This window comes from Polypterus senegalus, chromosome 13 (assembly GCF_016835505.1).
Source record: "Polypterus senegalus isolate Bchr_013 chromosome 13, ASM1683550v1, whole genome shotgun sequence".
NCBI classification, from domain to species: Eukaryota; Metazoa; Chordata; class Cladistia; order Polypteriformes; family Polypteridae; genus Polypterus; species Polypterus senegalus.
Genome location: NC_053166.1, coordinates 67683476 through 67755564, shown reverse-complemented (window position 1 = coordinate 67755564; position 72089 = coordinate 67683476). Strand labels below are relative to the sequence as shown.

Below are 72089 nucleotides of genomic sequence, written 5' to 3'. Positions count from 1 at the left end.
TATATATATATATGACAGCAACACTCATCACTCACAACAGTGACAAAACAATTACATTGACAATCATGTTACGTTCTTTTCAAAATGTTTCCTTTTCTTTTTCATTCTTTAACACACTACTTCTCCACTGCGAAGCAAAGGGATTTTGCTAGTGTTTTCATAAAAATGATGTAGCTTAAAGTGCTTTGCAAGATGAAGAAAAAAAGAAAAAATATAAAAAAAAATTAGACAATACTTTTTTTTTTATTATTAATTTTATTACAATCCATAAAAAGCAATCAAGTTTTTACAAAAAGAAAAATTGAGTTAAGAACAGATCGAAATTAGGCAATACTAATTAACAAAGAATAAAGTAAGGTCTGATGGCCAGGGAGAACAGAAAAAAATGAAGAAAAAAAAAATTCCAGAGTGCTAGAGAAAAAAAAAACACAAAATCTGCAGGGGTTCCAAAGTCACAAGACCACCCAGCCCCCTCTAGGCATTCTTCCTAACATAAATGATCTAAATCACTCCTCATGGCTTTCAGGCGTCACGTGAATGAATTAGACAAAGATGGTCATATGGACCTCTGGCCTTCAATCTATCAATGTAGGGACAATGTGGTGCTTTGATCAGGTGGTGGTGGCACAGATCGCCACCACAGAAAACCAGAAAGAGAACAGCAGAGAAGGTAGGGGTTAGTACGGATTTTGGAGCCATGAAAAACAAAAAGATAATTAAATGGATATACAGAATATCAGGGTTACACTGAAATGTAGCTATGAGAAAGCCATGTTAAAATAATGGGTTTTTAGCAGGTTATTTTAAAGTGCTCCACCATATTAGCCTGGCGAATTTCTGTTGGTAAGCTGTTCCATATTTTAGGTGCATAACAGCAGAAGGCTGCCTCTCCACTTCTTTAAAGTTTACCTCTTGGAATTATAAGCAAACACTCATTTGAAGATCTAAGGTTACGATTTGGAGTGTAAGGTGAGAGGCATTCCGAAATACAGGATGGAGCGAAATCATTTAAGGCTTTGTAAACCATAAGCAGTATGTTAAAGTCAATTCTAAATGACACGGGTAACCAATGTAGTGACATTAAAACTGGAGAAATGTTCACAGATTTTCTTTTCCTAGTTAAGATTCTGGCAGCTGCATTCTGTACTTGTTGCAATCGATTGATGTCTTTCTTGGGTAGTCCTGAGAGGAGTGGGTTACAGTAATCTGGTCGATTAGAAAACTAAAGCGTGAACTAATTTTTCATCATCTTGCAAAGTTATAAGGGATCTAATTTTGGCTATATTTATTAAGCAAAAAAATGTCTTCCTAGTAATCTGATTAATATGTGATTTAAAATTTAGTTCAGAGTCAACAATTACCCCTAAATTCTTTACCTCTGTCTTGACTTTTAAGTCTAATGGATCAAGTTTACTTCTAATACCCTCATTATATCCATTTTTGCCAATCACTAAGATTTCCGATTTCTCCTACGTTTACATCCTGAATTCACAACTCTTGCCATACATGGCCACACTTTTATTCCAGACAGTTTCTGAATCATAGCCTTATTAATATGCCTTATTGGACTTGCTGCTTAGTTGATTTCTTGCTCCTGATACTGTGGATTGGCAAAAGACAGAGATGTTAAAAAGTAATGAGCCGAACACGAGAGAAACATCTGCTCATCTATTTCCTGAACCTTTTTTAATCCACTATAGGGTCACATGGAGCCAAAGCAAGATGAAACTCCAAATGGGAGCTCCTAAACTCACATTTGCTCTTTGCTGGCCATTTAAAGATTGTACCTTTGGAACAGGTAAAGAAATGTGATTTTCAGGAAGAAATGTACATGCGAACATTTATAGAACACTGAAACTCCACACAGAATGTGTCTCATATTCCCACACCCAATATAGAACATTTAGTGACTTGGTGTTTGTATCTTTGGACAGAGCACTTGAATTTCTTGAACAGTTTAATGCATGGTGTCAGGCTTATGGATATAAATGTTTTACCATCATCTGAACCTTCAAAGCCAAATGAGCAGCAGGACTTAACTTAACAACACTGAAGAGATCAACCATCTCAGATGCTGGCTACGATGGATCCTAGGAGGAAGCCAGGGCATGGCCTGGAGTTTTCACATGGGTAAACAGGGTCTTTGTCAGGTGGACCAAGAAAAACTGTACTCCTAACACTTTCAAAACATTTAGTAATAAAAAGAAAGTAGGACACAGGGCATTGAGATCTTTAACACAAGGCAGTTCAGGTTTCAGTGATAGGCAAGGGGAGGCTTGAGAATTATTGGAAAGCAATCAAAAGATTCTGTTTTAACATAAACATAGCATAAAAGTCAGAGAAATTTAAAAGAAATCCACATTATAACAAAGCCAGATTACCAGAATACCATGGGCTGACCAGCTCTCCATAGTTGCATTTTATGAATCTGCTTTATTTCCTGCTCAATGTTTCAGGGAGTTGGAATCTGTCCTGGTGACTTTGGATATAAGCTAGAAGCAATCCTTATACAGGATTCCAGGCCATCAGAGGATAAGCTCATGTACACACACAGAGGGTTACTAAAACAAACCAATTCAGAGATGGCAGTCAACTTGACAGACTATTTTTGGACTGTGGACTACAGAAGCTCCCCTATATGGTGTACAAATATGCAGCCTGAAAACCTTCTTGATTCTAACTAGTGTGAGTGTGCCCTAAAAGACACACATAAATTAATCAGTGAATTAATTGGCTGATTAGTTATTTCAGGGCATATTTACAAAAGAAAATCATTTTTCATTAATGATTCCACCAGGTCCTCCTTCTGTCTTAAGTCGGACTCGTAGTGAGAAAACCTTCCCACAAATGACCTAATGCAGAGTTGTGCTGGGCTGAAGGTTGTACAACATGAACTGATACCCATGTCAGCAGGAAAAAACAATTTCCAGATCATCTTTTTGTGACTAGAGCAAAGCATATACCCCTCATAAAAGAGGCACCTTTTCCCGGAGGAGAGGTGGGGCTCGAGAGCTGTGATGGAGAGCAACATCTCACAGTTATGAGGCAGAAACCGGGATAAAATGGCAAAATGATATGATATACGGCATACATTAAGTCTTTATCAATATATATTCTCTGGCAAATATTACACAAACACATGAGCAGTAGTTCAATTTATTTGACAATTTGTAGACAGAGCAAGGCCATATGTGAAAAAGAAATGGTGTTGCTTTCAGGGCAATACCTGGAATGACTTGTAGGTGAAGAACACTCTTGAAAATCTTGGGGCTACTCTAGCAAAACTTCCATGGGCAGCCTCAGATGTCTCTGTATCTTTGAGACCAAAGTTACAGTTAGAAGGCCAGGCACCTTTCGTAACTTTTGTGGTTCCTAGTACTGATTCACATCTATTCTACATGAGACCTGTTTGCTGCTACCTGATGCCCTCCTGTCCTCCTCCATACCCCAGTTCATTTCAGTCCCCAAAGAGTAATTATTTTTGGGGGCCCTTTTAACATGTAGCTTATGTGTGTCCAACTCAGACCATGATGGGCTGTAGTGGCTGCAGGTTTTTGTTCCAACCTCTTTCTTCATTAGTGAACAATCCTTGGTGCTAACTAAATCTGATTCTCTTGTGTTAATTTTAAGTGATTTGCTTTTTAAGATTCAGAAACCTGAACTGTGCATAGTAGCCAGAAAATAATGTGATGCAAAGCAAGCCAACAAATGACCAGCTCACCTAATCCTATATCTACCACATTCTAATGGCTGAGGTGATGTGAGAGATGGAGGAATGGAATTAGCCACTCTATGCCAGTTGCTGGTGAATGGCACTTAAAAAGACCTTTGCCATCTTCAGTGGCCACTTCCACCACACTTTTCAGGTCTTCAGCACATGCTCCCAGCTGCTTGGTCCTTTTGTCCCCTCACAACTGACCCCCAGCTCTGCCTCTCTCTGCTCACCTGGGGTCAGAGGCAACCCATATTCCACACCATTCCCTGGCTCTGTGAGCCAACCCAAGACCAAGGTGCACATCCGAGAGTCACCAAAGGCTGTGCAGCAGGGTTAATGGACTCATGCAACCAGAAGATGCAACCAAAGTGCTTTCTAAGTGTTGTATCTGGACCCCCCTTCTGCTGCCCACCCCCTTGGACAGTGTGTGGCAACCTAAAGAGTGTGTCCCATTCAGTTCTGGACTCAGGGAAGCTACACTGCCCTCTTCTCAGAATCCTCACCCTCAAAGGTAACATGAACGCTATCTTGCGAGACACTTGAAGGGTGAGAGGCAATCTGGTTTGTTCTGCTTGAAGCAAGACATTATGGCCATGATTGAAGGGGTCCACCAGTGCTAGTAGTAAACCAATCCTCTGTCTTGGGGTCGTTAGTCAGTTCTTCTCCCACTTCTTCCACCAGTCTTGTGATGCGGGGTGTGCAAGAGACAGAAGGAATGTAATTAGACTTTTAACGCCAAATGCTGGTGAATGGCCCTAAGATCCAAGATCAGGGTCCACATTCGAGGCTCACCAGCAACCACACATCAGGGCTGATGGGCTTTGGCAGCTGAGTAATGCATGTGAATGTCAATCTAAGTGCTGTTTCTGCATTCACTCTCCTACTAACTGCTCACAGGACTGCTTTATTACTTGTTCTCCAAGTACTCCTACCACCTCAGACCATCCACAGCCACCTGACAAATATGTCCCTCTCAGATCCAGAACCAAGTATGCTATAATACGATATCTGTTTTTCAGTATAATATTTGAAAAAAGAAAAACGTCTGAAAAATATCAATTTATTCTGGGACACAAAACATATTGATGGTATTCTTAGAAAAAAGAAAATCAACCATTTTGAAAATATCTGGTGTGGCAGAATGAGAGCACATAGTTAAGCATTATAGTAAATTAACAGCAAAATTTCTTTTTATTAATAAATTAGCAGGAACAAAAATGATGGCCCATTTTAACTTTGAGACTTCTGAATTAGTTAGTTATTTATTGTCTTGTTTTTCATCTTATTATTGGCTGCTCGTGAAGCAAAGGGACACAAGGGTTCTGAATCCTAAAAAGCAAATGAATAAAAATAAAGAAAAACGATGCTTGTTCCATTAGCTTCAGTAACTGGCTATCTAAAAGGAAAGCGACTATGAAAACCTGCCGGCATACTGCCTCCCAGTGGCTGTTTATCCACACTGGTGTTAGGCAAATCTCTTCAGTTATCAGAGTTATCATCTCTTTTTAAAAAGTCCCTCCTTCTTTCTCTGCTGTTTACCCTTTACCTCCTAGGAAACCCATTTGAAACTTCACAAATCTAAAATGCAAGAGTTCCCATATTCAATCCTTGGGCAACCAAGGTGGTCGCAGGCTAATTTCACAATTAAATGATTTTGGTATAGTTGTAAATGATCTAATTGTTTATCTAATCTTTTTCTTATTTTATTTTGCATTCAGAAATATGTGTTAGTAAACATGCTAAACATCTAAACAAGATTCAGAAATTTGAATTTTTTGACATGTCTTTAAATATTAACTTTTTTACTGTATTCTTTTAATTCACCTTTTTCTGTGTGGTTTACTCCTTTAATCTTTTCCAGATACTTATGATTAAAGATGAGCAGTACAGCCACAAATGCAAATGACACTGAATACTAAAGGGAAGCTGCTACTTCAGTATTAAATTCACTTTGAGCTTATTAATAAAAAAGGCTTAGAGGACCAGTGCCTGTATTTATCAAGGATCTCAGAATTACTCCTAGGAAGTAACTAAATGTCTGACTAGGATAAGAATTTGCCCTACCTCTGAGTAGCACACCGACAACCAGTTAGGACGGGGTATTCACATTTAAGAATGAATGTCACAATTTTACAACACCAGTTGTCGCACATTGGTACTCATGATGACATTTTATAGTTTTCTGATACTACAGATGAACCGGCTTCACCACAAAGATAACAACACCAATAATCTTTATATATAATTCACTAAGGCAAGACAACCATGGAAAGCACGCCGGAAGGGGCGTGGATTCACTGAGCCGTCGACAATTAAGACACCTATGGCGCACACAGAAGGAGCCACGCCCACCAACTCCTGGCACCTCCGAGCCACATTGACTGTTCATAGAGGCATGTTTCTCGCGGAGGTGAATCGCCATATGCAGCGTGTAAAACGGTTTGCGAGGGGTATCCCATGGGATCCTTAAAAAAAATCCTTTTACAACTGAGGTTAAAACACAATGAAGTAAGCAGTCTTTAAAAACTGAGTTTTCGGTTACGACGCACGACTGCGTGCACCATAGCAAATTCTTTTACACGCTACATACAGCAATTCGCATCCGCGACAAACATGAGTCTTCTTAGATGCTCCTGCAGAAAAACAGAAAGTCTACGTGAGTCACAGGTGCATCTGGACTGTGCAAGGATGACAACGACTCAAGTGACGAGTTGGAGGTGGGCACATGAGGGATGGCGGTCCGCCAGTTTTCAGTCACAGACGATTGTGTGTTCGTTCATTTCGTGCATTGTTATAATGTTGCTTTTCTTGCTGATTTATTACATTACCGATTTTTGAAATATTAATTTTCTCCCTGTGCTTAAAAATCATTAAAAAACCAGCCTGATTATGCGGCGTATGGTACACCGCGGGTTGGCTAGTAATACTAATACTCAAAGTTTTAGGAGAAGAAAAACAATGGAAAACATAATAACTCTGGATGTTGCACTTATCTGCAGGTAATTGTTAGAACAATATCAAGAATAATACTGTATGACCAATAAGATGGAAAGACATAATGAGGTTAAGGACTAATAATGGATATGTTTATTTAGCAATTAATGATCCCAAACTGTTTCAGAACAATCGCCTTCCCTTGTTTCGGCCTCAGGAAATGCCTCATAAAGAAACATTTTTTGAAACTAGCCTATTGATAGAATCTCATTCGCTCTTCCACTGTTACCAATCATCTTCCAGAGTCACATGTCGTGTTCCTGTCCGCAATCCCTCTGTTATCTTCTGCAAACCTCTATTTATGTAAAGCTCTGGGAGTCTCTGCCTGCCTTCTTGAACCTTCCTGGGCTTGTAAAGTGTAATGTGAATGTCTCAGCAGTCTCAACGCACCCATGTGATGTTTTGCTGTCAATCACCAATCCAGCCTTGCTTATCTTCGGGGTAATATGATGTCTACTACAATTCAGTTTGTATCCATTACCACCTGTGTGTTGGTACTGTGATATCACTAGCAATTTACATATGGATGCTCATCCATACTTTTTGCAATGATCTTTATGCGTGTGATGATCTGCACAAATACAGCTTGCTTTAACATTACCTCGTGTGAAGTGCCAGGGAAGAGAATGAATCTGCATATTACCTCACGTATTGTAAGGGCATTGAAAGGTTGGTGCAAAATTCAAGAAATGGTTGGTTGTGATATACCCGAATCATCCCTACTGCAAAGCTACATTTTCCCTGTGGCCAAAACTGTAATAGAAATATAAAATGACCACCAATCGCCCTCGGTCTGGAGCTCCATGCAAGATCTTGCTCTAGTGGGGAGAGGATGAGCATGAGAAAGGTTGTTAATGATCTGAAGGTAGTTGGGCCAAAGTCACCAAGAACACCATTGGTAACACACTACACTTTAAGAAGGCACATGTACAGGCCCATCTTAAGTTTGCCAGTGAACATCCGGGCCTGTACGTGTGCCTTCTTGAGCAGGGGAACCTTGCAGGCACTGCAAAATGTCAATCCATTACAGCATAGTGTGTTACCAATGGTGTTCTTGGTGACTGTAGTTCCAGCTGCCTTAAGATCATTAACAAGCTCCTCCCGTGAAGTTTTGGGCTGATCCCTGGCCTTCTTCATGATCATCCTCACCCGATGAGGCAAGATCTTGCATGGAGCTCCAGACTGAGGGTGATTGATAGTCATGTCATATTTCTTCCATTTCTGAATAATCACAGCAACAGTTGTCACCCTCTCACCAAGCTTCTTGCTTATGGTCTTGTAGCCCATTCCAGCCTTGTGCAGGTCTACAATCTTGTCCCTGACGTCCTTAGACAGCTTTTTTATATTGCCCATGGTGGTGAAGAAGATGGACTGGAAGAAATTGATTCTGTAGGCAGGTGTGCTTCATACACATAACGAGTTGAGATCAGGAGTATCTGTAATTGATTGATTGTAATCTGTGTACCACATGGGCACACAGCCAATCTGTGGGAGCCAGCATTCTGGCTGGATTGTAGGGGATCAAATACTTATTTCTCTCAATGATATGAAAATCATTTTATAACCTTTTATGTAATGTGTTTTTTTTTTATTTTTGGTTAGATATTCTGTCTCTCTCCATTAAAATGTAACTACCATAAAAATTAGAGACTGTTCATTTCTTTATATGTGGGCAAACATACAAATTCAGCCGGGGATCAAATACTTATTTCCCCCACAGTAGATTTAGTGATCACATAACATACAAGAATTGTTACAATTATTATTCCATCTCTATGTGTTCATTGTCCCTCAGCCTTTCCTAAGATGTGCATGCAGATCTCTGCTTAAATGTCATCTACTGGCATCTTCCAGGCTACCCTAAATTCTTGTGAGGTTAGTAGTTTCCTAAATTAGAAAAACTGATAAAATACTATTCCTCCTACTCTTAAGAATAGGACTACATCTGCATCTCTCTGAGATTTTTTAGCCAGTTAGGACATTTTTTTTCTACTCTGAGACACTTGAAAAACACAGGCACATGACATAAAAAGGGTGAAATCTTAAGAAGCAAGAAAAAGAACAATAATTAATATCACACACTCAGATCCTTGCTACAAATTTAGCAAACTAATTTTGCAATTTCTGAATTGACACAAAAAAGGCAGAAACTAGGAAATAACAGCTTATTTAACAAAGGTAGGAGTCCATTTAAAAGCAGGTTGTGGTTGAGATGAACACCAGTAGTTAAGGTGGTCTATAGGGTTGAACTTGAGGACCACTCGTTTAAGCATTTTATTACTAATTAGCAAACAAATAAATGCAACATCGAAGTAGTGGCTCTGCTTTAACTTCCAGTAGAAAGTAGGGTGAAATGACACCTTTTATTGGCTAACTAAATTACAAATGCAAGCTTTCGAGGCCCCTTCATCAGGCAAGGTGTAACGTGTCATTTGCCCCGTGCTGCTCTTCACTAATTGTCAGTATGTGGATGCAATTTAAGGAGGAAACTCCACAGAAATAAGGTGATATTAAATAAAAATTGTAAAAGAACGTTCATTGTTTAAAACTATGAGAAAGAAAACACATTTATAGAGGCCAGCTAAGCAATTAGATTGGTGAGACAGAAGAGTGACCCACGGTTGGAATGAAAGCCCACAGCCACAGTGGTGCACCAGCACTGAACTTGGGAACCACTGCCATAAGGCTTATATACTCAGCAAAAAAAGAAACGTCCTCTGACTTTCAACTGTTTTTACTTTCAGTAAGCTTAATGTGTAAGTATTTGTATGAACACTAAAAGAGTCAACACCATAAGACATAAACTAAAAATGTTTCACAATGTGTCCCGGAATGAAGGGAGGCTCAAAATCAAAAGTACCAGTCAGTATCTGGTGTGGCCACCAGCTGCTTGAAGTACTGCAGTGCATTTCCTCCTCATGGACTGGACCAGATTTGTCAGTTCTTGCTGTGAGATGTTACCCCACTCTTCTACCAAGGCACCTGCAAGTTTCTGGACATTTCTGGGGGGGAATGGCCCTAGCCCTCACCCTGCGATCCAACAGGTCCCAAGCGTGCTCAATTCCTTCGACGATAAACACGAATCCGTCCATCACCCCTGGTGAGACCAAACCGTGACTCATCAGTGAAGAGCACTTTTTGCCACTCCTGTCTGGTCCAGTGAAGGTGGGTTTGTGCCCATAGGCGGCGTTGTTGCTGGTGATGTCTGGTAAGGACCTGCCTTACAACAGGCCTACAAGCCCTCAGTCCAGCCTCTCTCAGCCTATTGCGGACAGTCGGAGCCCTGATGGAGGGATTGTGTGTTCCTGGTGTGACTCGGGCAGATGTTGTGGCCATCCTGTACCTGTCATGCAGGTGTGATATTCGGATGTACTGATCCTGTGCAGGTGTTGTTACACGTGGTCTTCCACTGCGAGGATGATCAGCTGTCCTTCCTGTCTCCCTGTAGCGCTGTCTTAGGCGTCTCACAGTGCGGACATGGCAATTTATTGCCCTAGCCACATCAGCAGTCCTCATGCCTCCCTGCAGCATGCCTAATGCATGTTCACGCAGATGAGCAGGGACCCTGGGCATCTTTCTTTGGGTGTTTTTCACAGTCAGTAGACAAGTCTCTTTAGTGTCCTGCGTTTTTAGAACTGTGACCTTAAATGCCTACTTTCTGTAAGCTGTTAAGGTCTTAACGACCATTCCACAGGTGCATGTTAATTAATTGATTATGGTTAATTGAACATGCATGGAAAACATTGTTTAAACCTTTTACAATGAAGATCTGTAAAGTTATTTGGATTTTTAAAACATTATTGTTGAAATACACAGTCCTGAAAAAGGGACGTTTCTTTTTTTGCTGAGTATATTATTAAACTAAACTGTGAGAAAGACTAAAAGTGGTTGTTATAAAGCTTATACCACCTATAAGTCAATTCTAACTAAATTTCTTGATCAAGAAATGGCAGATTCCTTTGAGGGAACACACCACTGAGAACCATTCAAACGCTTAATGCTATCCCCTAAATCCTAACCTCAATGACAAACTGCTTTGTGCCTTTCATGCTTCCGTTGTGTACGAACAAATATATAATGCAACACAGTATTGTTAAGTATGTTTTTACATGTCGAAAAATAAATATCAGAAAAGCTAAAGTGAAGGCATTAGCCTGTTTTCAAGTATTTACTTGGGTTTGGCTAAGAAAGGCTGCTGCTGTCTTGTGCTAAAGCTACAATCAGATAACAGAGCCTTATTGTGCCCCTGCCCAAAGAAGAAGATAAACAGTCATTCATCTTACTGGGAGGCGGAGAAAACAAATAATTCATAGTGCCTCCTTCCACATGACTTCATCCTGCCTTACAGAGAAGCCGGTCAGCATGATACTCTTTACTCATTCAAGGCAGCATTTAACAAAAATGTCATGAACAGTCTCGGCGGACAAATCAGTGGGCAGCATTCTGCCTGCCTAAGAGAATGCAAAGCTTTTAATTTAGCCATAGGAAAAGTATTATTCTCAGTGGAAAAAGAAAATCGCAAAGCACAGTGAGGCACTATAATCCACATGCAGTAAATCACAGACCAGACACCAGGTCTGATGCACAAAGTGGCGCCAATAGCACAGCAAATGGAGAGAGTGGGTTCAACTAAAAAGAAAATCACAGACTAAATGGAGAGTCCAGCAGTCATTATACTCAGAGGCTTATCCTACATGCATGTAAAAGAGATGATAAAACGTTCCAAATTCTCTGGGTAATACAAATTAAGTTCACCAAATATAGACAGTGCTTTGTAACGTCAACATACAGCACAAAAACAGCAACTCAACTTGAGACTTAAAAGCAACTTTAAGATCCTGCACTCTTCCTACAGTAAGTGTCACAAAGTAGAGAAAAGGTCAGCCAGACAAAAACAAAAAGTAAATCATAGCATAGCTGACAGTGCTGGTTAAATCAGGGTGCCTTGGAGGCAGGAGGCTCTCAGTTCAACCCCAATAACTGAGTGACCATTAAGGAGTCTCCTAACATACAAAGTGAAGATGTAAGGAAAGTGCTATCAGCCCATGGGGGTTGTAAAAAATTGTTTAAGGAAATTCCCCAAGCAAAGCTGAGTATTACAACTAGTATAACAGATCATATAAAAAGATAAAGGGCAAGATTTCAGGGCTGAATATTGCAGAAAATGTATAAAAATGATTTTTTTGTAACTGAATGAATTTTTTTTTTAATTCTTAAATTTGTACCTGCATTTTTCTTTGATGAGGCCAATGTGACGCTTCTTGTTGATGAGCATTTTAAGTTACTAAGTGGTATTCGTCTGACATGCCTGGCCGCACTGAGTTCAGTTATGTCTGCCTGCAGCCCATCCCATGCTTGAATGATTGGCATCCAATTATCCAAAAGAATTATTTTGACCTTTTGGGTTTGAGCAGTGACATTTTCCTTTGTTAAATTTAGGCTTTGATGAGGCATAGAGAGTCTGCGCCAGACTGAAACGCCTCTGTCATTGCAGCTCAGTCTGTCCTTCATTAGGAACAGCTCTTACCCGATTATTCATTAGAGTCCTTGAGGTGTCAACAGTGTGCTGCAATTTTCTTGGTTAAGTTTTAGGTCAAATAGAGTTACTGTAGAATTTTAGATTTTGTCCTGACTTTAGTACTGTCAGAGTGGCTACAAATAGATGGTTCACTTTTGGCCCAGCTAATCCAGACCTCTGCCCCGGTGCATGAATGCTCCTAGTCCATTTATTCATTGCATTTAAGTCTGATAGGCGGTTACATTTAGGGTTACCTCTCTGGATTTAGCAGGAATTCAATACAATAGCCTCAGTCATGCCCAAATATCCTTAGATGATGAGCGTGCCTCTCTAAAATGCTCATATAATCAATGCAAAACTATAAACAAGGAATCCCACTTAGCCATGAAAAGTATATGTAATCTCCTAAACTGGGAATCAGCCAGGAGTTGGATGTAGAGAGGCCATGCTATCCACTGCACCCAAGATGTAATTCTATGACATGTGTTATTCCCTGCAAGTCATAATTCTTATATTTCTTTTCAATGCAATTTTTCCTTACTCTGCTCTCTCACATTAACCACCAACTTACCACAGCTCACCAATGTGTTTAATCCAATTATGGGTCATGCAGGCCACCAGGACAAGACAGGAGACAACCTTGGATGGGATGTGAGTCCATTACTGGCCCAGCTATTTTAAGAGTTTTTGATGCAGCATTAGTGTTTTTAAGGTACTAGGGTGTTGTACCGTGTTAGCCATTATGGATGCAGTGAGAAGTCAAGTAAAATGACACCTTTTATTGGCTAACTAAAAAAGATTACAATATACAAGCATTTGAGGCAACTCAGGCCCCTTCTTCAGGCAAGATGTAATCTTTTAAGGTGAATGGCTGCCCTCTGCTGGTAATTCTTTAGTTAATTCCTTCGGCTGTATAGGGTGGTCTAGATCTAATTATGCAATTTTCGTTACGCTATTAAGTTTATTACATAGAAAATCACCTGAAAAATCCTGGACCATCGAGAAGTGTGCAAACTGACGACATGAAGAATCGTCTTTGCGCCAAACTAGAATTGTCTCCATATAAATCAAAGTCATCCAGACAATCTGGATCTGCATAATTAGAACTGGACCAACCTGTAGTTATGTGTCCATACATCTTCAGAACAAAGTTTTTCTAAAGAAGGGTGGTCAGCATCAAGTGTAATAGATAGACAGAAATATGGAGATTCTATAAAAGGCTGCTGGAAGTTCATCTCCATGCAGCCTCAAGACATCATATTGTACACAGCCTCACTCACACTGAGCCCATTTAGAGTCCCCAATAAATGTAAGATGCATGTTTGTGGGATGTGTTACAATATGAAACAGGAAAGGAAAACTGAAAGCCAAAAGAACATGAGGAGAACATGCAAACTCCACACAGTGACCAGACTGAGGATCTACATGGGAAGGACATCAACCTTCTTTATCTTTGTGCCATCCAAATATAAAATATTTTATTACTAGATTACCGCAACATCCTCAAACTGTTTTAATCCTACTCAGGGCTTCAGGGAAGTATTAACCCTAGAAACACTGAGCACAAGGTGGGAACATAAAAATTAACCCTAACCAGCATGTTCTTGGGGATGTGGTGAAAAAATCAGAATAATTTGTAAGAAACTTTTGGTAGACATGGGGAGAATGTACAGCTACAGACTACTACCAAGGTGGTATCTGAATATGGTATCTGAGCCGTCTATTTCAGAATTTGATTGAAAAACCTCTATTAATACTATAAAATCAAAAGTTTAAAATTGTGTGCAAAGAAATTAATTATTCAAATTAGAGCTATAGCTTTACTACTTGTTTAGCAAATTAAACATCAAACAACATGGAAATGTAATTCTGAATTTAAATAGTCTTAGTTAATTCAAATGTTATTGTGTATGACAAACACATTGAAGAAATAAATATATTTAAAGAAAGTAATTTCTTCTCCTATAAGATACGATTTCTCAGAATCATCTGTTTTACTTTTTTACATGTCTTACTTTTGATGTTCCACATATAAACCAAAAAATAACACTTACTGTCAGATTGGAAAGCTTGATTCAGGAGACTTTCAAAATCTTCATCCATTGTGGGCCTAGTGGAGAGTGAAACAAATGAGAGGGCGAAATTATTTCCTGAGTGTTTGGACCATTCTAGTAAATTCAAAATATTGTGGCCTCAACGGTTCTAACCCTAGGAGTCAATTTGGTAGCAACTGAACAGATTTTCTCTGACTTTACTAAACTGGTGACAGTTTTGTAAATTATACATGATTTCCAAAAAAGGTTTTATTTTAATCCTCATACAATCAATGCTCAACCAAATTATGACATACATGTCAAGCAAACATCCATGAGTTTTCTGGCCTGCCAAATACAGTTTTTGGATCACAGGGAGCCACAGCCTGTTCTGGCCAAACTTCTCCACAAGACAAGAATCAACCCTGGACAGCAGAGCTGGCAAACAAAGGTTATATGAGTCTATGAAATCAATATTATGAACCTATTGTATTAAACTGTGCAGCCTTTGTGAGGGATGAGTGTGTGATCCCAGAGCTGCTCCTATCTACAGTATACACACATCACACATCACATCACTGTGTATAGGGCCTACGATCAAAGGACTGATGGAAAGGGAGAGTGGAGCCATAGACCTCCACAGCTCTGCAAGTCTGGAACTCCGCTGGACAGCCAATTGAATTGCACACTTTTGTCACATGGTTTACTGGATCTGAGTCAGATAGATTTCACACAAACCAAATCTTATAACAAAAGTGTATCCAGGCGTATCGCATATCATTACTGAAGTATCATGTAAAGCAACAATCTCCTCAATGGATCAGAGGGATGAAGGTCTGCAGCCAGACTCTGTTGGATCGTTGTGATAATTTTCCATTAGCTATCAGAGAGATGGCTTCAAGTCAACACCAATCAGGAGCACAGAAAAGAAAAAAAAGTGAAAGCATGAAGAAGCAGCTCATTCTGCACTTGCAGATGTTTTTAGAAATCTATACTTGTCCAACTTAAAATAAGCTAACTAACATTACATCAATTGCCAGTACATTAAAGCTAGTGGTTTACAATGGAGTAACAATACCATTATGTGTAATAATTTTGATATCGAGTGTTTAACAGATACTGTCTCATGTTACTGTACCTCCCTGACAAATCCTTGTGGACTATTTATTACTCTACATGTTGTTAAATGCTGCTAATGCTAGTCTACATATTAAGTGATGTGAGTGTTGCTGCAATGAGGACATGTTTGCAAGTTTCACCAACACAGGCTTTCTTGCCTGCTAGTTAGTTCTGGCTGAATTGTGGAAATGTGGAAACAAATTAAAAAGAGCAATTAGTTCAGATTAACGTCAACTGTTGGTTAATTTAATAGGCAAATAACATTATTGATTTAGTTAATGGGCGGCACGGTAGTGCAGTGGTAGCGCTGCCTCGCAGTTAGGAGACCTGGGTTCGCTTCCCGGGTCCTCCCTGTGTGGAGTTGCATGTTCTCCCCGTGTCTGCGTGGGTTTCCTCCAGGCGCTCCGGTTTCCTCCCACAGTCCAAAGACATGCAGGTTAGGTGGATTGGCGATTCTAAATTGACCGTAATGTGTGTTTGGAGTGTTTGTGTGTGTCCTGCGGTGGGTTGGCACCCAGCCCAGGATTGGTTCCTGCCTTGTGCCCTGTGTTGGCTGGGATTGGCTCCAGCAGACCCCTGTGTTCGGATTCAGCGGGTTGGAAAATGGATGGATGGATGGATTTAGTTAATGTCTAATAGCTATATGCTGTCATTGGAAGGACAAAAAATGTAAATTAATAAGTGTAGGTGATACATACACATGTTCATTTTTTAAATATGAATCTAAATATTCAGCTTCATTTTGTATTTATGGTATTAAGTAAGTTTATTAAAAAATGATTATTAGTAACAGTATTTTTTATTTATTATTATTATTAGTAGTAGTAGTAGTGCATTATTATTATTGTTAGTAGTAGTAGTTCTACTAGTAGTAGTGCATTATTATTATTAGTATTAGTAGTAGTAGTAGTAGTAGTGTTTTGGTATTTATTATAAAGACTATTGTTATCATTATTATTATTAGCAGTAGTAGTAGCAGTAGTATTACAATTGTTCTTTTCATTACTGTTGTATCACATGTCACATTAACACCCTGGACCATTATTATTATTATTATTATTATTATTATTATTGCTGATTTGGCCTTCATTTTTAGAGGAAAAAATCAATTTTATATATCATTGCCATTAAATAGAATTAAAGCCCAAATCTATGGATTACCTTCCAGACTGCAGCAATACTTCCAGTTGCAGTTGCATCTGCTGAGCAAAGTTTTTCCAAACTTAAGCTCATCATGACACACTTGAGGTCACCCATAGCGCAACGTATAAGCAGCTTGGCTCTTATCAGCATCCACTCAGACATTGCTCTGAAGCTGTGTTATGATGACTAATAGAGGACTTTGCATGCAGAAAATGTAGATGAGTGCTATTGTGATATGCAACAAAGAGACTGAAGAAACCCTTAAACATTCACTTTCACTTTATTTTATTTATTACTTGTATTATTTAAAAATGGCATTTCATTTGACTATTTAACTAGTTATTGTTAAGTCTGTGATGCATGCTTCTTTGTTTATTTATTATTTATATATTTATTTTTCCTGTTAAAGCTGTTATATATAAGAAATACTAATTTAGTGAATTGAGGGAGAGGCAGGCTGGGGAGTTTGTGACACCCAAGAAGAAGATTCTGCTTAGGACCCCAGTTTGCAGCATGGGTGCTATTCTAACGCAGAGCACTGCTTCCCAGTTTTTTGGGAACACACACTAACAAAGGGAAGCCCATTTAAAGCACAGAATGGCACCATGGTTTCTTCAATTTGTGAAACTCTGCTTTGCTAGATTTGTAAAACAGACCATTTCTGAGCTGCTTAAATTTCAGGTGAGACTTCCCTACAAAACATGACACTCCTGTCATCCATTTATTTTTCTGATGCCAAAGGCCAAGGCAGTGTCCAGGCTTCCCCCACAGGCTAATGTGCTGCAAAGACTTTGGCTTGTATTTTTTTATGGCACTTATCAATAAAGCAAGCACCTTGAGCATAGGAAAGGTGCTAAATAAATAAAATGTATTATTATTAATATTATTATTATTAAGCATTAAGGAACACGGATAGCAGAAAATCTTTCCCAAATTATCTTTCACTTGTGTTCAGTAGAGGCTGCACTTAAGACATCCCTAAACCAAAATAATAACCAAATAATCAGAAATATTCAAAAGAAATGATGTTTTTATTATAAATTACTAGGGGGCTTTGCCCCCTGCTCACTTCGCTTGCTAACCCCCCCGGCCTGTAGTATGCGCCAGCCACTTCACGTCTCTGCCGCTTGCATCTGTAGATTTCACTTTCACAAAACAACAAATCTTTTAATTCTCACAGATACGCCTTTTCATTGGGAAGAAACACTACTTTTTTTTTTTCCCTGATGGCAACACGAATTAGACGATCTACAAGTCTTTGACTTAAAGTTTAAATCCGAACAATGTATTCGATCTCTTTTCGCTGTTCCGTTATTTCACGAGTAATAATTTCCGTTTCTTAGCGCTAATGCAACCTTTACTTACATTTTTTTGAGACTTTCGAATTTTAGTATAGTAGTAGAGTTTCATTATCTCTAACCTGCTCTGCATGCGTATCACGCCAACATTTCTGAATTCTTTATGACGTTATACTTTGTCATCTACTCTTTGTCTTTTATTTCCGGCCCCAGGAGTGGTTAAATCTCTTGGCACAAAGTCGCATCTCATTAAACGCGAAAGTATCTCTCTGAAAAAATCACGTCTCGTCCCAGGCTAAAAAGACTTGTCTTGTCCCAGGATTTTTTTTTATTATAATATAGAGTGAAATGCACAAGAAAGGGTAAACACAAAGGAGATAAGAATAACACACATAAAGAAAAATAAATAACCAGGCAGCCATTCAGCAACTCATTAACACTCACATGGGATGCCTGACACACTTACCCACTGTGACAAACAACACACTCCTACTAGCCACTAGTTTTTGTCCTCCCACCAGCTGACCTCTTGCCACCACTAGACCACCCAACTCCACGCTCACTGGCCTTATGGCAGGCAGTGTCTTTAAAGCTCAGTCCACAGGCATTTTAGGGGTCATTTCTTTTGCCCTCAGAAACACTTCTGGACAAGTGGCTAGTCTGACCCTTGACTAAGGACATAGCTAAGAACCCCACTTAGCAGACCCTGCTGTCCCTGCAACCAATGGAGCCTGAATATAATGTAAATTGGGGGTCTGTGCATAAAATAAAGATCTCCATTGTTTCCAGCTGGGCTAAATGTCACATGCTTTATTTCCACTTAGATTGCACTGCTAAGAGCGACAGTGCCATTTATCCCTTTTTATAGTTACACCAGTGCAGTAACCATCCAACCATTCATTTTTTGAGCTTCACTTGTCCATCACAGCATCACAGAGAAATGGAGCCTGTGTCAACAGAGTCGGGCCAAAGACAAGATCCAGCCCAGGATGGGGGTCTAGGAACACATTCATATAAACAGATACCTTGTATTTGCTCACAGTCAGCTAATTTAGACTGGTCAATGTTATTCACAATTGTGTAGTTTAGAAACCAATTTCTGTGTGTACATATGGTTTTGTTTTATCTAATGGTTTGACAAAGAAACCTGGCTTTAGCAGCTTCATGGAATTTGTAAAAGGAGGCAGTACCAGATCTTATGTGATGTGGGTGTACCTAACACACCTATACTCACATACAATGAACCAGTTTAGCGTTACCCACAGCCCAGTGTGAATGTCATTAACAAACCTGGGCAGCTAAAATGCTCCACACAGGAGTCCCTGCCACCCTGCCCATCATGAGGTGGATGGGGTGCTAGTCCATTATGGGGTACACTCAACCTTACAGGGTCAATGGAAAGTCACTAGTGAATAGCTGCATGTCTTTGGGCTATCTGAGAATACTGGTATTGACATGATGAAAATGTTCATACCAAGTTTTGTGAGCTCGGTGGTGGCGACTCTAACCCCTGCAGTATTTTGCTTTCCTTGTACATACCGTAAATTCATCTCTGAAATCCAAAACCCATGCACAGGAAATTAAATATTTTAACTAACTTGTAAATTCCCGGTTAATCATTCTTTTACATTGGAATGATAGTTGTAGGTTAGTTCTCCCCTCTCAACTGCTGTTATCTCAGCCAACAACGTGTGGTCTCAGTAAATCAGGCTTTTCATCTTAATTCCTTTGTATGAGCTGTTGGCTAAAATTCAGTCATCTCATGACTCTTCATTCTGGTTTGACCTCCCAGCTGGTCAAGCTATCTCTGTACCTTTCCTTCAAGGCATTATTGCTTTTGTTATTGGTGGGCAATTACTTCCAACAGAAGAACTTTGGGACTCATGTTGGTCCATCTGGAAGTCATAATTCCCAGATGGATTTTCATGCAGATGTTCTTTTTCTCAGAGACAAAAGCCTTTTTTGTGATGTGATGTCTTTTAACATTTTCTTATTCAGTTGGAGAGACATAATTGAGCTGATTCACTAGTGATCAAACCTTCATGTTCCCCCACATTGCGCAAATCAAAAGCAGTATTTATGAAACATTTAGCTGAGATCTGCACAATTAGCAGTCATAATGGACAAATGACAGAAATCAATCCAATCTGGGAATTAACATAATCTAACCTTCTCAGATCCTTTTAATCCAATTCAAGGCTGTGGGGGGCTAGAGACTGTACTGGAATGTATCAAGCACAAGTATCAATAGAGTGCCAGTCCATCACAGAATCTCTGTTTTATTGGAAATAATCTGAAAAAAGAGCTTAAAATCTGGAGAGCAGCATGCTACAGAGGTTAACACTACTGCCTCACAGCTTCAGAGACCCACATTCAAATTACCATCACCACCTGCATAGATAAGATTAAGAATGTTGTCCTTCTGGCTGTGTGGGTTTTCTCCTTGGCCTGATGTTTCCTTCGCACATCCCAAAGGGTAGACTTATTGGCAGCTCTAAACTGGCACAAAGAGATTGTGACTGGTAAAGGACTCTCAACCTGTTTAGGGTTAGTTCTTACCTAAGGCTTAGTGCTGAAGCGATGGACTTAACTCGCCCATGATCCTGCATTAAAATGAACAGGTTAAGAAAATGGATGACTGGGTGGCTATCAAAGAAGAATTCAACAAAGATGCTCCAGCAGAGGGCAGTCACTCCCCTTCTTATAATGAAAAACTGAAAACAGTGTCAATGAATAATGAAAGCAGACACATCAGACAAAGGTGCCCTTAAAGAGAAAGAAGCAACATGCAGCACAAAATGCCATGCTAGATTGACCCAATATGAGTGAGTTTTCTTGGTGATAGACTGGCATCCTGCACTGTGGATGTCTTCTGCTTTGTGTCCATGCTGCAGGATTAGGCCTTGGCCTCTATTAGAACATTAGAACAATATAGACAAGATCGGGCCATTCAGCACACAAACCTCGCCAGTCCTATCCACTTAATTCTTCTAAAATAACATCAAGTTTAGTTCTGAAAGTCCCTAAAGTCCAACTTTCTACCACACTATTTGAATGCTTATTCAGCGTCTATATGGTTCTCTGTGTAAAGAAAAATTTCCTAATTTTTAAGTAAATTTTACCCTTACGTTTCCAATTGAGTCTGTGCATTCTTAATGAATTCATTTGAAAATAACAGTCTTGATTAACTGTACTAATTCCCTTAATAATTTTAAACATTTCAATCATGTCACCTCTTAGTTTTGTTTTGCTTAAACTCAAAAGGCTCAGCTCTTTTAATGTTTCCTCATAATTCATTCCCTTTCAGCCCTGAATTCAGCCTAGTCGCTCTTCTCTGGACCTTTTCTAGCACTGCCATGTCCTTTTTGTAGTCTGGAGTTCAAAACTGTACACGGTACGTCAGATGAGGCCTCACCAGTGCATATTGACTTCATATTGTAAAATGTGGGCTTAGAAAATCAATGGCTAGAGCACCGATGGTAAACCTTAAATTTAGCTGTAAAGAAAAGACCTTCTGTGTCATAAAATCTGGTAAGCCAATAAACTTTCACTTAGAAAGTGCCTCGCATGACTTGGTCTGCAATCCCTAGTGTCCCCCTTCTTTCTACATTTGCTTGCAAAGAGTCTCTGTTTTCTGCAGTGCCAGCGCAGCACGTTTTATCACACAGAGCATGTCCATGAAGCTTAATGAAGTTAAATCTAGACCAAACACATGCATCTTTCTTTCTAAAGTTAACATCTTCATATTACAACATTGTACTTTCAGCCTGTAACATATGCTCATGGGCAGCCTGGTGGCACAACGGAGCTATTGCACTCCATTTCTGGGTGACTGGTCACAATCCCAAACACACGCTGTCATATTGATTGATGACCATGAAGTGGCTCATTATGAGAGAACATACTATAGCATGGACTGTTGGATCAAGCATTATATTTAAGGTTGAAATAGGCTCTGACTGTTTGCACCCACTGTGCCACTGTGGGCATGTGCTATCTGTGCCTTTTTGGCATATTGTTTTATGTTAAGGTTTGGTTTATTAATTCATTTAAATCACTGTTCACTGTACTAAATTTTCTTTACTAATTTCAGAAAGAGAACAGAATGAAGGAGAGAGCCTTCAGGAGACTGTGCTTGGAAACATAAAGGAGAGAGAAACTACACGTGAATAGATTCGAAAAGGTATAATTGAGTTAGGCCAGAGATCAAGGTGTCTGCCCACTCCTAGGGGAGACAATTATAGAATCCATTGTACCATTATGTCCTTAGCCATGACTACACAAAAGAAGAAGACAAGGAATCTGGAAAAGCTGTTTACAGAAGAATGTGAATAGTAGAGTTATGCCTTTTAAAAATCATAAAGGATGTGTTTATCAGCTTTTTTCAATCATTTAAAATGCAATGAGAGAAAAATAGAGTTTTGCTGTTATTAAATAACACTGTATCAGCTATTTAATTGTATCAACCATTCATTTATCCATTTAGCCATTTGTTTTTATTACCTGCTATGTGCTATGAGCGTAATGTTGTGCTGAGTCTCAGTCTGTCCTGGCAGCACTGGTGGCAATGCACTAGATGCCAGCTCACCTAAGGGTACAAGACAGCAACATTCTCTGAAATTGGATTAAATGGGTTCAGCTATGCATGCGTAGATGGATGAATGAATAATGATTATTTCTATCCATCCATCCATTTTCCAACCTGCTGAATCCGAACACAGGGGTCTGCTGGAGCCAATCCCAGCCAACACAGGGCGCAAGGCAGAAACCAATCCCGGGCAGGATGCCAACCCACCACAGGACACACACAGCCATACACTAGAGCCAATTTAGAATCACCAGTCCACCTAACCTGCATGTCTTTGGATTGTGGGAGGAAACCCATGCAGACACGGGAGAACATACAAACTCCACGCTGGGAAGACCTGGGAAGTGAACCCGGGTCTCCTTACTGCAAGGCAGCAACGCAACCACTGCGCCACCGTGCCGCCCATCATTAAAATTTTCTATTTACACCTAATTCATGCACCCTTAATTTGTTCTTGTGATGCTGTTAGTTCTCTTTCGGGTAGGCTTTATATAAAGTATCTAAACTTGCATTATTCTCATAGGTAAATGTGTGTATACTGGCAGAACTGGGTGTGAGGCAAGGACTGACACCGCCCATCCTGGTCTGTCCATCACAGGCAGCACTCATACACTCACACTTCACATGTGCTGAATAATATATATCATAGCCACCAAATAGCCTAACATTTGTATTTGGAAAAACCAGCCAACACAGACACAGGGAGAACGCAGAACTTCGTACACAACATACTGAGGCCAGAATTCAAACCCAGGGCTCTAGAGTTATGAGGTAGCAGCGCACACCACGGTTCCACCTTGTCTCCATGCTAAACAGAATGAAGAAGTGAAAAGTCCTGCTTGCCCTGTTATTCAGACACTTGCTTGTTTTTTCCACACAAAGCGTACTAAAGCTTCGTTTCCCTTTTGTCACTTCCTCAGACCTTTTGTCTAAACTGTAATTATACATACTGTACTTCTACAATAATAATTCTTTCCCTTACTGTGGTGTTTGGCCTCGTGCTTTGACTTTCTGGCATCTTTCCACTTGTAAGGATGAGGCGGCAGAGGGGCTTCACCAGAATCTTCAGCTGTGTTAGCCACATTTTCTAGCAAGCTGGGAAATGGAGAGCCATGCTGGGCTAATTACACAGGTGCCTTCCTTCATCTTGCAGGACGTACAGTACTTGCCTGTGACAATTTACCAGGGTCAAGAAGCCTGATTGCCATCTTATGGTTTCAGTTTTGAAGCTGGGGCTGCTCTGTTCTGCTGTCCTTCATTTTTTTTTTAAATAAAAATGTTGCCTAATAGCCACATGAATTTTAAGGTGTCTCGGGAAATGACTCCAGGGAGCAGGGATATGTAGTTACCTTTTGTAGTTACAGAATAAGTGAGAGTTTGTTGGTTGGAAGAGCAGCAGATGTTGGGTCACTGTGGGCACATTGGCTCTTTACACTCTTGTATGTGCTTTTTCTGTTCAGTCGGGCCTCCAGTTTCAATTAGAAACAAAGTTCTAATGACTTTCCAGAGATATGAGTGTGTGCAAAAACAGTTAGAAATTCAAACACAGAAAAGGAATATAGTAAAGACATCTAAAATCAAAACAGATTCCAAAGACAACTATAACATGACATTGTCACACCCATTTAATTCATTTCAGGGTGGCAGGAAGTTGGAGCCTGTCCCAGCAGTACTGGACACTGCGTGGGCAAGGTGGGCAACTGCTCTGGACAGGGTGCCAGCCACTGCAGGGCTCAATCAAGCACACACACACACAGGGCCAGTTCAACATCACCAATCAACCTTACCAGCTTGTCTTTGGGGATGTGGGAGAAAACCCCTACAGAACATGAAAATTCCAGACGCACAACAACTGGACACTGTTGCAAGCACATTTAGGTACATTAAAGTTATTATGAGAATCAAGTGAGACTGGGAGATGAGCGTAGCCATGGAATATTCATACAGGCAAGAGTCAGGACTGGAAAAACAGAAAATAACTGAGCACTGTGATAAAGGGGAGCAAAAGAATAGCCCGGTAAAAGAAGCCAAAGTCAAGATACCAAAAGGAACCTGTTTATGTTGTGAATTCATATTGCTCTTTAATTATTCCTTATCTAATTAATGGATATATTGCCTTTTTGATGATCATTTTGGAGGTGTTGTTACTTGAGGACATTTGTTCAGTAGTTGCTACTAAATTTAATTTGCAATGTTCTTTATTACCGTTTATTTTGAAACCATTTTGTGGCCTTGTCCTCCCAACTTTAGTTGAGTTGTCAGAGATGTGGTCATATACAGTGGTGTGAAAAACTATTTGCCCTCTTCCTGATTTCTTATTCTTTTGCATGTTTGTCACACAAAATGTTTCTGATCATCAAACACATTTAACCATTAGTCAAATATAACACAAGCAAACACAAAATGCAGTTTTTAAATGATGGTTTTTATTATTTAGGGAGAAAAAAAATCCAAACCTACATGGCCCTGTGTGAAAAAGTAATTGCCCCTTGTTAAAAATAACCTAACTGTGGTGTATCACACCTGAGTTCAATTTCCGTAGCCACCCCCAGGCCTGATTACTGCCACACCTGTTTCAATCAAGAAATCACTTAAATAGGAGCTGGCTGACACAGAGAAGTAGACCAAAAGCACCTCAAAAGCTAGACATCATGCCAAGATCCAAAGAAATTCAGGAACAAATGAGAACAGAAGTAATTGAGATCTATCAGTCTGGTAAAGGTTATAAAGCCATTTCTAAAGCTTTGGGACTCCAGCGAACCACAGTGAGAGCCATTATCCACAAATGGCAAAAACATGGAACAGTGATGAACCTTCCCAGGAGTGGCCGGCCGACCAAAATTACCCCAAGAGCGCAGAGATGACTCATCCGAGAGGTCACAAAAGACCCCAGGACAACGTCTAAAGAACTGCAGGCCTCACTTGCCTCAATTAAGGTCAGTGTTCACGACTCCACCATAAGAAAGAGACTGGGCAAAACGGCCTGCATGGCAGATTTCCAAGACGCAAAACCACTGTTAAGCAAAAAGAACATTAGGGCTCGTCTCAATTTTGCTAAGAAACATCTCAATGATTGCCAAGACTTTTGGGAAAATACCTTGTGGACTGATGAGACAAAAGTTGAACTTTTGGAAGGCAAATGTCCGTTACATCTGGCATAAAAGGAACACAGCATTTCAGAAAAGAACATCATACCAACAGTAAAATATGGTGGTGGTAATGTGATGGTCTGGGGTTGTTTTGCTGCTTCAGGACCTGGAAGGCTTGCTGTGATAGATGGAACCATGAATTCTACTGTCTACCAAAAAATCCTGAAGGAGAATGTCCGGCCATCTGTTAGTCAACTCAAGCTGAAGCGATCTTGGGTGCTGCAACAGGACAATGACCCAAAACACACCAGCAAATCCACCTCTGAATGGCTGAAGAAAAACAAAATGAAGACTTTGGAGTGGCCTAGTCAAAGTCCTGACCTGAATCCAATTGAGATGCTATGGCATGACCTTAAAAAGGCGGTTCATGCTAGAAACCCCTCAAATAAAGCTGAATTACAACAATTCTGCAAAGATAAGTGGGCCAAAATTCCTCCAGAGCGCTGTAAAAGACTCATTACAAGTTATTGCAAACGCTTGATTGCAGTTATTGCTGCTAAGGGTGACCCAACCAGTTATTTGGTTCAGGGGGCAATTACTTTTTCACACAGGGCCATGTAGGTTTGGATTTTTTTTCTCCCTAAATAATAAAAACCATCATTTAAAAACTGCATTTTGTGTTTACTTGTGTTATATTTGACTAATGGTTAAATGTGTTTGATGATCAGAAACATTTTGTGTGACAAACATGCAAAAGAATAAGAAATCAGGAAGGGGGCAAATAGTTTTTCACACCACTGTAAGTCACAACCATGATGTCAGTCAGTCAGTCAGTCATATTATTATCCATCCCGCTACATCCTAACTACAGGGTCACAGGGGTCTGCTGGAGCCAATCTCAGCCAACACAAGGCGCAAGGCAGGAACAAATCCCCGGGCAGGGCACCAGCCCACTGCCAGGCACACCCACACACACCAAGCACACACTAGGAACTTTTTAGGATCGACAATACACCTAACCAGCATGTCTTTGAACCATGGGAGGAAACAGGAGTACCTGGAGGAAACCACACTGTGCAAATTCCACGCTGGGAGGACCCAGGAAGCAAACCCAGGCCTCCTTACTGCGAGGCAGTAGCGCTACCACTGTGCCACCGTGCCAACCCCAACCATGATGTCATTTTACAAAAAAAAGATTATAAATATTATCTTGGTGGCCATTTTCTATCCAAGTTTGCGGAATTATTCCCAAAAGATTTGACTTATTTACTTTGCTTTTCTAGACTCTTTTTGGTAACGACTTTTTGTCTAGTGCTTTTGATTTTTGCCTAGTATTTAGGTACTTTTGAAAGAGCTTTTTGATTTCCTGGTTATAATTTCTGTGTGTCTTAGGTTACATCCTGTTTTCTGGTCCTCTATGTAAAATCTTTCTTTCTTTTTCACGCAGCATATTCTACATGCTTTTGAAAGTTAAGCTACTGAGAATTGAAAGGAAGGCTTTTGTTTATCCATCAAGTGATAACTTGTAGGTTCAAGAGTTCCAAATTTATATTCAGGCAAGTCACGTGACACCTAGACTGCATCAAATAAATGCAAAATAATATAATATTAAACAACATAAACACTGTTACAATTCACACAGGGCACTAAATAAACCACAAATATAGATGCCTTATGAGAAAATTCAAAGATCCATGAAAGAAAATGTGCACATAAATGGTGCAACCATAATGAAAGAAACAGATTGCAAACCATAATCATAACAGGCACAGGATTTCAAGCCAGAACCTTAGATTTGTAAGGTGACAGCACTACCAGCTATACCACCTTGCCATCCACCAAAAACATACAGAAAGGCCAAAAAGCAAGAAATCCAAGCAGATTCCTAATACACTAGGCAAAACTCAAAAAATCCCAAAATGAAACCAAAGATCAAAAACAAAAAAATGTAGCAGAAGAAGGCAACACCTGCTAAAGAATGGGGAGCTCAACATTGGCTTTTACAAAGCACCATCTGAGCTCCCTCCAGTTGTCTTATCTGGCTCTTCACCACATGATTACTGCATATTAAAGGTTTCTAAGCAACATACCAGGTGGGAGGAGCCAGGAGCCAAACGTAGGCATAAAGTTATTGGCAGAGCCTCAGTTCACTCTTAACAGCTAGCGAATGATTCAAAACTTGACACAGGAAGTAAGATGAGCAGCTGGAGGATGCAAAACCTAGTTTACCATTCAGGCAACATACAAGAATCAAAGAATAGATGTGGTATAGACAAAAAGACCAAAAATGCATGGCCGGTATAAAAAACAAAAAAAGATAAAAGAAAAAAGAGTTAGAATCCAAAATAAGACAACTAGAAAGAGAGAGAAAGGCTCCCTCAATTACAAGTGTTCAGGGAGCCTTTTTAGATACAGTACTAACACAGAAGGAGCCTATAGAAATAGTAAAGCCGGACACCTTTGCAACCCCTTAGAGAAGTAAAAGGGAGCTAATGAAAGAGGAAAGTGTGGGAAAATGGGTTAGCCACCCCAGTATCTAGTTCATGTAAACATTTCATAGTTTACCTTATGCACACTTCTTGGTATTTTTTCGTATACAGTATGTCAGCTCTTGTAATGTGAATTTGGTAGTTGGACAGTGTCGGCATTCCATATTGAAGGCTGTATATAAAACAACAATTTACATTTCCTACTGTAGTTATAGACAAAATAGCTATAGACAGAATCGCGTGCACACTTTAATAGCTCTATTCAAGGAGAGGATCCTCTCTCAAACTCATACTGCCAAAAATAGTCATGGAATTTTAAACTACTTATAGCTTGGGCCAAAGAGGTGAAGCTACAAAAATGTTATGTGCACCCAACATAGAGAAGCACCTTAGGCAACTTCACATACAGTATCTCAGTAGCCCGATCCAGGGGTTATGACATGGTTTCACAGATGTACAATATCACTTTAAGCTAATTTTACATTTATTCATAGTAATAAATCCTTAAAATAAAAAAAATTCAATCTTCATAAATAGATGATCATTTCTGGAGGGTGGGGGTTGCCAACTGGGATCCTGAGCCATTTTGTTGTGTAGTGGGTGCAGCAGCGTGCTGTACCAGTGCATGCTCCCCAGCCTGACCTGATCTTACTATGTCACTCCATCTCACCACCACCACAATATTTCCTTTCTGAAGGGTCCTAAAACCTGATGAAAGGAAAACTGGTGCTTCAGCTCTGAATTCGGACTGAACCCACATACTTCCCTCAATCTCCATGACCTTCTCATCTTTCCACCACACACTTTTATAATTTATTCGAGCCTTATTTTGTAACTTTTTCCTGGCTTCTTGTTTACTGTGCTTCCTCCACTCCATCATTTGTACCTTTAATTTCTCCCTCTTCCTCATTCTAGAAGACTCACAGCCAAGACATCCTGTATCTTCTCTGGATGTCTGGTTATGTCTGAATAATTGATGTATTGGTGACAAAAATGGTTTGTTGGAGATTCTTTAAATGTCACTCCATGATGTGGTGGAATGCTGTGGAATGCGGGATAGCAGCTAGAAGTACTGCATGTAAAGAATGTCTGCTTACGTGATCTGCAATGATGCTGGGAATTCAGAGAAAAAATAGGTTTATCTTTAAGTGGTCATGATGTACTGTACATTTGGGATATGTAAACTATTCTGGCATTTTTTGTCTAATATTTCTAAACACCAGAATGCACAGCTTAAACCCATGGCAGTCCTATATGGTGACCAAGAGGATAAGGCTATGTAGCATGCAGACAAGCAAGACAAATCACCTCAAATGACAAAGGGTACCACCTCATTTGACCCCCGCTGGTATGATGCGATCAAGTACTGTACATGAATATGTGAAGTTTTTACTTCTTGACTCTAGCAGAGGCCTGTATCTGTAGAGCAATCTAAATCAGCACAGGAAAATGGCTGGTCAGACTGGCTTATGACAACATCTTCTACTAATGTTCATCTTATAACATCATCTACACTTGTAGGTTTAAAAGAATGCAAACTTGAAAAAAAAACAATCATGATGTCACCTTTCAAAAAGACCATCTTCTCAATAAACCATTTCTAGCATGCATTTTATCATTTTTTAATGCTTAAAAGAAATTACCTGCTTTGGATGCAATCAGTGTTGCTTAAAATGGAGACAGCTGAAATAACAAACGTCTTGCGAGAACAGCGTCCAAGTGGCAGGAAATTCTACACAGGAAGTCTGCTGACAAAGACAGGTGAGCTTGAAAGAGCTGTAGCATGAACTGTAGTCCGCTAGAACTCTGATTTCATTTGGACCACCACTTCACAGGGTGGGTTGTCCCATGCTCCTTGTAACCAGGACGTGCCGGTGATCTTATTTGCCAGGATCGAGGTTGTGTTTTGCCTCCCCGCCTCCTGCTCTTGAAATGGTGTCAGCGCTTGTTTTGTTTTTGGTTAGGTTTGTGGTTACCGTTCATTTCCCTTAAAGAGTGTATACAGCGCTCGAAGTAAAGGTCACATGATATCATGGTCTTCAGAGTGCCAAAAATGGCACTGTTCTTGTTTCCTTTCCACAGGTGCATTCAAATGCAGAAATATTAAGATGAATAGTGGAATCTTTCAAACTGAAGATGGATAATATCCTGAACGAAATCTCAGTGGTCTGTAATTACCTGAGCTCTAATGTAAATTTAGTGATCCAGTAACAAGCAGTGCTGACTCATAGCTCCTGGGGAATGGGTTCAAATGTGTGGAGCTTGTATGTTCTGCCCATGTTTGTGTGGAAATTCCTTTCAGCCCTAAACCGTGACTCTAAATTGGCCTGGAGACATGAATGTGATTGTGTGCATCAGGCCATCGGCGTACCCAGTTGTGAGATGGCACACTGGCTGGACTTGGCGAAAGAATAGTCTTTGGCTCCCGTGACTCTGTATCTCAGGGTTGTCCAACTCAGATCCTGGAGGGCTACAGTGGTTGCAGGCTTTAATTTCTGACACTTTTTTAATCCGTGACCATTTTCTTCTGGTAGAATTCACTTATTTTCCCTTCATTTTAATGACTTTGTTTTTAAGACTCAGCCCTCTGAATTGCTTCTTTTTCCTTTAAATGGCAGGCAAACAAAATTGAGATATGAAATGAGCCAACAGCTAAGTCAAGGTCTCACACCCCAACCAATTCCACTCCAACCAGTATCTTAATTAGAAACCAATTCTCATTGTTAATTAAACCCATTATTTACAGTATGTCCATGACTCATCGGTGCTGTTATTCTGCCCCAGTAAACATTTCCAAAACTATTGATTTTCCTTTTTCTAAGAACACTGTCAAAATGTTTGGAGGACCAGAGCAGATCAACATTACTGAGACCTTCACCTTTCCTTATTTTCAGATATCATATGATAGACACAGGAAGGCTGGTCATGTGTTGGCTCATCTTGTATCTCATTACAGTTTGGCTGCTAATTAAAAAACACAAATACATATAAGTCTGTGTCTTAAATAGCAAGTCAATTAAAATTAAGACAAAGGAAATTAATTTGTAAAAATTGGTCACTAAATAAGAGTTTGTTTAGAATGAAAACCTGCAGCCAAAGCACAGCCAAGCATCCCCCATCAAACCCCCCACACCCCAAGATCGGAGTTGGACAGCCTGCTATAACTTGTTTAAACTGCATCTGGAGAATACTGAGGTTAGTAGTTGTGTTGCTCCTTCTTCTCTGACCTCAGGATCTTTGTACATCAAGCATTGCAGATTTAGTGAGCTCCCCAGTGTATGGCTAAAAACCGATGTAAGCTAAAACATGATTCAGATAAGTTTCATATTACAGTACATTAGCATAAAACAAATGAGTGATTACTGTAAACTGTTAAAGGACAGCAAAGAGGTGCAGTTGTTAGCTCTGTTGCCTCATGAGTACAAATCCCAGCATGGTTGCTGTCTGTGTGTAGTGTGTATGTTTGAGGTACTTTTATTGTATGATGTTCGTGGACCACTGCTATGAACCTGTATTTGTGGTAAAAAATAGTTGTGTTTCCACATTTGGCATTAAGTTCAGTTTGTTTAGTGTGAACACTGGACTGTGCTAAAGTTGCCTGTTATTGCCTGTCCTATTCACGATTTCACAGAAAGCATGTCAAATCACCCCAATATTGAAAAGTATCTCATTTGAGAACCAAAGTAATGCTTTCAGTGTCTGCAGTTAACGATGTCTTCTTGGCATCAACAGACTACGACCTCTGCTGCATACTGGAATGGTTTGCAACTGACTGATTTAGTTGGGATGAGAGTCAGCACCTCCAAATGTAAGGTCACATATTCTTTTGGAAAAGTGTGTTGTGTTCCCTTCAGGTAAAGGGCTTTGTTTTAAAGTGTGTTAAGTGCTTGTGACACTGACCAAAGAATTAGTGCAGCAGTGGCATTTTTGCAGACGCTGTAGCAGATCATGGTGATACTATATTTTCCAGATGAAGGTTTCTTTCTCAAGTCAGTCTACATCTCCATTCTTACCCGTGGTCACAACTTCTGAGTAGAGAATGATAGAATGAGAGTATGAATACAAGCAGCTGAAAATAGTTTCTTGTATAGGATTAGTTTGTTCACTTTCCTTTATAGAATGAGGAGCTCAGCAATACTGGGTTCAAGTGGGTTCAAGTTCACACATGGATGTATCCCATGGTTGTTATACTAAAATCTAGAGGAAGGTTTATTTGCAAGTGCCTATCTGAATTGAGAGGAGTCTCTTCATGTGGTTTGGACAAGTGTCCCCCTGACACCTCCCACTAAAGATATTCAAGGAATGGCTGGCCCACTGAAAGAAGATATGCTGGAAGTGTTATATCTCTTAGCTGGTCTAGGAGCATCTTGCAGTTCCTCTGGAGAAGCTGGATGATCTTACTAAGGATAAGGTGGCCTGGTCAGGCTAGCTCAACGTGTTGCTATTGTGACCTTCATCAAAATAGTGGCGTGATAATGATCATTTAAAAATGATGATGATGATATTTGTAGTATAAAAGATCCTGTTTGTCTCTGTAAACTTTCCCTTTTAATATTTCTCTTTGTTTTTCATAAAGTGCAACAGAAAGTACATCTTGCAATTAGGTTTTGAGATTCGGTCTGATATTCGCCAATAATAAATATACCTACTGGGAGCACCTTTCAGCAAGGTGCACCACCTCTTTGTATGTGTGGACGTTTTCCAGGGAGAAAATGTAATTTACTGCAGTGGCTCCTTGCATGCATATAGCAGGGTGGCACATTGCCAGAGTCCCCTTTTTATATAACACCCAGGCCCACACCCACACCTTATTTTTTTTTAATGAATGTGTCTTTGGTGGCTTATCCTAAATAATAATCATTTAATATGTATCTTACATTACACTAGAAAAATCTGTCCTGCTCTTATTTACTTCACAGCATACACAAACAAGAGTAAGAGGTACATCAGGTAAGCTGATGTGTGCTTTGCATCGATTGAAATTAAGTTTTGTGCTTTAATATGTTCTTGTTTATCGAAAAATGTTGCATGCTAATCACAGATGTAAGTAAGAATTTCACTGTGCTTTGTACACGTGGCAGTATTACTGCAGCTTATCGTTAAAAGCACAGCGGGCTCTACGGTAGAAATAGAAACTGGCTACGTCAAGGACTACAAATCCCAGCTTCCACAGGAACGGTTACCGGCATCCGGAAGGAGAGCGGTCAAGGTCGTAGTTTTAAGTAATTGCAAATATTTTTAACATTCATTTTATGTAAAAGTTTTTACTCACAAACAAATGTAAAAAAAATGCAAGTTAAAATGATTTAACTAAGTAAAACGGGAGTTCCGCCTGGAGAGCCCGCGTGTTGAAGTGACGTCGCCGTGTGGCTCCTCCCTCTTTTCCTCCATTAGGTAAGTGAAGGGTGGTGGTGTGTAAGACTGTGTGTGAAATAAAACGTTAATAAAGTGTTTAGTTTATACAGAGAATCTTTTGAAATAGTGGTACGGGTGGCGAATAATATTTTCCTTTTATTGTCTTGCAGATTGCAGCCATGGGCCGACGACCAGCCCGCTGGTGAGTTCAAAATTGTGGCCGTGAAGGCGACAGTGATCCGGCGCTTGGAAATGGTAGCAGAGGCCGGCCATGTGCGCTCAGCTGCTGTAAGGCCTGCTGTCTTCAGAAGCGCCTGCCTTCACTTCCAAAAACATTTTTGAAGAGTTTATTTGATATTATTTTTTTAATAGTGCTTAACGGTATTTGCCAGCACACGTTTTAATGTCGGGTTCTGTGTCGTTTGTACTCGTACAAGTTTTAAGAATTTTGTACGTCTGCTATACGTTTCGCATCTTTGTAACTTTGGCAAAATTTGACCGAAACGTTTTGTGTCGTAGATAAATGAAGCACTAGTTCGTAATCTCCAAATTACCTGGCGTCATGTTGATCAAATAGATCGGATTGCTCAGTGTAATCTTGAGTTTTCTTAGAACGCTATGCAAAAACAAACCGAATTGAGGTGAATTTGATGCAGCGAATATAAATCTTTTTATCAGTGAATTTATGCTCCTGACTGTTCACATATGGATCTTTTAAAGTCCATTTAAGCATATATTATTGCAATTGATAATGGAGTTATGCTAATTTAAATGGTAAAAAAAGCATACTTTATCTGCACTTTTCCAAATTAAACAGTGGCATCTTACCTGTAGGTAGTGTACTATAGCGTGAAATGCTTTGTAGTCGTGCTCACTTTTATGTGGAGGTTTGTAAGAGATGTCAAAAATTTTATAGTTGCCAATCATAACAACCCAAACCCCCACCACCAAATACCTATTTGTGGCCAATTTGTTTTGAGTAGTAACTTTTTAAGATCTTAGTGTAATAGATTGTACTTTCAAAAGGACTTCTCTTAAAGTGAACAGAAAATAGCCAAGAGAGAGATTATATAGACATTTTCCTTTTATAATTTTTGGTGTTGGGCGGTTTCAAGTTCACACATGGATGTATCTCATGGTTGATAGGGAGAACATAGGGTGAAGTGACACCTTTTATTGGCTAATTTAATAGATTACAAATGCAAGCTTTCGAGGCAGCTAAGGCCCCCTTCATCAGGCAAGATGTTCGCTGCCGCGAAAGCTTGCATTTGTAATCTACAGGATGGGCCATAAGTTTCCATACATAGGAAAAATAAACTTTTTTTTTATGAAAAACATTTTTATTTATATACTGCCATTGTTTTGAAAACACATTTCAATACATGTCTGCCACTGCTGATGAACACGTATCAGTACAGCTGGAGTTTGCTTGTAATGGCGTTGGTGATACATTCCCTAAGATGGGTTATGTTTCCGATATCCTAAAAAATGCGTTTGAATAAAGCCCAACAAATTGAAATCATACTGTTGGCCGGGTCAGGATTGAAATGTGTTTTCAAAACAATGGCAGTCGTGTAGAGCATATTACATGAATAAAAATGGTTTTTCATAAAAAAAGTTTTTTTTCCTATGTATGATAACTTATGGCCCACCCTGTATTTAGTTAGCCAATTAAAGGGGTCATTTCACCCTACTTTCTTCTGTAACAAATATATGGCTAACACGGTACAGCACTCTGCTGTTATGGTTGATATACTAAGATTTAAAGGAAAGTTTACTTGAATATTGTATGCTACTAAATTTTTTATCTGTGTGTATCACCAACTGTTGTTCTAATTTTTGGAGTAATAGTTTGTTTTGATCTTCGTACTGTTATACATTTTGTTTAATTGAGTTTCTTTGTTCTGCAGTTACAGATACTGTAAAAACAAGCCATACCCGAAGTCTCGATTCTGTCGGGGTGTGCCTGGTAAGATCATTACAGTGTTTTATTTCTGTAGTTAAACACTCATTGACTATTATATTTTAAATGGAATTTGATATCAATAGTTGTACTTAAAGCATAATTTTCCTGTGTGGTAATTTTGACTGTTTTCAAGGATTTGCTTTGTCTCCACATCTGTTAAGTAATATCGGTGAATGCCAGATCCTTAGATTTAATAAGGTGCTTAATGGCACTGGTTTAAAATGTGTTCTTTGGCTGCATGTTACAAAGAACATCATAATTAAACTTAAATTGATTTATATTTTGTCAGTTATTTTATAAAACTTGAGTTTAAATATTCTGGTTAATGTTAATCGCATACCTTAAATTTCAGACCCAAAGATCCGAATCTTCGACTTGGGTAGGAAGAAGGCCAAGGTAGATGAGTTCCCCCTTTGTGGTCACATGGTATCTGATGAGTATGAGCAGCTTTCATCTGAGGGTACGTGTCATGTTTTTAGATTTTACCAAATTTTATATAAAACTCAATATGTAAGTCAATATCAAAATATTTCAACAAAACTTTACATTGCATGGACATATGTATCTTGAAGTTATACATTTTATATGGTTGTGGCTTATGGTTTTTTTTTTTTTTCTGAAACTTTAAAACTTGGCTTAAATCTCTTAAAACTTGTTTAAGGCAAGTATTAACTCAGATGCACAATGATACTTGTCGTCTGTACTCCTGCAGCTTATTAAGCCGACCATGCTGAGTGTTAATCCAGTGGTGGTGTGCAAAGGCTGCAGACAGTAAAAGTCATTGGTTGTGTATGTGCTTGGCTGTGTAGTGCCTAGTGCTTTAAGGGACCATTGAGATACTTGAAAAATGAATTGAAGCATGTTTGCTTGGAATGAGAACTGTTAACTTTTAGCTTTAAATTTATACTAGCTGTGCTGTTTAAGGTGGGTTGAAATCTAAATAAACCACATAGACCTCAGCGTTAACATTTGCAGTGCACCATGCAATCTTTGGTATGGTATTAATAAAAACTGTTCATCTCTTGTAATGACAGAAGCATAGCAACTGAACAGACACAATTTTATGTAGGTGGATTAGCTAGCTGCCTGGAAACAGTGAAAAATGTTAAATATTGAATTTCAGAGAAACACTTTCTAGTTCCAGTATTCCCTTTGAGTTAGTGCTGATTGTGCATGTTGTGTTTGTCAAAGATTTGTTGCCTGCTATGTTAAGGTAACATGCTTTGTTATTCTGTCTTGCAGCTCTTGAAGCTGCTCGCATCTGTGCCAACAAGTACATGGTAAAGACTTGTGGCAAGGATGGTTTCCACATCAGAGTCAGACTTCATCCTTTCCATGTCATCCGCATCAACAAAATGTTATCCTGTGCTGGAGCTGATAGGTAAGTCATTATTCTTAACAGCATTGTCCTCATGGTCTAGACAAATGATCTGCCAATTACAATACACTTGTTTCCTTGTTTTATGCTTTTTCAGTGGTGTCCACAGCATTGAGCGCATGCAGTAATAATGTAGAAGTTAAATAATACGGTCCTGGAAGGGCCTGGGTAGATAACTTCAGTTTCAGATACAGTTTTTATAATCTGTTTACTGTGATTTAAAGGTTACAATCCTACAGCTACACATAATCTGGTTATCTTGAGTGTTACGATTTCAGAACTGGTTTCCACTCAAATTTGGGTTGGTTTTTCTAAAATACTAAATCTGTGGCAGTCGATTGTATTTCCAGAGCTTCAAGATTGATTTAATTTCCATAAAGCTGATTTCCCATTTCTTTACCCTAAATGCTATACATGTTTATATAAATACATTTTTAAAAACTTTATGACATGACCAAATCAATGTACTATACTTGTAAATAGAAATCGGTATCCTTGTATAAAACAGTGTTAATGCGTATTTGTTTTGGAGTTATATACAGTATTTATTGTCAACTGTCTTTATCACCTTGCCACATCTTGTTAAACTGTTGAAAAGTCAGTTGGTTAGCTTTGTGTGTAAAGCTCCAGTTAAAACTCCAAAAGGGGTTATTTTGTCTCATAGCATCTTAATAGAAGTTGGTCATTAATTGCCACATTTAAAGTCAAAGACTAGTAAACAATGAAAAGCCACATCAACAAATTGAGTAGGTTATGCAAAAGTAATGAACCACTGATTGGGATTTAAACACTTGTGTAATAGATGAACACAGTTTTGGAAGGCTTCCACTTTTTAGGGTGTTTTTGTTAAAATACTGATGTGTTTAAATTGCGAAAAGTTTGGTATCATGATTGTGTACATTTTTATATGTTGATGTAAAGTTATATGTAGGAACTCGAACTATGCTTTTTTGTGTTGTAATGTTTTGAGGAGACAGGACAGCAGCTAGTGTGTAAAGGTAACAATTGTCTGCATCACTGTTTTTGTAGAAGTTTAATTTCATTAAGCTTCGGGTCTTCGTATACCTTTTTTTCTGATAATTTATACTACTGTTCCTTGTTTTAGCTCACTAAAAAGTCACCACAGATTTATTGTCCATTTTTTTGGTTTTTATTTTGGAAACTTTAGCAAAGTCTATGCCAGTGGATCTCAGATTAGGGGGCGCTGAAGCTGTACAAGAGGGGGTGTCGAATAAATGAACAAGACATCAAAAAATTTTTACATTTTTATTTAAAATTGAAATTTGCAAGCATATAATCACAACGAATGCATTATAACTAAAATTAAAATAAAACATTTCTAAGGCATAGATCTAATGACTAATATGTGCCTGCTTTAAAGTACACAGTCTGTCCAGGTTTGGTTTGGTTTGATATTCGAGATGGACACTCTGAGCTCCTCTTCTATTTGAAGTTTGTTTCTGTGACGAGTGGCGGTGCTGCTTTTATAGTCACGTATTTTCAATCCAGAAAGTTTGCAACGTATTGGTGTCTATCACGAACATTCAGGTAACAGTAGATCAGGTGATAATGAGGAGCGACTGCACCACACTGGAAGTGTAGCCAATATTGCCAAATTAAGTTAAATCATTTACAGCATATTGGGGTATCTTCATGATACAACTAACAGCGGTATAATTGTTGGACAAAAATATGTTCGGCTCGCGCAGATTAACTTCATTGGTGTCCTCATTTACAAGATTTTTTAAAAATTAAAACATTTAATCGTTTCTTTACATAAAAAAAATAAGAATGAATAACTTATTCTTTGTTTTTTAGATTAGAATTACTACCAAAAACCACACAAAGCATGTTAACAGTTATTAAAGCACTATATAAAAAAAAAAAAAATTGCAAATATTTCATCGGAGTTAGCCAAACACATGCAAATCCTATGGAAGTAAAAATGATAGGATACTCATCGATCTTCTGTTATGCATGTATTGCTGAAGCCTGTTATGCAAAGCTGTAACTGGGTGTAAGGATAATGATTGTGATGTCTCCTGCATTGCAAGATAATTTAGTCATTAACAGCACTAATTAATGCTGTTTGTGTCTGTGGCAAAACCCAGAATTAACTCTTATATTACTTTTTAAAATCAGACTAGATTGAATTGAAAAGCTTTTTCTCTAAAACATTTAGAAAAGGTCTGTGTGAAATATGTTTGAGGGTTCAGACCTACGTCTTCAGTAAAACGTCAACACTGGCCAGGAGCAGAAAAAATTGAGCCATACTGAACATAATAATCTTTTAATGGCGCTAAGTATTACTTTTCAGTGATGTTACCAAACCTAGGTAGCAGAATTTCTTTGTATCTTGCTTACAGATATGTAGCACACAATGGTGATGCAGTCGTCCAGATATAATTAATCTACAAACTTTGTTTTCTGTCTGTCTGTCTGTCTTTAAAAGCCTATTAATTTGTTTAACATGATGTGTATGGATCACTTTAACTAATATGGGATATCTTTATCCTGCAGGCTCCAGACAGGGATGCGTGGTGCATTTGGAAAGCCACAGGGAACAGTGGCTCGTGTCCATATTGGCCAGGTGATCATGTCTGTCCGAACCAAGGTCCAGAACAAGGAGCATGTCATTGAGGCACTGCGCCGTGCCAAGTTCAAGTTTCCAGGGCGACAGAAGGTGGGCAGTAATTTATTTCCAAACTCAGACTTAAATTTAAAAAGGCTTTTACATTTGAGTGTTTATCTAAACCGTTAAGTTTAAGATATATCATAATACATACCACTGCAGCTTATTAAGCCGACCAGAGTATTTGCAAGTAATACACTGGTGTGCAAAGGCTGCAGACATCAAGCTCACTGGTTGTGTATGTGCTTGGCCATATCATGCCAAGTGCTTTAAGGGACCTTTGAAACAAAGATTGTTTTTTCATTTGATTAGGCCCATGCGTTGTTTTTAAATCATGTAAATGTATATAGTCCTGTTAACAGTTGTTAATGAAGAATGTCTTTTTTTTTTTTTTTTTTTTTCCCCCTCTCCTGTTCAGATTCATATCTCCAAGAAATATGGATTTACCAAGTTCAATGCTTGTGACTTTGATGACATGATGGCTGAGAAGAGACTGATTCCTGATGGTTGCGGGGTGAAGTACATCCCTAACCGTGGGCCCCTGGACAGGTGGCGTGCCTTGCATGCTGCTTAAGCAGCCAACAGCAGTTGAAATTCTACAGTTAAGTTTCAGTGAATTTCAAAACAAATAAAAGTTTCAAAATTCAAAATGTCTCCCTCCCTTTTCTTTCCCCGCCCCTTCTCATTAAACTGTTATGAATAGCAAGCACATCAGTAAATTTGACAGAACACCTTAACATTTTATAAAATATATATATTTTAATCTTTGTACATTTAGTAATTGGTTACTTTTCATTAAAAGGTAATTCATGAATTCACCTTCAGCATGTACTGCTATTGAAGCAGATCGATACAACTTTGTAAGCTAATCTTTAGCAAAAACATTCTTTTCCCAATATCAGAGCTCACTGTGGTGATGCCCTCTTGAACGAGCTATCAGGTCTACTTCGACTGGGAAGTGGTCACTCACCTCTTTAGCCTGCAAAAAGAAGGAAGTCTTCAGTCACACTGAGTTGATACATGCAGTCAAGACATTTAATAGGTTTAAGAAAACCATTTTTTATATATTAAAGTAAATTATTAAAATTAGATTAAGTTTTATTAAAATGAATAAATTATTAAATAAAATTGATTACCAAATTATACTAATTTTCGAGTGGTTCTGACTTAATGCACTGCTGAAAGACTTTGAGGTCGTGTTCAGTAAATTACGGACACTCGTGAGACTTGCACAATCTGGAGCTGCTGAGCAGTAGGAGCTGCTGAGCAGTAACAATACATGCCTACCACTCTACAACGCTACCTACATCTTCTTCAGAAAGTCTGTATTTCTTCTTAAAGTTGAAGGGCTTTGCTGATTTGGCTATTATTCCGTTGAGGAACTCCTTCCCATGAACTACAATCCTGTTGATAGTAATATACAAGAGAGAAAGAAACATGTTTGATCATACTTAGCATGTTGTTTTTTTTTTCCTCATTGAAACCACCTAAAGTTAATTTAGATTTTATTGAGCCTTAAGTTTGACTGATCTAAGTTTAACAGCAAAGTTAACATGGACTGATTCTCATTTTGCCTTCTGACCTGTCATAAGCACAGTGTGTCTTCTCGCTAACTGTGGTGTCCTCCTCGTCCCCAATCAGCCAGTAGAAGCTGGGGTGTTTTCTCAGTCTGATGCTTTCCCAGTCCTTGGCAGTAACATAACTGCAAGCGGCATTCAGATCCCCTAGAAACATGATATTCTGTGGATAAAACCCAAGAGGACCGAGTTAGAAGCCTCATACAATAAAAGCAGCACCACCTCCTAAGATGATGATGTTGTTCAAATATGAAAAGTTCTGCCAAATTGGACCTAAATATTTGAAGAATTCTTCTAAGAAGCATTTTTAAGGTTAAAGGTGTTTTCATATGCACATATTAGTTTTTATCATACCTGTGTCTTCCAGCGCTCCTTCACACTTTCAAAGACTTTGAACAGCTCATCGATCTCTCGGACAGCAACCTTTGGAGAAGTGTGCTGTGCAATGAGAACAAAGTCTTTCACTGCTGAAAAAGCAAAAGTTGTGTGTCAGTTCATGGCATCCTGAATACCCATTGCAGGCAGTGTGTAGTTAACAGAGGCCCATATGAGATGTAAACATCTTGTTGAGAATCTTTTAAGGTAATATGGAGAAATATGGATGGAGTGCCTCCATAATAAGATATCTAGAGGACAGTTAAATACAATCCTTGTCTTACCCACAGCTTCCAATATTTGGTCAGCTGGATAACCCCAAACATTTTTAAAGGAGCATTAATGCTTTTAATCTGTAGTGCTCTTAAACAAGCATTCTGCTGGAGTAGGAGAAAAGGTTGAAGATCTTTGCAGTAGAAGCCTCAATGCTGGAAGACTGGATTATATTTAAATATCGTTCCTGTTCCTGAAAAGCTATTCTCATTTTTAACAAATAAATCTCGACAACGTTTTAGCAACCACTAAGGGCCATTTTCTTGAACTAACCAGTATGTGGCGAGTGAAACCATACGATGAAAGGCTCTCTGGAGAAAGTGTCCGAGTCCCCCTGTGTGGTACTGGGATATTGATAGAAGGCTCGGACCTGCACCACATCACTCCTGTGACAGAAAGGTCTAAGTAGAAGTCACCAGTCGCTTTGCATTGCACATTAACAATCTGCACGTCACTACCTCCATCACTATGCTACATTGACTAGCATACAGTATTATTCACTTCTTTCTAAAACTTCAAGCTAACACACTGATGATTTTCAGCTACAAGGACACGATATTAAAATAAAGCAACCACCAGTTAAATGCTCTTAATCTCAAAAACAGAATACTTTATCATGGATGGATGACTCTACCCGTAGAACATATCTGTCATGAAGGCTTATGAGCGTATCTTCTTTTCATCTCCAAACTCTGACTGCATGTAAGATATAAAAGACAGTTTTGAAGAATCGTTGGGTGTGAAGACATTACCTGAATATAAAGACATATTGTTCTTTGTAAGAGTTCCGGCCGAGCCTCTCGCTCCCCAAAAAGGTGTAGCTGTGCAGCTTATCAAACCTAAAAATGGCAACCACACATATAAACAAGGTCATCAATCATGTGAAGCACACTTGGACATCAACAATTCTTCACTGCAGCTATTCAGGCTGGTCACTTTACCTGTTTAGTCCCTCGATTAGCACCCGGACAGCCTCGCCTTTGGAGTCTCGAACCTCCTGAATCAGACACACGTCACACCGAGAAATGATCTGCAGAGTCCAAAGAAGTAAAACAACAAAAAATCTGTAAAGCATTGGTGATGATACGACACAACTTACCCGTAACCAGTAGGACAATGCCAGCAGGCTGACCTTAATGGCATAGAGTACCTATTAAAAGTACATATTCACCCCTTTCACATTTTGTTTGTACAACACTGTGGACTTATTTAATCAACAGAAAAAGACTCGTTAATGTCAAAGTGAAAACAGATCTCTGCCAAGTTGCCTAAATTAATTAGAAATGTAAAAAGCAAAATAATAGATCACTTTAAGTATTCAGCCCCTTTAATATGACACCCCTGAGTCATCACTGGTTTTAGATGTTCAATGGAGATCACATGTCTGCGGTTTCAATTGACTGTTGGATAAATCCACCTGTGCCTGGAAGGTCCTGCTTAAGATGAGTCAGTATGGTGGGCTCTCTTGCACCGTGAAGAGCACTCCAAGCAACTGCAGGCGAAAACGGGATTGAAAAAGCACAAGTCGGGATGGAGATAAGAAAATATCCAAGTTACTGAATATCACTTGGAGTCAATTAAAAGCAACCATTAAGAAGTGAAAAGAGCCTGGCACAGCTGTAAATCTGTAATCATGTAAGAAGAAGACTACTGAGAGAGGCCACCAAGAGACCCGTGTTAACTAGGAAGGAGTTACAAGCTACACTGCATCAGATTGGCAAGGTGTACATTCCCAAAAATGTAATCGTGCAAGAAGAAGACTGGCGAGGGAGACTACCAAGTGAACTGTGATAACGCTGAAGGAGTTACAAGCTGTAGTGGGTGACAACATCTGTGCCCATACGCTTCACCATTCACAGCTTTATGGGAGAGTGGCAAAGAGAAAGTCACCATTTTAAAAAAAACACACACACTATATCATGGCTAGAGTTTGTCAGAAACTACTGTACATTGGAGACTCTGAAGTCAGCTAGAAGAAGGTTTCATGGTTTAGGGCCGGAGTCGGCAACCTACTGCACGGCACTCTGATTGCATTGAAATATAGTAAAAAAATATATTTAAATTACAGCGCATGTGTTCATGCCCTCACCTTCATTTTGCACATGCAACTCACAGTAAAGGGAAACCATGTGTTTAGTGCAGACCGTGGTATGTTAAAACAAACCTCTTATTATTATTATTATTATTATTAAGTAATAATATGCTGCCCTAAAATGACTCCTAAAAAAGCTCTTTTCAAGACACTTTGACGAATGAATATAGATTTGTACAACAAACAGATCCCTGCAGTGGGCTGGCACCCTGCCGGTGGTTTGTTTCCTGCCTTGCGCCCTGTGTTGGCTGGGATTGGCTCCAGCAGACCCCCGTCACCCTGTAGTTAGGATATAGTGGGTTGGATAATGGATGGACAACAAACAGATCATGCTGTGTGTGCGTTATGCTGTGAAAGTGCCATGTGTCGTACGTCAAGTGTAGAAAGACACTATCAAACTAAATTTACTATTGTTGCTGCTGCTGGATTATGTGAATTTCCCCTTGGGATTAATAAAGTATCTATCTATCTATCTATCTATCTATCTATCTATCTATCTATCTATCTATCTATCTATCTATCTATCTAAACCTCAGTCCACGTTTAAAAACTGATGAGAAAAGTGAAGCTATTAAAAGGGCTGTTTCTGGCTTTAAGAAACGAACTACAGTACTTATTTTAAGAACCAAAAATAAAGCCACCGAATGTAGTTATAAAAATATTTGACAAAACGTCATTTTCACATTTGATCTTGTGAATTTTAAAATATTGAATGGCCAATAATACAAGATCTGGTTATAATGGGCTTCACAAGTATATACTATCCATAACAAAATTGGTAGAATTATGTCGGCATGTGGAATAGCATTGTAACATTGGGTTGGCACGACACTGCTGAAAGGTTGCTGACCCCTGGTTTAGGGGGACCAAAATTCGTCAATTTGGGCATCAGGCTAAACGCCATGTTTGAAATCTGCCCATTATCAAAAACACACGCTCCCCACCATGAAGCGTTGTGGTGGCTGCACCCTCGTGTCGTTGGAGATGCTTCTCTGCAGCAGGACCTGGAAGGTTTGTGATGGTAAAATAAACTCTGAAAAAAATACCAGGAAATCCTGGAGGAGAACCTGATGTGGTCTGCAAGAATCCCGTACCTCAGGAGATTTGTTTTCCAGCAAGAATACAACCCCAAGCATAAAACCAACACTACACAGGAATGGCTTAAAAACAACAATGTTAATGTCCTGGAGTGGCCGTGTCTGAGTCTATCTGATGTCATTCCAATTGAGAATTTGTGGTTGCACTTGATAAGGGATGTTCACTCACTAACCCCATGTACCCTGGCAGAGCCTGAGCAGCAGAAGAATTGGGAAAAGATGTCCAGATGTGCAAGGCTGATAGACACCCATGACGGAGAGGTGAGGCTGTCATGGCCGCCAAAAGTATGTCGACTAAATACTGACTTGGAGGGTGTGAATACTTACAGTATGCAGTCAGTTATTTGGAGGGGAAAGGGTGGGTGTTTTATTTGACTAATTTAGTCCACTTTGCAAGGATCTATTAACATATAAAGTCTTTATGTTGAAAAAACAAAAAACAAAATCTACTTTGATTCACAATAAAATGTGAAAAATTCCAAGGGGTGAACACTTTTTGTAGGCACTGTAAGTACGAGTAGCTACGAGCGATTTGTTTTCTTGAAGTGTTATGTGGCTTTTGCCCTAAATATTTGATGCCACTTTATACTTTGCATTTATTTCTGCACAGTATTTTGCTAACAATACAGTATATGAGAAACATGGAAAAGAAATTTGGAAAAATAAAGGAAATAATTGGGAACATCTTGAGCATGGCAACAGGAGGAACTGGAATTGCAGACCCATTTATTCAGGCTCTGCCTTCAACAAGAAATAATTACATACTGAGCTGAAGAAGGCCAAACATACTGATGTGGCGTCACGGTGGATCTCTAGAACTCTGGCTGAACTGGAACCTTTTCTAGAAGACAATAATTGGACAGATGTTGCAATATTTGACTTTGGTCAACTGATTTTGGACTCCTTCAGTAACTGTGTTTCTTCGGAGAATCCTTGGGCACCACTGGATTGACTTTGTGTCGAATGAGCGGTTACTCGCTGACTCCTAAATGAGGCACATTACTTGCCTTGTCACAGCACTACAGCTACGTGGGACGATTCCCCAAGGGTGATCCAGCTCACAGAGCCCGAGTGGCTGGACCGGGCCAAGGGGATGCCCATGTAACACCTTGCTGCGGCAGATAGATGGTCATTTCCGGAGGGTAGGACTGGACCGTGTGTCTGCCTGAGGGTTTGCCAACCAGGATCCTGAGCTGTTTCGTCATGTGGTGGGTGCTGAACTAGTGCATGCTCCCCAACCTTACCTGAACTGACCTGCCATTGTGACATGAAACTGCCACTTCAGTGCTAGTGACGGTTACTGGAGGATATTAAACTAAGGTTACATCCACTGTACTATATTTTCATTTAAAAATGCTTGTTTAATATAAAAATTACCACTAGGGTTTTCACGTCATTTATAAAATCATCTTCATCCACACTAAAGTGACCGAAAATGCTCATGATGTAGTCATTTGCCTACTCTGGCCTGTAAGCCACAAAACTTATTACAAAACTGTAGTTATCAGTAAATTATTTGTGCATTTATGAAGAATTCAAACTGTACAGAACCCAATTTAGATGCATACAGACAAGCAACACAATAAGTACCATGGAAAGCAGCTCCTCTTTGACCACCATGGTTGGAATGTGGCTTTCTCCTGGGAAGGGTGGCCACTCAAAGACTGAGACGTCATAAGAAGCAAGATCCAATCAGGGAAGGGCTATGCATTAAGCACAAGCAGTTCAAAGCCTGATTAGAGTGTACGTTTTCAAAAGTCTGCGTTTTCACCCGTCCAAATTACAACGCTGAGGCTGCGTTTTCAGAAGTATACAGTTCTGGAGAGCATTTTCAAAAGTTTCCGTTTTCAAGGGTTAAAAATGCGGCGGTTGTGTGGACAAAAGACGAAAACTGAGATTAATATCTGCAATTTTAAATGAAAACGTAGAGATGTGGCCGTCACCTAAGATGTATGACCATCAAAACTTGTCACAAGATCGACACACAGTCAGCAGTGCCACTGAGACAAGCATGGAGGCAGCTACTTGAAACTTTAATCTCATCAAGAGGACATCCTGTGGAGGAGAGCAGACTTAGCATGATGAGTAATTAAATATGCTGTAAGGAAACCTACCTTAATCAAAATGTCCATAACTTGTTTGTTAGCTGCTTTGGCCTCTCCAAAGCTTTTAACATTAAAGGCACAAATCTTGAAAGCCAGAGACACATGGAAGCCAACGATGAATAAAACCAAAGTAGCGGACTTCATCCTTCAGATTGATGAGGCCTACAATGCAGAATTATCAGAATGATTATCAGAGTGGCTATAATTTGATCTTTATACTCACATCTCTGGCTCCTGAAAATGGACTCGCAGTTCTCTTCACCTTCTTCCCCTGTCCCATCAGCAGTAGCATCATCTACTTTACCACACGCCGTGACCAAACACAGCTGATCTCAGACTTTGCACAATATGACCCTCAAGCTATAACCCTGACCTCACTGCCTGGATGCAAGGAGATCTTCACACTTTCTTTCAAATGAAAGATGACTTCCAAACTCAAACCTGAACACAAGCTGACTTGTCCACTTTCAGCTCTGGGCCCCCATGATGGAACCAATCTAACTTTCATCATCTTATGTTTTTAGCACACTTTGATATCCACATGCTCACCAATGCCTTGACACAACTGGCACAAGCACACCTACAAACTACCAGTCCCAGCTTGTCCACTGTCTTTGCACAAAATTAAAACCTCTAGCTTCCCAGGCTGTGTGGATGGACACAGTTTCATTCTGGAAGTGGGCACAAGATGACATCTACACTTTAGTCAATGCCATACCATGAGGTCATCTCCATACTACCACAACTGGCCATACTTTCACACCAGTTGATAAAATTTTCCAGCAGATTAAATTCACTTACAATCTCTAACCCCTGGCGGGATACAAGATGACCTTCACTTTCTCATTTCAAACACTGAAGCTTCAACTGCTGGCTAGTCTCAGAATCTCAAGGTGGGCACAATCGCATTCTACAAATAGATATGAGATAATGTCCACACTGTGGTCCATGTATTACCATAAGCTGATCTCCATGCTGCCAGTCCAAAACATTCTGAGTGATCACACATAACCTGGATACTGGACATAAGACCATGGCTCTCAACTCACTCCCTTTCTACTCTGTAAGAAAACTGGACACTCTCACCTTAACATTATAAGCTGATGTCCACACTGACCTCAGGCTTCTCTAAATCAACATGAGCTGCTTTTCATTGCCATACTAGTCCGTCAGAATAAAAACATCAATTAATCTGAAGTCTCAACATTTTAGAACTGAAAGACAAATTATAAACATCCACAGGATCTGATCTACTGCATATTCTAACTCTTATTGTCTTTCACACCGATCAACCACAACATTAAAACCACCCGCCTAATACTACGTAGTTCTGCCTCATGTCACCAAAACAGCTCTGTCTCATCGAGCCATGGAGACCATAAGATTTCTGAAGGTGTCCTGTGTTATCTGGCACTGAGACATTAGCAGCAAATGCCTTTACGTCCTTTAAGTTGGGAGATGGGGCCCTGATGGATCAGACTTGTTTTACTAGGATTCCAGGTGGAGATCTGGAGAATTCGAACGTCAAGTCAACACCTTGAACTCTTTGTCATGATCAACAGACCATTCCTGAATAATTTTTGCAGTGCAGCAGGGTGCATTATCCTGCTGCCATTACGGTGAACAATTTTGCCATGAAGAAGTGTGTGTGGTCTGCAAACATCTTTAGGTAGGTGATATGTGTCAAAGTAATATCCACTTGAATGCCAGGACCCAAGTTTTCCTAGCAGAACAATACCCAGAGCATCACACTGCCTCCACCAACTTGAATTCTTCCCTTAGATCTAAAAGAAAAGTGACTCATCAGATCAGGCCACCTTCTTCCATTGCTTCATGGTCCAGTTCTGACACTCATGTGCCCAATGTAGGCACTTTTAGTGGTGGACAGGGGTCAGCATGGGCACTCAGACCACTCAAGTTGTGATGCACTGTGTGTTCTGACACCCAAGTGTTACTGCAATTTGTGCTACAGTAGCTCCACTGTGGGATCAGACCAAACAGACTAACTTTCAGTCAATGAGCTTTGCGGACCCACGACACTGTGCCAGTTCACCAGTTGTCCTTCCTTGCACCACTTTTGGAAGGTACTGACCACTGCATAATGGGAAAACCCCACAAGACTTGATGTTTTGGCGATGCTCTGATCCTGTTTTCTAGCCATCACACTTTGGCTCTTGTTGAAATCACTCAAATCCTTTCACTTGCCCATTTTTCCTGCTTCTAACACATCACCTTGAAGACCTGACTGTTCCCCTGCTGCCTAGTCTATCCCACCCTTTGACAGGTGCCATTGTTTTGAGATAATCAATGTTACTCACCTCACCTCACCTGACAGTGTTTTTAATGTTGTGGCTGGTCGATGTAAATCATATTTATTTATAAATTCAAATGTAATGACGGCACTGACCTGAGATACCAAGATGCATGAAGCTGGCCTGCAGGCTGAATCCATTGTGTGATTCTCATCCAACATGCCAGTAGGAGCCCCAGGCCGGCCTACGACTTTGTGCTTTGTCAGTACGTGGTCAGCACTAAGCCTCTTCTCGAATGCAGCACTGCCCTTCAGTACAATCAGCCAATGAGGAAGGACGAACAGAGGATGTGAAAGACAGCTGATCTCTCTTCATGCTCTTCTGTTTGTGTAACTTTAGCTCAATGGGTGTGATAAATGCAAAGAGAAAGAGACAGAACAGTCTGGCCTTTCACAGATGTGTCTTTTTATAGAAAAGGCGGCTTTGTTTTTTTTTTTTACATTTAAACTGCATTTAAAATGATTTGTTTTAACACACTTTTAGCCTAAAATATAGACAGTGGAACAACTTTTGTCAAGTCATTTTCAATGTAATCCATCCATTTTCAAACCTGCTTAATCTAGTTCAGGACTGGGGAATATCCGAGCAGCATTGGCATAAGGCAGGAGCCAACACCAGACAGGACAAAAACCTATGACAGGGCCCATTGACCTATGACTCCTGGCCATTTCAGAACCACTCAATTAGGCTAACACATGCACACCTTTGAGATGTAGCCCTAGAGAAAGCGTGCAAAATTCATACAGAAACTAATGTCTGCTCTACCAATCAATAAGGGTCCTGTACAGTGGCAAATTGATGGTAATTAACCAGTCTGCTATGGAGACTAAGGTTCATACCTGGGCGGTCCCTGATTGTCTGCTGGGAGTTTTGTCTGAGTACCAATTGCCATGGATGTGTTTAATTGTGCCCTGCAATAGACTGTACATCCAGAGTTGGTCCCTCACAACCACCCAGAATAGTCAGTAAACTGGTGAGGTTTGCAGATGATACCAAACTAAGTGGAAGGGCAGATAATGCAGAATGAGATCAATTATTACAGAGGGACGTGTACCGATTTGTTGCAGAGGAAATTGTATGCAAATGTAAAGTGTAACATGCCGAAATCATAGATTTGAATACTCAGTGAGAGGTCTGAAATGTGAAATTACCTCTTATGAAAAGTTCTTAGAAGTCATAGTAGACTCTCCACTGTCTACATCCAGAAGCGATAAAGAAAGCTAATAGGATGTTACATTATATAACACACGTAGAGGTAGAGTACAAGTCAAGGGAGGTTGCACTTATAGAGTTATATAAACTCACTAGTGAGCCCTCATCTGGTAAACTGTGGGCAGTTTTGGTCTCCATTTTACAAAAAAAGACATAGCAGTGCTAGAGAAAGTCCGGAGAAGAGCGACTAGGCTGATTCTGTGACTGAGAGGTGTGAGCTATGAGGAGAGACAGAAGGAGCTGAAGCTTTCTAGTTGAAGATTAAGAGGGGACATACATTGAAGTGTTTAAAATTATGAAAGAAATTAGCACCGTGAATCCCATCTATTACTTTAAAATAAATCCTTCAACAAGAACACGGGGATGCAGTTGAAACCTTGTTAAATATATGATTGTGTGTCTCTTGCTGCGTTCTTTCTATTTTGATCTCACAGAGGCACTGTGGTTGGCACTGCTGCTGCACAGCTCAGGTCACGTTTTTGACCACAATCAGTCTAGCATAGTTGGCAGGTATTTCCTTAGCCCTCAGGGACACTTTAAAGATGATTGCACCTTTATAATCCAGTCCGAAATAATTCAGTTAGTCCTTCCCTTTTGACTACAATGCATTTTGCCAAGTTTAGTGATATTCACGAGCACTTCCATGATTTCTCTGAACTCGAGACAAAGCGAACATCGTGGAGCTCACTCATCACTACTCCATAGACAAAGATGTATCCAAACAAAATTTACATGGATAAGCAGGCACAGGACAATGCATACACCCAGAAGAAACTGTAATCTATGGCAGTTGTAGTTGTAATCCAATAGTGCAGGGGTCTCCAACTCCGGTCCTGGAGGGCACCAGTGGCTGCAGGGTTTCATTCTAACCCTTTTGTTAATTAGTTAGCTGTTTTTGTTGCTAATTAATTACTTTTCTTTCATTTTAATTGACTTGTTTTTTTAAGATTTGTTCCCCAGAACAACTTCATCGTTCCTCTGAATTGCTTCATTTCTTACCTTAAATGGCACCCAAATAGAAGTGAAATGTGAGGTGAGTGAGCCAACAGAAGACTAAGTAAGTCAGGGCCTGAAACTCCAACCAATTGCACTCCAACCAGCTGCTTAATTAGGCCCTGATTCTTCTTGTTAATTAATCCCGTTCTTTAATTCCATGGTTTGTTGCTGCTCTCATTGTGCAATAGCATACATTTCCAAAATTGTTGACTTTCTCTTTTCTATAAGCAATGTTAACATGGTTTGAGGACCTGAGCAGATCAGCATTCCTGAGACCTTCACCTTTCTTTGTTTTCAGATATTGTATGATGGACACAGTTTAGCTGCTCATGTTTTGGTTAATTTTGTATCTCATTATTGTTAGGCTGCTAATTAAGAAAAAATAAAAAATTAAGGGGCCTGAGTCTTCAAGAGCAAATCAATTAAAATGAATTCAAAAGAAGTTAATTAGCAGCAAAACCAGGTCGCTAATTAAGAAAAGGATTAGAATGAAAACCTGCAGCCACTGCAGCCCTCCAGGACCAGAGTTAGGGACCCCTGCCATAGTATGTGTGTGATGTGTAGATACAAATACAGACAGCAGATCACAATCCCTTCGGCATCTTTTTGGCTCCTTTTTGAATAGTGTGCCTAATTCCAAACAGTGAAGCTGCCCAATGATGAAATATAAAACATAAAATATAAGTAGTGCTGTTACAGACTGCTCTGTTCTCTTCTTACCTACTATAATCATTGCATTAAAAAAGATACAGTAGTGATCAGACACAACTATATCCAGTAGACACGACACAACAGCACTGATATCTTGTAATTTAACTAGGTGTAATGTATGGCCATGTTAGGGAGCTGGCCTAGAAACGGGTTAAATAAAACCAAAAGAATGTGCAGTGTTACATTAATAAATTCCATGGCATTTAAATCAACCTTGTTGTTCATGCGTAAATTAACTCCCAAATCAGAATGATTCAGTCATATCCTGCAGTGATAACCAATACCAAATCAGACAGTTCAGAAATAAAATCAGAACTTTGCTTAAGGTGGCCGATTAAAGGTTACTACAAGCACTGATTGCTTACATGACATCATTGCAGTCAAACAATGCAATGAGGAAAAACTCCCAAAAGCATTTCAAGACTCAAGATTCTTTATTTGTCGCTTACACAGTTATACAAGTATAATGTAGTGAAATGTGCCCTGAATCGGCCCATGAGACTGTGCAATAAGTTAACAAATAGATCATTTAAATTAAATTAAAATGAAATTTTAATGAATTAAAAGATACTTTAAAAAGTAGAACTAAGGTGATACAATATAAATTGAAAATGTATATATCCAAAGCTTTACAATTTAAAACAAGGCCTGAGCTGTATGCAAATGTTACAGAATAGAACATTTACTGTAGGTACTGTAAAGTGCAGTGTGCTAGTTTGCTGGTTAAAATGGACTTCAATGACATGGCAGTAGATGAGAAACAATGAGGTAGAGAACTCAGTTTGTGTTAATGAATATTTGAAAAAAATTTGTGATGGCATGTCCAGGTTAATAAGTCTTATAGCATGTGGATCAAAGTTCCTCCTGAGCCTCTCTGTTCTGGCCATAATACTCCTAAACTGCTGGCCTGATTTCAGCAGGTCAAACAGGTAGTTACTGGAGAGAGATAAGTCTCTGATGATCCTAGTTGCTCTGGTCCTTCATCTCCTGATATAAACATCCTGCAGAGATTGGTAGATTAGATCTGGTGCAGTGTTCTGCTGCCTGGATCACTCTCTGTAGTTCCTTAATGTCCCGTGCACAGCTGCTCCCAAACCACAAGTTGATGCTCTGTATCAAGACGCTTTCTACAGCACCAGAAAATAAAGTCCTCAGGATGACTGGAGAAACCTGAAACTTCCTCAACTGTCTAAAATGGTAAAGATGTTGCCTCACATTTTTGGATTGGGATTGAATGTGATCAGCCCATATCAAATCCTCTGTGACGTGAAGGCCCAGATGTCTGAAGCTGCACACCCTCTCCACTGCGATCCCGTGGACATTGATGGGGGTATAGGACTGCTGCTGTCTTCTACCAAAGTACACCACCAACTCCTTGGATTTGCTGGCATTCAGTTGGAGGTAGTTCTTCTGACACCACAATGCCAGGTCCTCCACTTCCTCCATGTATCTCTATCTCCATCTCATCATTGTTGGAGATCAATTAGATGATGAAGTTGGAGGCGTGTGTGGCCACACAGTTGTGAGTATAAAGGCCATGGAGCAGAGAGTGTAGAGTAGAGGGCTGAGTACACAGCCTTATGGAGCTCCTGTATTGAGTGTGATGATGCTGGAGGCATCACTACCAACACTCACCACCTGTGGTCTTCCTGTGAGAAAGCTGAAAACCCAGGCACACAGTAGTAGTAGTGCCCAGTAGTGCCTAGTATGGGGCAGTGCCTACCTTTTCTTTTAGGTTCTTTCTGTAAATAAATAATTTCAATTTGAAAGGCACATCTCATTTAATTGGCCTGGACTTTCAGGACCAAGTTAGATCTCTGATAAAAAAAAAACAGACTTCAGTTACATAATCTTATTAAGTTGTGGCGCATGTTTGTGTGCAATATAACATTCCCTGTATCTCAAACCACAACCAGCCATGACAAAATAAAACAGGCTTGATTTTGTTTTAAGTCATAGGGGTGTAATACTGTGTTTAAGAAAATAGTGCTCAGGTGGAAGTGCAGTGCATACAATGTGACCACAACAAAAGAAGAAAAGTGGGCATTTTGGACCAGAGAAAAAAAATAAAATCTTATCTGTTCAATGTCTAATGTTTGTCATAGAACAATAGATTGGAAAAAGGAAAAAGTCAGGTTGGGGCTGCAGCTAAACTCGCTATATCTGTGAAATATGTGTACTGCCACTGGGGCTGTCAGGCAGCATGTTGACTGGCTGTCAGGTTGTGCAATGGCCATGATTCTTTGGAAATTTAAAAACTGTTGAAAAGTCATGAGGGAGTTGTTTAATTCATCGTCCCCTGTAAGCAATTAGATCCAGCAACAGCAGGCTTTAAGTGTGATGTGCTTTCTCATTCAAAGCTGGGTAGTGTGACATAAGATTTTGCATCATCTTTTAAAAACAAACTGTGAAGTGAAGCCACGAAAGTCGAAGCGCGATATAGCGAGGGATCACTGTATTGATGTGTTTTGCACATTGTGAGCTCAACTACATGTCTTGACAAGTGGATTACACAATGAGTAATGTGAGATTTTTCCATGAAAGTCTTTGATATTGTTTCTTTCTTGTTCTCCAGCATTGGTCACCATAGGCTGCTGTTATATCAGAAACCTTTGTATATTCGTTCTACATGAAAAATGAGATTAAAACTTTTTCTCAGCCATTACTACAAATTATATGGAGTAAGTAAGTACATACAAAAATATCAAGTTGGGTGGAGTATTCCTTTAAACTAACCCATATTTGTATATTTTTACATGATCTATTGTATTTTGTAAAATTTGTGCTACACAAAAATTAAATTAAATTAATAATGCTTAGTTGTGCTGGGATTATGTACATGTCATTGTGTAACTTCAAGGTTATGAAAACATATTTAAGTGCAATATTTACTCCTGTTCTTCTGAACCTGTGCTCCTGTTTTTAGTTAGTAGGTCCTCCAAACACAAACCCAATAGTAACTAGGAATGGTTAATGTGGGAACATCTGACAGTTCAGGAGTCTTATTAGGGAGATTAGAGTTCACCCTAAAACAAGCCATGAGACACTAGGATGACACCTTCACTGTAACACTGGACAGTAAATATACATTTAAATTTGAAGAGATGAGCAAAATGACATTGGAATTATGCAACAAACACTGATGACAAGCATCTACAAGTACTTTGGTTTTGTGAAAGCAGTAAAACTAAATACTATTTCTTGATTGTGTAGTGGATGGCTGGGACACTTACCCAGCCAGGACCCTTACAGCGGCCAGGACACCCTAATTATGGAAGGACCAGGGGAGAGACTATTTCCAGGACAGTTTCTCCTTCAGACCGACAGAGGGTAGCCCCTTTGGTTTTTAACGGGGCCACAAGTCATGAGCATAAAAGCTCAACCCTGTTGGGGCCCTACTTGGCACCACTTGTGCCGCACCCGGAAGTGCTGCCAGGAGAAACTAATTAGGCACCTGGAGTCCTGCCAGGTGCCCAATAAAAAGGAGCCAGAGTCAGAAGGAGATGGATGAAGCTTGCTGGGAGAGGAGTGGAGGCGTCAGAGAAAGAGAGAAGGAAGAAGAAGAACAACAGCAACTACATTTATTTATATAGCATGTTCTCATACAAATTATGCAGCTCAAAGTGCTTTACAAGATAAAGAAAAAACAAAGAAAAATATAAAATAAGATTAGGCAATACTAAGTAACAAAGAATAAAGTACGGTCTGATTGCAAGTAGAAGAGAAACAAAAAAAACAAAAAACACTCCAGAGGACTGGAGAAAAAAAAAACAAAATCTGCTGGGGTTCCAAGGCCACAAGACCACCCAGTCCCCATTGGGCATTCTACCTAAGAAAAAGAAGAAGAAGAAAGAAGGGAGGACTGAGCATTAGTGCTTGTGCTTATCTGTAAAAAAAAACGTGTGTTGCCTTGGACTGGTGTCTTTGCGCCTGTTTGTGTCCGGGTTTAGGGCAGCTGTACGTCCCGGTATTCCATAAAGGACAATCATTTTTTAACATGTTAATAAACTGAAAGGTGTGCTTTACTTTAAGTCAGTCTTTTACAACTGGGAAAAGCATGAAATTTTGCATTTTCAGTTTATTTTAAAGGGTATAGTTGAAATTTCCTTGGTGCTGCTATATTTGACCACAATTAAGTATTAGGGGCGTTCAATAATTCATCTACCTCAGTAGAAAAGAAAAGAGTTTTCAACAAAATTCTGTTTTATTTTTCAATATATTCTCCTGATAGCTCCATACTCTTTACCAACTTTTCCTGCAATGACTTTAACCCTTTGAAAAAAATCTTCAAACCAGGACATCACGGCTGCCTTGATGTCTTCATCACTTGAAAATTGCTGTCCACAGAGAGATTTCTTCAAACTCGGAATAGGAAATAATCTGAGGTAGCCAGGTTAGGACTGTAGGGTGGATAGTTCAGCTGCTGGATGAACCCACATTCTTGGATGGCAGCCTGTGATTGACGTGACATGTGAACTGGTGCATTGTCATGAAGAAGCAGCATGCCTGCTGTGAATTTTCTTTGTCTTTTCTCCTTGATTGACTCTTGCAGAACAATCATTGTGTTGGCATAACTCTCACTGGCAGAGGTTGGCAGTAATGAGTTACATTTACTCTGTTACATTTACTTGAGTAACTTTTTAAAAAAAATTGTACTTCTAAGAGTAGTTTTACTGCACCATATTTTTTACTTTTACTTGAGTACATTTGTGAAGAAGAAACGTCACTTTTACTCCGCTACATTGGGCAACACTCGAATTGTTACTTTTTTTCCATTAGACACAGTACGCGATATTTTTGCCAGAGAGAATCCACCATTGGATCTACTGCATGACTGTTTCACCAATCAGACGTAGCAACAATAATCACATGGCTCCATTTCACAAATCAGACGTAGCCATGCAGTTATGTGACCACACACAAACTGTTGCGTCCTAGCGGCACAAATTCCTCACAGACAGTGGACGGGGAAAGAAAGAATACTGTACATGACAAATAAGAGCCAAGTCTTGCTGAAGCTTAACTATCACTTCAATGAATGAAGAACAAGCACGTTTTAACCCATTGTCGGGTAACCGCTGCATAGTGCGCCGTGGAATTTTCTAGGGGCTCTGCAAAAACTTTTGTAAAATATTTAAAATTGCTAGTGTTTTTGAACTTTTGGTTGATTAAAAAGAATGTTTAAAAAAAATTTTATGTTGGAAAAAAGATAACGGTTATTCAGATTGTTGAATAAGCTAATGTATTTAATTTGAATGCAAGTTAAAATTTTCAGTGTTCACCATTCATCATAATATCAACACCAGCGGTGTGAAAAACGCATCTTGTGAGACTTAAAAAGTCTCGTTGTTAGAAGATCTCACTCACTGTACAGATAGAAGAAGGTGGAGCAAATATAGAACGAGAAAATACGAACGCTACATTTTGGCTCTTGCCGACGAGAGAATATCGCAGTAGCTGCAGCTCTCACCACTTAATCGTCTGAATATTACTCTGGAAAAATTAACCTTATTTTCGCTCCGACACAGCTGATCAACACAGTAAACTTTGTAAACTCAGTGACCTTTTCCAGTTCTTTGTGGTGAAAAACTTTGCATCTTTTCCGACGGTTGACCATAATCCTTTAAAATTCATTATCAAGCAAGAAATCGAAGAAACTTTGAAGTTTTTATCAGCTTTTGTGAAGTATTTTCCTAATCTGGATGCTTCGGAAATGGAATGGGTAGTTGTTGTGATGTGAGATTTTGCATATAACTTGATAAATGTTTTGTATGTCTTTATTTATAATTTAGGCAAACCAAGTGGTGAGAGGTATTCGTGTTTGCCCCCACCGCCCCCCGCCCCCCCGGAGCACCAGCGATGCCTTAACTAGAGACATTTTAAGTAACTCCAAGTCTGTTTGCCACCTGAATTACATATCACCATTTTATCAGGTTGTATATACAATAGGGGAAAGTAGAGCAATATATATATATTACTCTACCAAGATAAAACAATTGGCGCAGTCGGCAGGATTTTGGGGTAGCCAAGTTTTGCACCCTGTTTGCAAATACTGTTTTGATGTATGTGTTTGTTTATGCATGTGAATTTTAGGGCACCCAGTGTACAAATGCGGTGGAAGTAAAATTTTGTTTGGTTGCTGAATTGAATATAATCAACAAAGTGTAGAGTGTAGTGTAGAGACTTCATGTGTGTCACAAGGACACCCGCATGTTTGTTAGTGCTGGTCGTAGTGAGTCCTTAATTAAAGTGCTAGGGAGTGGTGAAAGATGCATGCGTCATTCATACGGCATTTAAGTGGTTAAAGTGCTAGGGAGTGATGGGACATGCATTCGTCATTCATACGGTACTTATTTGTTTAGAATCTTTATGTATGTATGTGTATGTTTGCTTTCAGGGGCAAAAGTAGGCCACCCCATAACGAATTTGGCAAATTGTATTAGAGTAAATTGTAGACTTAGAAATGCCTAAGTTCATTTTAAAGTCAGCCATCTTCCAGTGGAGTGACAGAGGGAAGCAGGCTAAAGTTAGGAAACCTGTGGTTCAGGTAGAGAAAGCAGAAGCTGAGCTGAGTGTGCCACAAAAAGGAAGGGGGCTGGAAGGATTAAAAGCAAGAAAACAGAGATCAGGTTTAAAGAAATCAGCTGCTGTTATAAGAGGTTTACTAGCTTGTATTATTGGTAATAAGGAAGATTATGATAAGGAAGAAAATAGCAAAATGAATGAAAGTGAAAGTTATGGAATGTTGAGTGAGAGTTTTGAAAGATGTAACAGTTGGTGTGATAATTGTGAAGTGTTAGCATGTAGAACACCCGCTGCTAAAGTAGAAAGCAGTGAAAGAAGTGGAAACAAAGAGAGAAAACCACCCATGGTAAAAGTTAGGGCAACAGTAACCAGATCAGACTGGAACCCTAAAACATGGGTGGGTGACTTACATGAGACAGATGTGTGCTCAGATAAAGAGTGGGAATGTGAGTGTGAGGAAAAGGAGAGAGATGAAAGGAAGGGAAAACAGCAAGGGTGTTTTCTTCCTTTATTCTCCACTGCACCACAATCTCCAAGTAATTCTGAGGCCTGTCCAGTATTTAAAGAGCATGCTACACTGATAGGTATTTCACCACTGTTAGGAAAGGTAACCAGTGCTGCATTGAAATTTCATTTAGGACAAGGAAATCAGATAGAAGGCAAAGGAGCTGGTGAGTGTGAATGGCAATTGTTGACTAGAGGGCATGAACTGGATAATGGCTTAAGGATACTGAGTAAAGAAAGTGTGGAATTTAAACAAAGAACAATGGAAATGAAAGGAATTCAAGTGCTTGTGTGTGAAAGGTCTGAATGTGCTAGTGCAAGAATGGCTGAGTTGGAAAGAAAGCGCACCAGTTTAGGAGTTGGTTTGAATGAAACAGGACAAGCAAAGAACAAACGGTGGGGGATGGTGTAGCAGGAAGCTCAGCTAGCAAGTCAGCAATGCACAAGGGTGTGAAGGTCCTAACAGTTCTGCTAGGGCCAGCAGTAATTAAAAAGCACACACACTTAGGTTCAGTAATTGAAAACCTGACTGACCAGTTGTTTAAAAAGACAACCTATGAATCTCCATGCAATAAAATGGAGAAAAGTGAGCTGTTCTTTAGTAAAGAGCACAGGTCAGTTTTAGGAGTGATGTTGGATTTAGCACTTGGATTCTGGAGAGGTTTTAGCCCACACTTTCCGGTAGCAGTTACCATATAATAAAAAAAGGACACACGGGCAATGAAAAAAAAATAGAAGGGTAGCGCAGGAAGACAGCAAAGGGAAAACAGTTATTTCTATTTCAATTTTCTGGCCTTGTGCAATAGTGCTACTTCTATTGTAAGGTTTTACGGACTTTTGGTTGGTGCAGGTAATAAATAGCGAAGGCAATTAGCAGAGTAAAATCCATGCAGGAGATTGGGTTACCATTGGCACATTAGAGTGGCAGTGTGGCCATAGTGGAAAGACACTTACTGGGGTTTAAGTGAGCAACAAGTCCACAAGTCATGCAATAATAATAGGACTAGTCACAATAGCTATAGTTTAAAAGGAAAGGTTTTTTCAATACTGCAGCAAATTTATATTCTAAGGTGTGGAAACTGAACAAACCAGTTAGGAATGCCAAAAATAAGGGGATTAATTTTGGGCTCATAAAGTATACATTCTGGGTATTAATTAATTAAGTGGGATAATTAATATAAGAAAAGGTATACTGAGCAAATTGGTGAACTTTTCAGGAAAGCAGGTGCAGCTGGTGCATTTGCAAGTCATATGGGTTCCGATGTTTAGATATAGTCTATTTGGGAAAATATGGAAGCCCTGCTGAGATTGTCGGCTGTGGTACAGGCACAGGGCCAGTGGGCCAATTCTGAACCGAGGTGTTTAGCACGACGAGTATGCATATGGTGAGCAAACAACTCTAGGGGTGGCCTACGGGGGGAATGATGAGAGTTGCATAGCTTTGATGTCTCATGGTGGTAATGCCAGCCTATACTGGTAAAGGCTGATGGCAGTCAAGAGTTGCACCATGGGTAGGAAAGCAGAAGAGACAACTAAATCAACCCCAAATGTGTGCAGAGGGGCCACAAATGTTGGTTTGTGAACAGTTTATGCAGTGGCACATGTGCTCTCACTTGGGCAGAAGTGGTTGTACTGGCACCTGTGGCATGTTACCTTTCAAATTTTGATGTTAATTGTACAGCTGCATATGCTTAAACAGATAGTTTGGGACAAGGGTCTAATTAGCAGTTAGACACAAAACAAGCACAGATTAAAAATTCACACAATAGACTAAATTGTAGTGGGCTAGTTTAGTGGAAGGTGTGGACTTGTCTCATTTTGAACCACCAGATCTGATGACATATGAAGACTGAAGAAAGCTAAAGAAACAGTTGAAGCAAGCCGGAGCAGATACAAGTCATCAGGAGCGCTTCCAAGTTCTTCAGATTGTCTTTGAAATAAAGAAGATATGTAATGGACAAATGGTCACGGACAACTTTTAACACTGGGAGAGCAAATACTGCCAATCAATGCACAAGTTATGCATCAGACTCTTTAATCAATTTAAAGACATTGTTTATAAAGACATTGTACAAAACATTCATCGGTGTGGAGTGTTGTGATGTGAGATTTTGCATATAACTTGATAAATGTTTTGTATGTCTTTATTTATAATTTAGGCAAACCAAGTGGTGAGAGGTATTCGTGTTTGCCCAATCCCCCCCTTTTTTACGACTGTCTCTTTGTAATTTTATGACAGGACTTGGGGGATGTGTCTTAAACCAGTTTGATGAGTATTTCTCTGCTAAAGTCTTTGTCTCAATCCCCATACAAAGCCAGGTTAGCTTAACATATGGTCTTGGGGGGGTTGAGGTGTTAAAATGTACTATTTCTCTCATTGGTCTGAGATATGGCTGTTTGGAATTGGCTTGTCTCAGAGGCCTTTAAGTACCATGATGTCCTATTGGTTCTAGGAATTGGAGAGAACCTATAAATTTGCTTGCTCAACCACATTCTCTCTCTCTGACCCACATATGATGAAGAAGCATCTCTCTTGCTAACCTGTGATGATGAAGACAACACAATGAAGAGCACAGCTCAGCAGCCATATTGAACAGGCATGTGGCTGAAAGCTGAGCACCAACGATGCCTTAACTAGAGACATTTTAAGTAACTACAAGTCTGTGTGCCATCTGAATTACACATCACCATTTTATCAGGCTGTATGGCTTCCAATATTCAAATGTACTTTGCATTTTGTTATTATTTATGAATATTATCAGTAATACATTATTTTATGTGTAACTTAACTCCCGCTTGTCTTTTTACTACATCTAATTGCCAGAGGTTATAAATATAGAGGGGAAGGTAGGGTTAAGTTATATACAATAATACCTTATAAACAGTGGTAAGTTTGTGAGATTAGGTATTCTAAGGCTACATATTAATAATACAATAGGGGAAAGTAGAGCAATATATATATTACTTTACCAAGATAAAACAATTGGCGTAGTAAATGATATTTCCCTCTACTTGCCCTTTTGCCTGTTTCCTCAAGGGTAAGTGTTCTCGTCAAGTTCGTTATCGGGTTGGTCTACTGTTGCACTTTAAGATGAACACACACACACAGACCCTAACCACAACAGTGCCCCATGAATGACACACACACGCTGATTAACCCTTAGCACTTTAAACCACACAAGTGCTATAGGAATAACAGCCTGTCATTCAGCACTTCAAGAGACTTACTTATTTTCGGCACGAACAACAATACAATGTTTTAGTGATATCTCAGACCTAAATATTACTTTTGGTCTACAAGAATACATTTAAACATAAAAAGACTCAACACTCTTGACTATGGGCCATTCATCAGCCAAGAATACCTTCTTTCTCGTATTTGTTCCTTCTGTTGAGTATAGCGCTCTTCACTCTCAGCCTTATAAACCTCGCAGCACAGAAATAATGGCAAAAATCCGGCTGTCACCAGGTGCTCAAAGAAATCTAACTTATTACTTCAATCACTCTAGACATTAAGACAAAGCATTGAAAGTTAAAAGCAGCATGGTATTTATTACAAGAATAATAATAATACCACAAGAACAAAGAATACTAGAAAATAGGTACTGATAGGAAAGTCTGAATATATATAGTCTTTAGAAAAAGCTTACGAAAAAGTTACAGATGACAAGGATGAATGTCCCAGGGCGGCGTTTGATTTAGCAATCAATGTTCATGATGCCTTTCTGACGACCAGGGCCGTCTTCGTCCGTTCCTCTTCTTCTTTGCTTCTCTCTTCTTCTCCCTTTGCTTCTCTCTTCTTGCTTTCCAAACCAAGGCATATTTATTATGAAATGTCAATGCTGTCAAGTTGCACACACACCTTCCATTGCGTCTCCAGCTCTGATGCGAGGTTTTGGATGTTCCCCAAATCAAGGCCCTGCTTTGAGGACAGATGTTGCATTTTTCGTTTGAAAGCATTAACTGAGCTAATCATAGACCATGGTTTTCTCTTTTCCTTGCAGCTGTAAATTAAGCTCATTCAACATGTTGGTCAGATCGGAAAAAAATGCCAAGTCTAGCGGCCATTGATCATTATTAAGTTGCTTGTATTCTGCATGTTTAATAACAAGGAGAAACTCCTTTTTCTCCGGCCAGGGGTCTCGAAATCTCAGCAGGAATTTCTCCCTAGCCATCTGTCTCAACGAAGGCCTCTTTTTATCGTCCCTCTATCTTGGAAGGACTTCTTATGCTTAATGATTGAGTGACTCACCCGGAACGATGCTTTGGTGTGTCTGCCTTTGCTTTTGAATTCAGCCATTCAAAATGATGGCTGTCCGATTAACTGCGATTTTAGTTCCCTCTCCTTTCTCTTTCTCAGATCACTTTCCGGAAGGAAGTCAGTTTCGTGGTTTTTATGAACAGTTCAAAAGTGCCTTTCCACATTTTCTTTCTTTGGAATAGCAATGATAGATTGACAGATCAGACAAACACACTTCGATTGTGACATTGTGAGAGAAAAAAATCCTCTTCCAATTCCACATACAGCCCATAATAACAATTTTTTTAAAAATCCCTTCTTGAGTTGATATAAATTGGAAGGCTAACTAGATCACTTAAATGGCAGGAGTTTCGCAGTAGCTCGTGCATTTGATCGTGCGTGCAGGATGACAAGTGTGTTACAAGAAAAGAGATCTCAGACAGGCCGCCCTGTATGTCAATCAAGTGCCAAGTCTTATCTCAGGTCACCATACGATGAAAAAAATTCACTTGCTCTTTTTTTGCAGTTCTCCTGACAGCACTGGAGCCTCGTGGCCTTCTGAAATGGCATCAACATTCTTGGACCCATTCTTTCACTGACCTTTGATACGCTCAACTTTTCATGAGTTATTTTCCAAACTGTACCTGCTGAGATGCCCATTTCTTCAACTATTCGGGAAATCTTAATTCATCTGTCTGACAAAAGTAAAATAAATTAAATTAAATCAGCTTTCTCGCACATTTCTGTGGACGTTGCTTCCACAGACCATCCAGTGTGAGGGTCATCTTCAATGGACTCTCTACCCCACTTAAACTAATTTATCTTAAATTGTACTTTGTAGGATGATGGAGCAGACTCACCATAAAATGCAGTCATGCGTTCATGAATCTCCTTAGGCTTTTTCCCTTCTTTGTGAGACTTTTATCACAGAACATTGCTCCAAATCTAGCATTTTCTTACTTGATTTGCACAAGGACTCTCCTGACATCCAGTCTTTTAGAATGTTAGACTCGCACTGAGCCACAACTGTGCATGAGTAACCTTGAGACCTGTCACAGCATGCTTGCTACTTTCTTTCATACTCAGGTAGGTAAATTATTGAACACTCCTCATATGTGCATACTGTTTACACACAAATAAATATGTGCCATTACAAATCATTAATCATAACCATTATTCTTTCTTGACTCTTTCCTTTATTTAACATGGAATGTTCCTATAGGAACAACTCACAAGTATTTACTAAAACCAACAAGCAAAAATGTTTATGAACTATAAACCAATATAGATGTACTGTGCATTGTATTTAAAAGATCAGTTTACCAGTTTAGAAAAGACTTATCAATATCTAAATGGTACACATATAGAAAAGCCAGTAAGAATCAATGAAATATGTAAACTTTTCATTTTATTTAGTTACTGTACATTTTTAATTAAAAAATGAAACATTTATTTGTAACATAAAAAGATAAAAAAAAAAAACAAATAACATTGATACATCAGAATGTATAGTCAGACAACAACAATAACAATAATTACCGGATGAGTCCCATATGACCATCAATGTGCCACATTGAGTTGGGAGTAGCTACAGTACATGATATGTTCTCCTTATTATTGCTCTGCTCCATCTGTAAGCCGCCCCTAATGGGTCAATCCTGGATAAAGAGTTATCTGGGAACATTAATACTCATAGCAGACAGAAGTGATCTCATGATCTGTAAGAAAAAAAACAAAACACGCATTGTGATTTTTTTTTTTTAACACAGAGGAACATCAACAACCAAAATCATTACAACAGTATATCTCCATGCATTGATTTTCAGATGTTATTATATCGACACCTCTAATGATAATTGCATGTTGGGAAATAATCACCTCATTTCCAGTTCTTGGATATTGATTTTGAAAGATTTGAATTCTGTTATCAAGATCTTCTTGAGTAATAGTGGTAAATTTACTTCTCATGGAAAACCCAAAATATTTTATCTTCTTGTGTATAAATGAGGAAGAACAGCCCACCATCTGGCATTTTCTGGCAGTAAATTCTTGGTTTAAAAGCCATTGTAGCTGTTTTTCTGAAACATGCAATTTGGGTCTGCCTTTGCCTCCTAAATAAATAATTATAAAGTAAAATATTACATAATGTATATAGATTGGCTCCAGCAGACCCCCGTGACCCTGTAGTTAGGATATAGCGGGTGGGATAATGGATGGATGGATGGATAATGTATATAGTGAGCAGATCTCCAGATGTTTTGCTATGCCACAGTATGACACTAGTAGAACACAATATTTTAAACCCATTATGTCATCCTGTTTAATTAAACTATTACCATGGCTGTTTGAATAAAATTCTACACAACCAGCAACTTTGTTTACAACATTGATTACAAAAGAAATAAAATTCAGATAGAAATGCATATTTCAATAAAATAAGACCTAAATAAATACGGCACTCATCGTTAGTAGGCATTCCATGGATCTAATTCTTCAGCTCAATGTGTCTTTCAGTTAAGGCTTCCGCAGTGTCCCTATTAAAATTTTGAACTGTCTGAATATTTGTAATGAAACAGTCTATCACTTCAACCTCTCTTTGGCCAGACGTTCCCTGATAAACTGCTCATTGAATTGCTGTGCACCTTCTCTCTATCTGAATAGGAATATTATCAACATCCAACATGGCACCCCTGTGCGTTAAACAGTAAAGCTTACAGAGTTAGAATAGGTATGACAAGTTGTTTTATCGGTGGTCTTTGCATAAAAAAGACTGGTACAACAAACAATTGATATCAGTTTTGTAAGTGATGATATCGGGTTAGTGAAAGCTGATATAAAATTTTAAAAGCTCAATATCAAATTTTAAATGTTATACTGTATATCAAATTTGAAAAGCTTCAAATCAAATTTAATAACCCAGTGTCGCACACGTGTGAATGGGAGGCAGTTAAAAGTACCAACAGATGATAGTTCCACGCCAGGCTTGGGGATGGAGGGGTATGCTAATCCTTTCTCTGTTATCTCTACAGACCAGACACTTCTGTTTTCGGACAGATGACCTCACTTCCGGTTCTGGGTCCAAGAATGTCACTTCTTGTTCCAGGCCCCGATGACGTCAGTTCCACCGTCCTGCCTTAAAAAGCAAGACAACCTCCACTTTGTATTCAGTTCTGTTTCATACTCAACTCTGTACACAACTCTGCAACATATTTGCCTTTTGCAGCCAGGATTCAAGTATACAGGTGGCTGCCCCAAACCTTTTTCATGTGTCAATTTCATACCCGATATCTTTTTTACATGCTTGATGTCAGATATTACAGTGTTGGTATCAAATCTCAAAAGCGCCAGATCAAATTTTAAAAGCATGATATGAAATTTTAAAACTTGATATTAAATTTCAAATGTGTGATATCAAATTTAAAAATTCTCGATATAACCTTTTACAAACTTGATATCAAATTTCAAAAGCTCGATATCACATTTTAAAAGTGTGATATCAAATTTTATAAGGCTGATATCAAATTTAAAACTCATAATATCAACGTTTTGAAAGCAGATATCAGATTTAAGGAATTCAATGTTTAAAGGGTTTGCCATAATGTTGAGGATGTTAATATTAAATTTCAAAAGGGTGATAATCAAATTTTAAATGCTTGATGTCGAATTTGAAAAGCTTGACATCAAATTGAATAACTCTGATGTCTCCTTTAAATGCTTGATATCGGACATTACTATGTTGGTACCAAATTTCAAAAGCGTGAGATCAAATTTCAAAAACTTGATGTTAAATTTCAAAAGCTCAATATCAAATTTTGAAAGCATGATATCCAATTTTAAAACTTGATATTAAATTTCAAAAGCTTGATATCAAACTTCAAATGTGCAATATCAAATTTTAAAATCTTGAGGCTTGAACATCTTCCATAATATTTTGTGACTGGAAATCATGACTCAACAAGAACAAACATTAAAACACAAGAAGATAAATCGTTGCAAACCCACTAAAAGATTTTAAACTGAAAGAACTTATTGATGTCTTATGTTAATTATCCTTAACTGCCGCTAAGAAACTGTTATCTTATCTATACTAATAAAAGGCAAAGCCCTCACTGATTCACTCACTCACTCACTGACTCACTCACTGACTTACTCACTCATCACTAATTCTCCAACTTCCCGTGTATGTAGAAGGCTGAAATTTGGCAGGCTTATTCTTTACAGCTTCCTTACAAAAGTTAAGCAGGTTTCATTTCGAAATTCAACAAGTAACGGTCATAACGGTCGACAACGTCCGCCATGTTGAACTTTCTTATTTATGGCCCCATCTTCATGAAATTTGGTAGGCGGCTCCCCTGTGCTAACCGAAACCGATGTACGTACTTATTTCGTGGTATGATGCCACTGTCGGCCGCCATATTGAACTTTCCAACGCGTCACTAATTCTCCAACTTCCGTGTATGTAGAAGGCTGAAATTTGGCAGGCTTATTCTTTACAGCTTCCTTACAAAAGTTAAGCAGGTTTTATTTAGAAATTCTACGCGTAACGGTCATAACGGTCAACAACGTCCGCCATGTTGAACTTTCTTATTTATGGCCGCATCTTCACGAAATTTGGTAGGCGGCTTCAACCAAAACCGATGTACGTACTTATTTCAGTGGTATGACGCCACTGTCGGCCGCCATATTCAACTTTCCAACGTCACTAATTCTCCAACTTCCCATGTAGGTTGAAGGCAGAAATTTGGCAGGCTCATTCCTTACAGCTTACTTACAAAAATTAAGCAGGTTTCATTTCGAAATTCTACGAGTAACGGTCATAACGGTCTTTGTTACTTATGGGCCCATCTTCAAGAAATTTGGTACGCAGGTTCCCAACGGTAACTGAATCCTACTTACGTACATATATACGTCCATAGCCTGCAGCTCGGTCATCATGTGAGGCGGTGTTGGATCCCCCATCCCAGCGCCTCCCACGTTGTTGGCTGCCTGCCTATATAAGGCCGTCCGTTGCTCCGGTCTCTACATTCCCTTCCTTGCTTCGCCACGGGATTCACGTCTCCCTGCTGATAACTGCAGCCTTTTTATTTAATCCACGGCTTCTCTATTGTTTTATTGTTCATTTATTACGATCATAGTTATTGTGTAGGTATTTTAGACTTACTTTAGATTGTTCAGGTACCCATTTCCTTTATCGTTCCAACCGTACCCCCATTAACATGTCTATCGAGGTGATCACCATCAATCAAAGAACTGTCACTTACCGAGTGGTTTCCATGCCCGGAGATGGCACCTACCTTTTCCATTCTCTTTGTTACATATTGCACGGCCATATCAGGCTCACTCTTGATATCCGGAGGAACATTGTGTCTTATGTATTGAATGACTGGGACAGGTTCAAGGTGTTGACTGATGACGGTACAGGAGATAATTATACTACACAGGAGCACTATAAGAGTGAAATGCTTAAGCCCTTCACCTATGGTTCTGCATGTGAGTTGATGGCTGCCGCTGAATTATTCGGTTGTCACTTTCAAGTGTGCCGAAATGGCCAAATATTTTACACCTTATGACATCCGCCAATGCCTCTAAAACATCTTAGATTGACAGGTGACGATTTCAGTAGTGGACACTTTGATGTTTATGAATGTTGAAACTCTCAAAAGCTGGATTCGAAGTTATCGATGAAACCGGTTGTATACTTACAACACTTGACAGATGCCGAATGTCACTTCAACACAAGTCCTGCAGATACTGTCGTAATTGAAACAAACCATGAAACTCAAACCGATTATGACAGCAGCAATCCAAGCTGTGAGATTTGAAACAAGATTACTGTTCACATGGCCAACTGTACGTTGCATGCTCAAGAGTAAGCTCAGCGCACAGCTTGGTCATATTACAACCGGAGGGCCGAACTCACAATGTGGTATACAAAGAGATCCTTAACAAATAATTATTGGTATATTTTCCCTCAGTTTAAAAAGGTTTAATTTTCTTCTTAATAAAAATTTTAAGGCAGTACTTCGCCGCTGCAAAGCGCGGGTATTTTGCTAATATAAAATATGTGGGATGTGTGATTCGAAGGGACAAGAGACATGACAAGGTTTGGGGCAGCCACCCGTATAATTCAGTATCCTGGCTGCAAAAGTAAATGCTTTTTAGCTTTAGTCAAGTTTATAAGACCGAGTCCAAAACAGAACTGAATTCCAGTGAAAAGGTGTGATGCTTTATAAAAAGTCTGGGGGAAGTGATCACAGTGTAAAAGGCAGGAACAGACCCTGGACAGGGTGCCAGTCCATTGCAGGGAGAACATACACAAAAACCAGGACCATGTTAGCATCACCGGTTTGTTTAACGTGCATGTCTTTAGACTGTGGCAGGAAACTGGAGAACCTGGAGGAAACCTACACAGACACAGGAAGAACATACAAACTCCGCACAGGGAGGACCCTGGACACAAACTCAGGTCTCCTTCCAGTGAGGCAACAGTGTCGCCCCAAGAAAAGGAGTACAATCGCAACTTTTTGGAAGCCTTTTGATTTGGGACTGCTCCATGCTCGTGCTTCCTTTTGGGAACCTCTTGAACCTGACACTGTCGGCAATGTAACCAGATGAGCTGGACAATGAGGAGACCAAACGAAGCAAGGGGAAAGGTGCAAAGTGCAGAAGTGCTTTTATTTTAAAACAACCAATGCCAAAAAGTGTTCAAATGAATATTGCTGTGCAATCAAAGCGTCATTGAATAAATAATTCATTAAAAAACAGTGAAAATGAGGAGGTTAAAATAATCCAATAAAACCGAGGTTAAATAAAGCACCAGGAGCATTAAAAATCTTTCATTGCCAAACTGACGCCTCTCCAGCTTATTCTTCATAGGCTTTGCAGCATGGAGAGACATACGCCAACAGGTGCAGACATCCATTATACCTGGCCCGTGTCCCCGCCACCTGATCCATGGCGTTCCGCAGAGAGCCGCCAGACCCTGATCCTGCTCCCGCTCCCACCGCTGCCAATCCAGGCTCCACCCAGCAACAAGACATCCCAGAGTGCAGCGATCACTCCTGCTTCAGGATGCTCAGCAGGGAGTGATCCTCGTGCGTCTTCCTGAGCACCATCCCTGTCCACCTGTTTCTTCCTGACAAGCACCAGCTTACTCCAACTCCGGTCTTCTTTCTGTCCATTAATGTTCTTATATATCAGTATAAGTGTGCATTTCAGTTTAAACTACACCTGGGTTGATGATGCACAACACATACGTTGAAGAATGTTTATTAATTGTTTTTTCTTTTGGTCAGACTAGACACTGACAAACTCACAGAATAGACGTTTCTAGAAAAAAGGTTAAATAATGCAATGAACTGTATTTATTTGTCTGATTAATTTGGCCTGCCCAAATGGCACTGCCACAACACAGGGAAAGTAGCTACTGTCAACAGACACACAGACAGTCCATACTTGCTACTGTAGGGAAGTGCTATAGGTCAACCTCGTAGTAATCATCCAGCTCTCATCCAGATTCAACAAGTGGTCCCAAGCCAATGATGCCATCCGATTCAGCAACTGCTCCCGATTGTACTTCTAAACCTAAACTGAGTGGAGAGAGCCCAAGGCCATCTGGCTTTGTAGACTGGGTTAATGCAGCAGTTTGTACCAGGCCAGCCCTACTGTGGCAGAGCACCAGGACTGCTGATTGAAGAGGAGTATGAGAAGCAGCAAGCAGACAAAGAGTTGAAAAAGCAGCTTTGCCTATATGTGACAGTTGGAGAGTGTCGCTATGGTGAGAACTGCGCTCACCTCCATGGTGATGTCTGTGATATGTGTGGGCTCCAGGGGGCTGTTCCACGAAGCGAGCTTATAAAATCGAGGATTATTTGTAATAGCCTCGCTTGAGTTAGCCTAACAGTTCACTTCAGGCTCATTGAGTTCCACGAACAAAATTCAGGTGTATTTAATCTCCGCTAATTCAAGCCAAGCTTGATAAGCGAGGCTCGTCTTGCGTCCACGCGATATAAAAGGCAGCCTTGTTAATCGATGCTGGATAAGTAAGAATGGAAACTAAGGAAAGAGCTGCGTTTTTTTTGCAGGCGGAGCAAGAATTATTATTACAAGCCTATGAGGACTACAAAGCTAGAATAACTAGAAAGGGGAACACGAGCTGTATTATCAAAGCTCGTGAGGCTGCATGGCAGAAAATAGCTGACAAGTTAAATGCGTAAGAACATGATTTTAGTAACTTTTGTGTTAAGGATGTCAAACTATTTAACAACTAAATGAGAACAGTTTCAAGCCTTCAAAATGTATAGTCATTAAAATTTCCTTTTACATATGCATTTTGTTACCAGTTGTAAGGTACTTTAAGGTTATTTTAACTCATTGATAAACAGGAGAGCATGTTAATTATATGGGTTCATCTTGGATAAAAAGTGATATATAATTGTAATTATTAATATAATTATTAATAATGCTTGGTTTCAGGAGCAACATGAGTGGAACGAAAAGGTCCTGGCAGCAAGTGAAGAATGCGTCATTATTGGCATACGCTCCTGCTGCAGTATTGCCACATTATGCAAAACTGCACAGGCTACTACAATGTCCCACGCTCTGTCTGGTGTAACTCTGAGATGCCGCAGGCAGTTAAACCTGGATTTTAACTGTCCAAATGTCATTTCAATGCGTGCCCTTGTCTTACAATGGGCATGGTTGAAATGTCTTTCTGCTTGTGTTGCAGGATCTGTATATGGTGTGAGAAGAAA

The 72089-nt window shown here is 39.5% G+C and overlaps 2 protein-coding genes and 2 non-coding genes across 4 annotated transcripts; 3 read left to right on the top strand and 1 right to left on the bottom strand.

The window, feature by feature from the left end:
• Nucleotides 1-33440: 33440 nt before the first annotated feature.
• rpl10 (ribosomal protein L10) lies at nt 33441-39967 on the top strand. Its single transcript, XM_039775049.1, has 6 exons — nt 33441-33543; nt 35252-35310; nt 35660-35767; nt 36550-36688; nt 39206-39368; nt 39736-39967. The coding sequence occupies exons 1-6, from the start codon at nt 33521-33523 to the stop codon at nt 39889-39891; spliced, it is 648 nt and encodes a 215-aa protein (XP_039630983.1). The 5' UTR covers nt 33441-33520; the 3' UTR covers nt 39892-39967.
• LOC120543440 lies at nt 36014-36149 on the top strand. The gene has a single exon (XR_005636339.1). It is a non-coding gene; the product is annotated as a small nucleolar RNA SNORA70 (small nucleolar RNA).
• Nucleotides 39474-39608, top strand: LOC120543439. Its single transcript, XR_005636338.1, has one exon. It is a non-coding gene; the product is annotated as a small nucleolar RNA SNORA70 (small nucleolar RNA).
• A 247-nt stretch (nt 39968-40214) lies between the features above and the next one.
• On the bottom strand, nt 40215-49327 carry LOC120542523 (deoxyribonuclease gamma-like). The gene is made up of 9 exons (XM_039775047.1): nt 49244-49327; nt 46846-46998; nt 42484-42572; nt 42295-42381; nt 41816-41928; nt 41249-41361; nt 40900-41057; nt 40625-40721; nt 40215-40296 (listed from the first exon to the last, which is right to left on the bottom strand). The coding sequence occupies exons 2-9, from the start codon at nt 46978-46980 to the stop codon at nt 40216-40218; spliced, it is 873 nt and encodes a 290-aa protein (XP_039630981.1). The 5' UTR covers nt 46981-46998; nt 49244-49327; the 3' UTR covers nt 40215.
• Between the last annotated feature and the right edge of the window lie 22762 nt (nt 49328-72089).

Excerpts from the sequence above, each read along its gene's own strand:
- rpl10 (XM_039775049.1), top strand. The coding sequence starts at position 33,521 with ATGGGCCGACGACCAGCCCGCTG. Across the intron at positions 35,311-35,659 it reads ATTCTGTCGGGGTGTGCCTG|ACCCAAAGATCCGAATCTTC; the intron begins GTAAGATCATTA and ends CTTAAATTTCAG. Across the intron at positions 35,768-36,549 it reads TGAGCAGCTTTCATCTGAGG|CTCTTGAAGCTGCTCGCATC; the intron begins GTACGTGTCATG and ends TCTGTCTTGCAG.
- LOC120542523 (XM_039775047.1), bottom strand. The coding sequence starts at position 46,980 with ATGAAGTCCGCTACTTTGGTTTTATTCATCGTTGGCTTCCATGTGTCT. Across the intron at positions 41,362-41,815 it reads GTTTCACTCGCCACATACTG|CAGTGAAAGACTTTGTTCTC; the intron begins GTTAGTTCAAGA and ends TTGCTTTTTCAG. Across the intron at positions 40,297-40,624 it reads ACAGACTTTCTGAAGAAGAT|GCTAAAGAGGTGAGTGACCA; the intron begins GTAGGTAGCGTT and ends TTCTTTTTGCAG.